General features: G+C 34.4%; 1 protein-coding gene and 2 long non-coding RNA genes across 4 annotated transcripts; 1 reads left to right on the top strand and 2 right to left on the bottom strand.

The window, feature by feature from the left end:
- The first annotated feature begins 22 nt into the window (after positions 1 to 22).
- Positions 23 to 14,738, top strand: LOC149783964 (uncharacterized). Its single transcript, XM_089933183.1, has 2 exons — positions 23 to 2,131; positions 14,597 to 14,738. Exon 1 carries the CDS (start codon positions 421 to 423, stop codon positions 2,107 to 2,109), a length of 1,689 nt encoding a protein of 562 aa, XP_089789309.1. The 5' UTR covers positions 23 to 420; the 3' UTR covers positions 2,110 to 2,131; positions 14,597 to 14,738.
- On the bottom strand, positions 6,786 to 13,086 carry LOC149783965 (uncharacterized). 2 transcript variants are annotated; one of them, XR_016414082.1, is made up of 4 exons: positions 12,790 to 13,086; positions 11,668 to 11,745; positions 9,254 to 9,402; positions 6,786 to 7,953 (listed from the first exon to the last, which is right to left on the bottom strand). It is a non-coding gene; the product is annotated as an uncharacterized LOC149783965 (long non-coding RNA). The 2 variants fall into 2 exon arrangements; XR_016414083.1 differs by lacking the exon at positions 11,668 to 11,745.
- Positions 14,739 to 32,478: 17,740 nt separating the features above from the next.
- Positions 32,479 to 41,774, bottom strand: LOC149783966 (uncharacterized). The gene is made up of 2 exons (XR_016413703.1): positions 41,558 to 41,774; positions 32,479 to 33,591 (listed from the first exon to the last, which is right to left on the bottom strand). It is a non-coding gene; the product is annotated as an uncharacterized LOC149783966 (long non-coding RNA).
- Positions 41,775 to 66,852: the final 25,078 nt, after the last annotated feature.

Below are 66,852 nucleotides of genomic sequence, written 5' to 3' on the forward strand. Positions count from 1 at the left end.
TATAACCGTGAAAAATTTGTATTGGCTCTCGTTTTGAAGATATTCATATACCTCATTTTCTATGTTTCACTGTATAAATTTCTCCAGTAGGTCTGCAGCAACATCCGGAATAATGATGTAACATTGCATAATACCATCATGCTCACATCATCCACAGTTGATTGCATCATTTTCTGATGCAATGCAATACTAATGCCATGCGGCTGCTGAAGTAAGTTGACGTCAGCAGTGTACTATACATGTGTAGGCCTATTATACTAATGCCAGGCGGCTGCTGAAGCTGACGTAAGCAGTGTACTATATAAAGCCCAATCAGATAGGTTCAGCATTTAAAATATTTTAGACGTTGTGCGAGACAGTTCAAGCTACTGTTACATAAAACTTATTATTTTATCCATTTACGTACAATAAAGAACAGTAATGCCTCGAAAGTGTGTTAATACCGCGGACAATTTTTGCTATATTTGTGGGGAAGTGACATTTGCCAACCAGAAGAAAAGTATCAATTCTCAAGTGAAGAAGGCATATCATCTTTACTTCGGATGCAAGGTTGGTGACCAAGACAAGCCTTGGGCTCCGCATATATGCTGTGCTACATGTACAACACAGCTTTCACAGTGGTTGAATTGCAAAAGGTCATCAATGCCGTTTGCAGTCCCAATGGTGTGGAGAGAGCCAAGCAACCACCTAAATGACTGTTACTTCTGCTTGGTTCCTCCTCTTTCCGGCGGAATAACGAAGCGAAAGAAGTCGAGAATAGTCTACCCAAACATTCCGTCTGCATTAAGACCAGTTCCACATGGTGAGGGACTTCCTATTCCAGAACCTCCAGCAGAATATTCTCTTGATTCATCTGACGAAGACAAAGGTGAGTCGACCTGTTCTTCTCCTGGTCCATCAGCATGCAGTGATCCAGATTTTCACTGTGGTGCATCATCAACCCCACACAGAATAACACAGGAAGAACTAAATGACCTGATTCGTGATTTGGACTTATCAAAGAACAAGGCAGAATTGCTAGGATCAAGACTCCAACAATGGAATCTTCTAGAAGAAGATGTCACAATTACTGCATATCGAAAGCGCCACCAGCAATTGGAGCCTTTCTTCAGAAAGGAAAGTAATCTGATATTCTGTTCCGATATTGAGGGCCTCATGAATGCTTTAAAAATCACCCATGACCCACAAGAATGGAGACTATTTGTGGACTCTTCGAAACTGAGTCTCAAGGCTGTGCTTTTGCACAATGGAAACATTCTTCCATCTATTCCAGTAGCGTATGCTGTCCACATGAAAGAGACATACGATAACTTAAGGCAGCTACTGAATTCCATTGAGTATAACAAGTACAGCTGGCACCTCTGTGGTGATTTGAAGGTAGTTGCCCTTTTAATGGGACTGCAGCAAGGATATACAAAATACATGTGTTTCTTATGCGAGTGGGATAGCCGAGCAAGGGAAATGCACTACATGAGGAAGGAATGGACTCACAGGCAGAATGTAGCCATTGGAGAGAAGAATATCCAACACCCAGCTCTGGTTGAGGCTCAGAAAATCTTGCTACCACCCCTTCACATCAAACTAGGTTTGATGAAGAACTTCGTGAAAGCCATTGACCGGACTTTGCCAGCATTCCGATACCTGCATGAAAAATTCCCTCGACTCAGCGAAGCAAAGATTAAAGAGGGAGTTTTTGTGGGTCCTCAGATTCGAGAGCTTTTCAAAGATGACCGGTTCAACAACTTGCTGGAAGGTGACGCGAAACAAGCATGGAATGCTTTTCGCCTAGTTTCTACAAACTTCCTCGGAAATGTTAGGGCAGAAAACTATAAGGAACTAGTAGAAGACATGTTGATGAAGTATAAGAAACTTGGCTGCAATATGTCTCTAAAGATTCACTTCCTTCATTCCCATTTGGATTTCTTTCCTAGCAACTGTGGTATTGTTAGTGATGAACACGGCGAACGTTTTCATCAAGATATTGCAACAATGGAACAAAGATACCAGGGAAAATGGTCCACTACAATGCTGGCTGACTACTGCTGGACACTCCTCAGAGATGCTCCCGAACAGCTGTACAAGAGACAGGCGAAGAAATCTAAGATGTAGCCAATGACTTGATTTTTTATAGGTAGGCTATTACAGTTGACCTTTTACTATTGGAATGCATTTCGTTATGTAAACATTAATTTCTTGCAGATTACAAAAAAACTAGAGCCAATTTTGCAATTTGACTGTCATATTCGTGTTCAGCACATAAAAATTGATAAGAATTGACTAATTTTATTTCAGTAACATGACTTTTGTAAAAATTTGTTGTCCAGTGTATCAGGCATAGGTGAACATAGCTGTTTCAAGGTTTGGTTGTTTTAAAGATTATTTTGATGTTTATGATAGTCGGAGGAAGAGGGAATCGGTTATCACTTGACTAGATTAATTTTTGATCCAATATCATTGTAAGTTTAGTTGCCAGTCAACATACATGTAATGCTACCGCCAGTAGGTCAAAATGATCACTATGCCATCAGCAGTCACCGGTCAGTGTGATGCGAAGCTAACTAAAATACTGGTGGCGTTTATAAAATATGTTTTCCATTCAGCTGTGAGATATACATCTCTTTCCTTTTTCATTTGATTGTCATATATTGGCTTATATTAATTAATCACAATGGTTCAAAGAAGAAGATCTTCTGACTCAATTTCAGAAAAACTCTGCCAGGGAAAATCATTCCGACACTTAGACTCTACGAAACAGAAAGTACTAACAACTCTGATAAGGATACTCTCGACTTTGTGTGTAATAGCTGATTTGCTTACTTGTTTTGCTTTTTGGGTGTACTGTGGTTTTATCTTGGTATGTTTTCAATGTTATTTTCTCCTGTGCACATTTTAAAGTCTTTTTCATTCTAGAAACCCATTATCGTTCAAACTTTAAAGTATTATTTCTCCTTGACGCGGCTATTGATGCATTCTTTCTATGTGACTTACTTTATTGGCATAATAATAAATGCTGATCTGTTTATAGTATCCTTTGCATTTTACAAGTACTTAACTTTTTACCATTCATTATTTTGGTCGCCAAGACGTTTTATCTGTATACTTGTCATCTTTGTTTGTCATACAGAGAAAACTCCTGACTATATAATACGCATGATAATTCATATACTTTCAATCTTTTCCTTTGTGAACAATTGGATCGCCCGAACGTACGAGCCTTATTGGCACATTTCTATATTATTAGCAGAGTTTGATCTCTCTGAGAAAAATATTTTGTGTTCCGAAATTGCAAATGTGTTTTCAGTGTTTGTGTAATGTTTAAGCGAATTGCTTCTTTTCATCGCATTTGCAATTTTTTCCTTCTTCTCGAGTTTCATTTGTTCTCAAAGCTGGTGGATATTTGAGCAAACAATCGGTAGTTCAGAATGGTACATGTTGAAAAGACATCTACAATAATGTTCTTTGTCAGCGATTTCTGAAAGAGATATACATTTGGCACATAATTTGAAAGACAATACATCTATGTTTGGTGCATTACTTCACAGCAACAGAACTAGGTTATTTAGGGCCGATGCAATTTCAGTACAGTGCCTTGCCAAAGGCCACACCTTGATAGCTGACCTAGGCTGGTCAGATGTTAAGATTCAAACCGCACCCGTTCCTGTCACTGAGCCACCGCAACTCCCAGACATACAATTATACCTGTAATGCACTATGCTTGACTCATTTTGTCTCGTTGTTGCATCTAGGGCAGTAATCTACCGAGGGTCTTTTAATTTAATCAATTTGCTATATGGCTTTAATTTTTAAAAAATGTGAATCATTTCGGATTTTGTCCGAATTTTCTTATTTCTCCGGATAAAAGAAAAATAAATATTTGTGCTTTTTAAAATCGTAACAGTGTTATTTGTACATTGTATTTACGTAGAAAGATTGAAGTTTATACAGATATAAAGTTATAATATAAATGTAGTCAATCGATCTTAAACCACTAATATTTGTTCTTTTCAGTTTTGTTTGAAACAAATTCAGCAGTGTTATTGTTATAATTTACTTTGTAACGCATCTATGTTTCATTACACTGTAATTGTATCCAACTTGTATAGAAATATACATTTTCTCTTAACATAGACATTGTAGCTTTTCTGTAACTTACCATGCTAAACGGTAGATTATTGCTTTAAAAAAAAATCAAAATTAACCTTAAAATGTGCTAACAACTAGTTGCATTAGAAAATGTATAATTTATGAATTAGTAGATACATATGTGAAATTACAAAATATATCCTATGCAGCATGATCTTTCCCTATTTTTTTCTTTTTGCTTTTTATTTAAAAATATAACATCATGACTATTAGCAGTGATGTAGTTGAGATATACTATGTATCTGGTGTGGAAATATCAATTTGTGCATATTCAGAAAAGGCAGGGATAAATGATTGATGTTTATATCAAGAACAATTCACCCTTTGGCAATCAAACGACATTTTGCAGTCTAACGCTGCGTTGAAAGGTGACATTTAAGTTAGTTTTAATAATAATAAATGCCTTGAATGAAAATTACTGATGTTACTGAGGTACGTAAACTGGCATAATACTTGCTATTTATAGTACGATGTATGCTGTCAACAGGTCTTAATGTGAGAAGCAAGTTGATATTTTACATATTACTGACAGTTTCGTTTCCTGTACGGAAATGTTATGACCCTAAAGTGAGAGAGAGAGAGAGAGAGAGAGTGATATTTTGGATTTGTAACGTAACATTAAAACATTTCAGTCAAATCGTTACGATGTATGCATTGTGACAGTTTATAGTGATGTCGAGCACTGGGGCATCATGCTGACCAGTCCTAACACTAACCTCATAATGCTGAGCGCCAAGTGAGGGAGCTGTAATGCCATTATTGTAAGTCTTTCATATGACTCGGCCGGGGATCGAACGCGCGAAATCCCGCATCCGAGTCGGACGCTCTAACCACTAGGCCCAAAAGAAGTAGGAAAGTTGTATTAATCATGTTCGTTATGAAATTTATGAAATGTCTTGGGTACAAACAAGAAAATGGCTGTCCACGAGGTATGAAATATTTGAATCCAAAACACATGGATGCCTTGTGAGTCGAAAAAATATTTATGAAATGTCTTGGGTACGATATGGATTATGTACCATATGTATTATAAGCACAATATTTAAGGAACACAATATTTTGGCTCAGAACAGTTTAAAAAGTATGACATAAAATACCACTCGCGCGATATTTCGGAACATCACGTATCGCATAGGTTGAGAGAGAGAGAGAGAGAGAGAGAGGGAGAGAGAGAGAGAGATACACCGGTTTAGTTATATCGTTATCAGCTTATTGTAAGCATTTTATAGTTATAATATATATATATATATATATATATATATATATATATATATATATATATATATATATATATATAATTTTACAGATATAATGCCAAATAAAAGTTTAGAAGATATTAACATAGACGCAATTGCAATCTGTGTAAATACTATTGTCCATTTTACATTTAGAAAACATTTGGGCTGATTGGCATATTTTGCGATAAGCTTACGATTTTACTTTACTCCACTAAATCTGAATACACTTGTACACATAGTTAACGAGACGTTGTCAAGTTTTTGATTGCATAGAGTGTATAATTCTGTTTAAACACGAAATGTAATCTTTTGATGTATGCACAATTAAATTACAGATGACAGTCGATTCTGTTTAAAAAAGAACAAAACGGTATACACAACATTAACATTTAAATTCGAACCCGGTGTGTTGTCATTTAGCAATAATGGCCATGTTACGATGCAGAATATACATAGTCAACACTAATCTGACTGCATTTGTACGTAAGCGCGCGCGCGCGCGTGTGTGTGTGTGTGATTTGGATTTGTAGCGTATCTTTAACAATTTTTCACTCATATCGGTACGATGTTTGTAGTGTGACAGTTTATAGTGATGTCTAGCATTGGGGCATCATGCAGACACGTATCATGATGTCCCACTCAGTCACATTATCCTGACACCAGGCCGACCAGTCCTTACATTAACCTCTTAATGCCGAGCGCCAAGTGAGCAAGCTGTTATTACCATTTTTGTAAGTCTTTCATATGACTCGACTGGGGATAGAACCCGCGACCTCCCGCATCTGTGGCGGACGCTGTAACCACTAGGCCACGACTGAATTTGTACTGCAAGAGAATGGTCATGTAGTTTTTTGGAACTATATTGTCCTTTCCGATTGTATAAATTTATTTCAAGTAAAACAAGAAGTGGGATAGTATCAATTTTATACTTTTAAAAAAAATCAGAGCAAGGCAATATTTTTCAAGCATTCCCCCACCCCCCCACCCCCGTTTAGAAACGCAAATGGTCTGCCCCTAATAAAGATTAGGCTTGACTTGGGATGAACGCATTCATTGTCTATTCTTCACTGTTATGGAATCAGTTCAAGGATATTTATAATTCAGTCCCATTTAACTAGTTTTTTTGACATTCTGTGAGTGGACCACTGAAGTTGGTAAAAGAGAAACTTCTTTTTAATGCAGATACTGAAATCAATCTTCTCTATTGTTTCCGTATTTTAGATACATAACTGATTTTAGGTTCTGCAAGGGGTCTATTATTATTAAGAATGAATTCACTAATCTGTGTAATGGAGGAAGAAATATAAGTATTAATCTAGTGTACATAAACGACATGTGTATGCTCATTTGTCTGCATGTATGTGTTCCGAATGTATTTGTACATTTCCACTAGAGTTCGATTTTGTGATGAAGTGAAAAGAATAGGTAATAATGAACATGTGTATTATGCCAACATATTTGTTGCTAATACTGATCGATTTTGAAATAAGAAAACAAGAAAGACAATTACTCCAGTGATAGTTTGAAATCGTCCGGGGTGGAGGGAAGAGCAAGGATATGACGAAGGGATAGAGATGGGAAAATAATAACCATTTAAATAAGAGGCAGTATATACTTCGTAAAGTCTGAAGTATTAAATCAATAAGGCCTTGGAAATGTGTTTCTGTGTTCCTACGTTGCTTGTAAATGAATTAATCTGATGTGCAGGTTTCGCTTTTCTAAAGGAACAAATGGGCACATAATTAGTCACACTCTGATTTAGCTTCTGGCGTGTTTGTTGTCTCGCAGGCATTAATTTTGAACCCTCGTTTTTTTCTGAATTAATATAATACAATTATTGGAAATTCCCTGCATGTTTCCATACATTTATTCTTTGACAAATTCATAACTATTCACTCGTCCGTGCCTTGCTTTGGTATGATATCTCTCCAAATCTGATCATCTATATGTCCTTGTATATACATGTCCATGCATATGTTTATTAATCTGTCTCACAGTACTTAGAGTGTTTTCATTTGTCTACACGTTCGTCTCTCTACTTTACCCATCCTTTCGGCAATTGGCCATCTGTCTATTCGCTCATTTTTGATCCGTTCGTTTGTCGTTTTATCTCTTCGTCCATTCACCGTTCGTCCAATTTTTTGGGGTTTCCATTCGCTGTTGTGTGATTGAATGTCAGTCAAACAACCTTCAGTTTTACTCTTTTAAACGTTGGCCTTTATTCAATCTTCAAATACTTCACATTCTTAGACAGAAGACATGTGCAGACTAATGCAACACAACAGCCTGCGTTCTTTTCTACCCCCTGTTCTGCACTTTAAATGAAGATTGGTTAACTTTTATTCAAATGAAGCAAATTGCAACATTAAGGTATTATGAAAATGAGAGTTGTTATTCTTCACCGTGTTCATACATGCTTTCCTATATCCATAAAAAGTACGTATATTTACCAATGGGATATCTGGAAATAACTGGAATGTTTGCCATTTGTAAAATAACAACTCAAATACAATTTATTTTGTTGATGACTTGAGTGTGTCCCATCGTCCCGAACATCTCGGCCCAACACATCCTGGAAATATTAATTAGTGATATTTGCAATATAAGAAATGTAACAATGAAAAAATAGGAAATTAAATTTATTTAAGATTGAAACCCATGCTAAATCTGAACCTGTAGAGTGCCACCTTTGACTAAATGAGAAATTGTTAATATCCTACCCTTAATGCTACAGTAAAGGAGAGTAACTACTAAAGTGACAAGGGATTTGCTAAATAATATGTTTATCTCTCACACAAGCACACGCATATGTAACTGCAAATACATGTTAGTATGTACCGCTAATTTCCGGTAATACATACAACTTACATTGGTACTTATCTTAAAAAGGAATTAGATTATTCATATGAATCAGTGTTTCTACGAACGTCAATAAGCATTACTGTTTTTTTTTTTTAATGAAAGTAATATCAATCACCTTAACTAAACTCGTAAAAGCAAATCTTAACATATTACGTTACTAATAAGAATCGTTGGTATAAATTGATTGCTTTTCATCAAGCAAATAATTCTCAGCAATATAACTGAGTACAGGCGACGTATATATCTTGCCCAGATATATATATATATATATATATATATATATATATATATATATATATATATATATATATATATATATATATATATATATATATATATATATATATATATATATGTGTGTGTGTGTGTGTGTGTGTGTGTGTGTCGTACTACACCACCAGAAAACGTTACTCTTGTATCTGGAACGTTGATACACGTCTTTTAATGTTTTGCGCTGTATGTGACGTTGTCATCATTGTGCATTCAAACAAAATAAGGACTAATGCCCACGTTGAACATGGATGTTCTATGGATACCCATGTAATTTATACATTTGGAATGAATATGATTAGAGCCGGACAAGGGCAGATCCATGTCAGAAGCGTAACTCGTCCTTTATTTGAAACAAAAATAAATGACAATGACGTTACACATGCAGTGCATTTCTTTTTCTCTCACAACATTAGAGTTTATTAAGAATCTTCCGGCATCAATCAAAATTTCTTCTTTAGCAGAATGTGGAAAATATATGTAAATTTGCGTGAGGACACAGATCATTCGTTGTATGGCACTTTCCTTTGCAAGCTGCGATATATTTAACTGTAAAAATGGTATATTAAATGTTCAGATCTATATAACTTGTCAATGTGTATATTGCATATTCAGTATAAAGGTGTAAACAATTTGGATAACGCATACGGTAAAAGTGACTTCCAGCATGTCTACATGCATAATAATGTTTTTATAAGTTCTATAGAAGTTCGGCAATATATTCGGTAATGCGGACTTACCGTATGTTTACACGTCCTTTTATATTATGAAATATATACAGGTTGTGCAATGTGTACGGTAGCAGGGACCTATCTCAACGAAGTCCTGTACTCCAAATACTTCTAATGCAATGTATATTCAACACTTAATTTGCTCTGTGACGTTCAGCCTGTAAAATAGTCAAGAAAATATATTGAAATCATCTTCGGAACACTGATATGTTCTTTTATTAAAGAATGATCCATTTTACATAAAACTGCACGCAGTAGCCATATTTGTTTTCCGATAAGACTATACAAATCATGCTGCTGACGTATGAGGTTGTTCTATTTTAGTATTATCGAAGTCAAAAATTTGGTTACTCTTAAGACATCATGTCAATTATTTTTCTTGCTTTTTGCAGTATATAAACAAACATTACTAGATATGCGTTGTATCTAACGTACACTTAAATAATCAGTCAAAATATGCAAAGCTGCATGTTTCATGGGAAATTGATATGTAGCCTTTTTTTTCATGACTTAGGAAATACATATTCTGCGGACCGCTCTTTATAGGCTTTGTCCGCCTCACTTCCTTTGATAACTGTGTATGAAATATAACGTGACGTTGTCATTGAATTGTTTCAAATGTCATGGCACAGCGACTGGTCTCAAGAGGATAGTAATATATCCACTGACATGTGCAGACTTAATGTATACACGCTTGAAGCTTATGTATGTATTTGGCTATATGATGAGTATGTTGACGATTTTTTACTTATGACTGCAGAGGATCGTCCAAAGAAGCGGGAAGACGTCGTGGAGCATGAACATGCGTAAAGTTGGTTTAGAAAGTATGTGAACGGTATAAATTAAAAATTTCCCAAATATTAAAACACACTGATAACTTGTCAGCTATACGATAAATTATAAAAAGTATGTAGATATTTGTCGTCTCCATCAACGCTATCGAATGTGAAGGGGATTCTACAAAGCCCACTTATCACTCTCTCAGCAGTATTAATTGAAACTTGCGAATAATAGATAATAAGTTATGGGAATACAAAATATAAAAACTGATATATTTATAAATACTCAATAAGAAAAACAGAAATGTTTATCCGTATAGTAGCTACTATAATACCCATATATATCCATATAAAATTGTAGGCATTACTCCATGTACTAAAATACCCATCTATATCCATATAAAACTGTAGGCATTACTCCATGTACTAAAATACCCATCTATATCCATATTAAATTGTAAGCATTATTCCATGCACTAAAATACCCATCCATATCCATATTAAATTGTAGGCATTACTCCATGTACTAAAATACCCATCTATATCCATATAAAATTGTAGGCATTACTCCATGTACTAAAATACCCATCTATATCCATATAAAATTGTAGACATTACTCCATGTACTAAAATACCCATCCATATCCATATTAAATTGTAGGCATTACTCCATGTACTAAAATACCCATCTATATCCACATAAAATTGTAGACATTACTCCATGTACTAAAATACCCATACATATCCATATAAAATTGTAGACATTACTCCATGTACTAAAATACACATATATATCCATGTAAAATTGTAGGCATTACTCCGTGTACTAAAATACCCATCTATATCCATATAAAATTGTAGACATTACTCCATGTACTAAAATACACATATATATCCATGTAAAACTGTAGGCATTACTCCATGTACTAAAATACCCATCTATATCCATATAAAATTGTAGACATTACTCCATGTACTAAAATACACATATATATCCATGTAAAATTGTAGGCATTACTCCGTGTACTAAAATACCCATGGATATACATATAAAATTGTAGGCATTACTCCATGTACTAAAATACCCATCTATATCCATTTAAAATTGTAGGCATTACTCCATGAGGACACTCCATCTAAATTCAACATGTTTCCTCGTACAATACTCTTATTAAATTGCAAGACTGCATTTGCGTCTTCTCCAGAGAGATATTTGCATCCGTGTACGATTATAATTTCCACTCCCATTGTCAGTGCGTCCCATTTCGTGAGTACTCATCCAACGTTTTGCCGCTTCTATACAGCCACAAACTAATGCATCACGCTATTGATACACTATTAGCTATCATCCAAGTGATATATTGTGAGAATATTAATAAGCGCATCAATTAACGAATATTCAGTACTGGCGTGGTTTATAACTAGAACATATATGCCATCCGTAATTGCACTCACGATTGAATGTGTTGTAGTATCGGGGACTTCATAAGCAATTACACCGCTTTAGTATTTTAAAAAAAACCCCAAACCAAAACATAGTATAAATAATAGGACTCTGACACATTCGTAATCGGTAACGGGGTGCTCACTGAAACTTATAGATAAACAAAAAATTTATACATATCTTTATGTAGAAATGCCAACCTGAATGAGATTAATAGTATAATTCTCCCCTGTGATGTTACTCTTCGTCAATCATCTTTTCACGTCTCGTATTGGCGACTTGAAGATTGAATGAGAAAAGTGTGTTATATATATATATATATATATATATATATATATATATATATGTATATATATATATATATATATATATATATATATATATATATATATATATATATATATATATATATGTGTGTGTGTGCGTGTGTGTGTGTGTGTGTGTGTCATATCTTAATTATTTACTCCGAAATGCAAATTATTCAAAATTACCATGTTTAACTGATCTGTCATTTTTTGAATTAATCTAAAAGCGAATCTTCAATAAAATAAATAAGTCTGAGTACCATGTTGCAATAATGCATATTTATCTCTTAATAAAGCACAACTATCTTGTAAAAGCCCGGCATTATTTTATTTAAAGCGGGCTTCTTTTCACCTGGCGATAATGTGTTTAATATTACCTATTGACGTTTAGAACTTACTGAACCAAATAGGTTGTTATTGATTATTAACATCACGTGACTTTTACCAGGAAAATAAATCGAAAGTGTACCTTGATATTTTCACATACACATTGTATGTTACAAACAATTCAACTATGGCTTCCAACTTATTTCAACAGCCAAATAAAACTGAACGAATGGTCGAAAATGAACAACCTCCTGAATTATTCAGAAAGTCTAAATTAACAGACATCACTCTTTTGGTTGAAGGCAAGGAGCTGCACTTCGTGAAATATCCACTTATGGAGGGATCCGATGTGTTTACACAGATGATTGAGAATAGCAAAGACCAGACGATACTTCAAATCGATGACATGACTTACACAGACATTATTATGTTCCTTGAATATCTGCATCCTAAGAAATATCAGTTAATTAGAAGTAAATAGTTTTTTATTTTTTTCTAATTGTATATATAATTATATTTTAACATTAAGTTAATTAACATTTAGTTTCATTTATTAGATTAGGCTATATGTTATAGAGGTTGCTAAAGTTTTATTTAGTCATTATATAACAATAATGCCATTAAAAAGTAGTATTAGTCGTTTCCAATCATTAGAGGATGCGATTAAAACTTCATAAAAAGAGGTCTTACCTTATGTCTCATTTACGGCATCAGTCAACAGTAATGATTCGTCTTCTTTCACTGTATAATTTACAGTATTGTGAAGATTAGTGCTGAGAATTAGCCGAGCTTTGTTTTGTACAATATAGCCTTTTCACTCACGTCTCAGGCTACATTTGCCTTTATGTGGATAACTTCCTTATCAACACATGTTAGTGAGTGTAACCATAGCTAACTTAAATGGTTACCAACGTAAGTGCAAAATGTGAATGCACATTTCACTTCAGGACCGTAATGCAATAATACGTATAAATCAATACTGCATATTAAGTTCAATAACAACGAAATAAATACGTGTTGAGTAAGAAGCACAAGTCCTAATTTTTTGTTATCTACTACATCCGTTTTAAACGTATTTAGATTCATACGCTAGGCGCAGTTCTTATTAAGAGTATGAAATTAGAGAAAGCACTCGGTAGTGACTTCGGGAATTTGTTAAAACATAGGCTAACACACAACTAAGCAACATTACATTTCATTATACCTGCCTAGGATCGATTATGGAAATCATTTGTCTCCTCAGTCTTAAGGGAGCATGTAGTTCGTCTCTTTGAAAAGTCACCGCACAATCCTCGTTTAATTAAGTTTTACTTAATTATAAAACTAGATTGAAAGGTCAGAAACTAAATGTATATTGCCACTACTACATACACGTCCTTTCAAAACTGAAAAAATAAAATTTGTAAATGTGTATTCACAGGTGCATGTGATACATATAAGCTAAACTTGTAGATATGGTGCCCTCCAAAGAAAATCTACCATTTAGTAATAAGTCCTAAAGGTGGTCCTGCGGTAACTTGGTTTTTCAAAATTACAATTAGATAAAATGGGGTTCAGAAGCTCATCTAAGTGCGCCTGCCTTACGCTGTAAACACATAAATGATAGCTGGATTCATTTTCATAAAGTAGTTTAGGAACTGTTTTTTTTTACATGTACCGCCCATAACGTAGTTGATGAGATGAAGGATAAGAACGTGTCATATACTATCATATATCAGGCTTTGGGTGGAAGTTGTCAAGTCAAGCTACAATGAGTAGGATTATTGTGCAGAAGAACTATAAAATTGATGTCTTATTTGAGAAGCCAATTATATAGCATGAATTATTTGAAGCAAAATTTTGCTCGTTTCTCACGCATTTTGTTTTAAATCTGTTGTTTCTGGACATTATTGTATATCACCCAACCTTTTTAACAGAACGGAAAGTGTTGCACGGCGTAGTTGACAAACCCTTGTCCATTACGCAGTAAGGTTTGACAAAACTTATCATGTTAACCGTTGTCTTGTGTCATCTTTGAGAAACTGTCCAATCGTTTTCGTCACACTGTTACATGTACATTTTGATTGCAGGGTACACCATTCGTCTATTAAAGTTAACATATGTAGACGAAAATGAATATTGATATCATGGTAATGAAATACTCTTTTCTTTAAATCACTATATTCCTGAATGTAATAGAAACAAAATTTTATAAAAAGGAGGCGTCATGAATGTTCATTGCTCAGTATTAGAGTGCATGGGCAAAATAGGTTGGGAGCATCGAATTCAGAAATAAAATATAATAAACACAAGGCTCAAGCTGTGATACATGCATTATGTATGATATACAGCTTATGTAAGTGTCAGGTTTAAAAGATCTCTCTCTCTCTCTATATATATATATATGTATCTCTCTCTCTCTCTCTCTTTCTCTCTCCCTCTCTCTCTCTCTCTCTCTCTCTCTCTCTCTCTCTCTCTCTCTATATATATATATATATATATATATATTCTGTTTCAGACGCAAATATTGAACAAATAGCTCCAATTGCCCAAAGATGTAAACATGAAGGGGTCCTGAAAAGGTGTGAAGATTACATTCTTCAGGAATTCCAACATTGCAACCAACAGAGCGGAAAATGCACCAAACTTTTCTTCTGTCTTCGTATGGCTGAAAACTATGGATTTGGAAATGCGCTTCATGTAGGACTGACATCCCTAGTAGTTAAAAAATCACATTTCAGCCCCAAGGAACGTCCATATCAAGGTACAACTATTCCAGGGTATGCAAATGACAAAAATTTCCTGAAGTTATCATTTGAAACAAAATTTTATATTTCACGTACGCGGTTTAGGGTTGCAGAAGCGGGAATCGACCCAAATGATCAATTCCTAATATATTTAGATCCTAGTCCATTTTAGGGAATGAGCTCAACGAGACAGAATGTTTCTAGCTAGCAATAGATTTCACTGTTCTATATGGAGCGTTCGGAGCAGAAGTTGCTGAATAGACCGTTGAAGTTCATAGCTATTGAGAATGAGATAATGAAAACGCGTGCTTTCTGCCCGTAATAGAACCTGATGATTTTTTGACTCATGCCTTTTGGGAAGTTTCATTCTGATTATGTTGCAAGTTTGTAATATCTGAACTTAGCTAAATATCACATAACGTTTTTCTTGGAACAAAATGTACTGTTTATTTTCAGTTTTCACTTGCTTGTACAAGGACATGTTTATTGTTTGTTCTGAGTCCAAAGTTTTTCATTTTGTATATTTCTGCTTATTGTGAGTGGGGAAACCAATGTTTCAATTTGTCAATTAATTGTGTTATACCTACTAGCATTGATGTCCACTGGCACGAACGAGTACATCCTTCTATTATAATATGTCTTCATACACCGGTTTGTATATTTAATGCACAAAAGTACCCTTTGGTTTACTATTGTTTCTTTGTGATTATTACAGTTTTTATTTTAGGTTGTACTTACTAATCGCACCGATAATAATGATGATGATTTTGCTTGCATTTTGTGCATCATTTTTAAAATGACACCTTGAGCCAAATATGTTCATTTCCTTTCCGTTAATCACGTATGACCACCGTGGAGTGGATGTGGTCTATATGAGAATGGCGTGGTTCAACATATATGTCCTCTGCAATTATCAATTTTAGTGTTTCATAGTGAGAGAGAGAGAGAGAGAGAGAGAGAGAGAGGTGGAAGCAAGTGCCAATTAATCTACATTATAATCAGCTGATTATTAACATTTTCTAGTGTTAATGCAGATAACGTAATATATATATAATGCCAAATTAAATTATAAATAATATTAATATATTTTAAATGTCTTGCAAATTGAATTAATGATACTATACATCTTTTCTTTTCGAAAGGCTGATTGATTTTTTTTTTCTCAATACGTTTACACTTCACGTTAGCAGTCAGTGGTCCCTTGGCAGATAGCATGTTGTCGAGCTAGAAAGCTGATTGTGCTCCGGGTGCGGTGAATTGCCTGTGTGTGAAAGCAGTTATCATACCTTTGTTTCGCTTGTGATGGTGAGGAATGATGATTATGTTAAGCTTGGTTCTGACAAATCTTTGGCTAGGCTGCGCATGGTTTTAGTGATGAAAACATTTCTGATGTCCATATGCTTAGTCATGAGATGACGTTGTCAACGAGGTGACAATGCCTAGACCTTTGTTGCATCAACATTGTCTTGCACTCGCGCGCTTGTCTAAATAAGGTTCTGGTGATCACATAGAACCTGCAGCACATTTGTTCACGCGGAGCAGACAATTTCTGTTCAATTTTGCCAACTTCATATGTCCCGACCACAACACTCCACTGTTCTTGGTCCATGCCAACTCTGGCGATGACATCACCCATCAAGATCATCTTGTCCTTAGGCGGAAGAGAGGTGAGGTTAGAGTCCACGTCAGTATAGAACTGTTCCAATGTCTCAGTTGGGCATATCTTGGTTAGGACGAAGGCAGTTATGAATGTCAGGAAGCATTTGCCACTAAAAGGGTGGCAGAGGAAATTATTCCCTTGTTGATGCAGGTTGTCAGGTCCTATAGCTTGTTCAGCATGCTTGTCCTAATGGCAGTTCATACTCCATTGATCACGAAATCTTCTTCTGCTTTTCCCTTCATAAAGAAGGCGTACCAGCCTCCTATCTTCGTCAGCGATCCCTACTCAGCATGTCGGGTCTCATTGAGTGATAAAAAATCGATGATGTATCGTGCTAGTCTCTGGTGATACGGTCTGTTCGTCTTTGGGGTCTTGCTCCATGAGAGTACGGACATCCCCTGTTTCCATGATAAGATTATTTCTCCCCAGTGGGATGATCTGCAAGTCTCGATAACCAGACCAGACTATGTTAGGCTGCTAATATTTAGGTCACTTTTGTTCACCCCTCTCGTACAGGGTGTCCTGAAAAGCGATGTTCAGTCACCCATGACGCTTCCGGGCTCCTATGCTGCCGTGGGTACAGAAGTGAACGACTGTTTGTCTAGGGGCTGCCTAAGTGTAGGTCTGTGACTACAACTGCCAGTGGCATTCTCCACCTATCTTTTCGCCACCTTCCCAACGCCGCAAGACGTTAAAAGTACCAGAAGGTCAACTATACGTTACACAAAAATAAAACCTGCGCCGGAGAGCTTTAAAGTGGGAAAGTCGTCCTACACGGCCGACCCAGTCTCTCGGCCGCGGCAGCAGGGTCCCAGTGGCACAAAGAATCGTTTCTGATGGCGACTCCGTTGGCTAAAGTAAATGGCCATATCGTACGATGTGCCTTATCAATACATACATACATACGTACATACATCCATCCATACATAAATACATACATACATCCATCCATCCATCCCTCCATCCATACATACATACATACATACATACATACATAAGATAATATACTAATTTTTTGATTTGCTTGTTGTTTTATTTAACTGATCCATCCTGACTCTTTGCAACTTAAACATTAAACTATTATGTACTTTATGACCACTAGCAAGATTCCATAGACATTCCATATGGTATACGACAACAATTGCATCCAATATGACAGACAATATGAATTTATAAATGATTTAAATTTGATATGCCCTACTCGAATTATAATTCCTTTTTAAACAACTCTATATAACAGTTTTCGTACGGGACGAAAGGTTTAATTGTGGTACGAAAGTAACAGAGGGGGTATGTCTTTCATGCAAGGATGATTTAATATGCCATTAAATTACGATAGTCACTGAGTCTTTTATTTGAGGTCATAAAGGATTTAAATATGTGCATGCCATATTAAGAATGGCAAATCACAACACCGCTCATCCTCTTCTTTTCACAAATATCCCTTTACCGATGTGAAGGTGTTTGAATCATAAATGCCAGGCATAAAGTTTAGATTTTCCATTGACTTACTTACACAAATAAAATACTGTATGATTACATTCAAAAGGTTTATGTCACGCAAGTGTCAATGTTATGGATACCGGGCAAACATCGTGTTATAAACAGGACAATGCCATGCTTTCTTGATGACTTGCAATAATAGTGAGAGACAATAAGACATTTCTAACCGTTAGTGTTTTGTATTTTAGTGAAATACCATATTTACAAATGTAACCATTTCAAAAACAGCTTGGACAACAAATGTAAAAAAAATTGTACTGACTAGATTCGTTTGTCTGACTTGTATTGACTAGATTGAAATCTCTAAAGTATCAGTCTAAAAGGGTATTCTTATTATATGTTTTGCAGGTTTGCTATATTCTTGTCGGAGATAACCAAACATGAACAGGCTCCTCAACTGTAATTAATAAGACACTAGAACCACCATAACCATGCTCCAATCCCTATCATTTGATGAGGGCAGATTATGAAGATAAAGAAATTCTATCTATCTATCTATCTATCTATCTATCTATCTATCTATCTATCTATCTATCTGTCTGTCTGTCTGTCTGCCCTTACATGTTTGCCCTTGTGTGCTGGCGCCCCTGGTCATGATGGAAGGTTTATTAAATTTAACATCGTGTCATAAGTTTCAGTAAGCATCAGTATTAATCAATGTTACAAAGCCGGGTGTCTAAATCACAATGTTCGCTTTATCACGGCTTATACAACAAAATCGAAACTACTGGTGCAGCGTAAACAGTCCAGTGCCCCAAGACCGCCAATGGTATATCTTACGTGTTTGGTAGTACGTCAGTGCCATAAGATAGCAATTAATATCACCCACATGTATTGTAATACCCCAGTGCCGTAAGACAGCCAATATTACCAATCATGTGTATTGTAATACCCCAGTGCTGTGCGACAGCCAATTGTATCACGCACGTGTATTGTAATACCCGGTGCCATAAGACAACCAATGGTAACACTATCAAGCAAGGTAGTAATAAAGTGTCATAAGACTGCCATTGGTTCCACTCACGTGTATGGTAATACGCCAGTGCCATTAGACAGCCAATGATACCACTCACGTGTAAGGTAATCCCCTAGTGCCATAAGATAGCAAATGGTACTACTCCCGTGTATAGTAATATTCTAGTGCCATAAGATAGCTAATGGTAACACTCGGGTGTATGGTAATACCTCCAATATCCTAAGATAGCCAATGGTACCATAAGATATTCAGTGGAACCAGTCACGTGTATATTAATATCCCAATACCATAAGATATCCATTGGTACCACTCATGTGTATGATAATACCCCAGTGCTATAACACAGCTAATGACACCACTCACATGTGTAGTAATACCCCAGTGCCATAAGACAAACAATGGTACCACTCACGTGTATGGTAATACCCCAGTGCCATACTATAGCCAATGATCCCATACTATAGCTAATTGTACCATTCACATGTATATAAATACCCCAGTGCCATATAACAGTCAATGGTACCACTCATATGTGTAGTAATGCTTAAGTACCATAAGTGATAACACATACACTTGTGCAACACATATAACCACCATAACACTGCAACTGACAAGACTCGTATGTATGGTAGTTCTTCAGTACCATGACGTATCCATTGGTTCGGCTCGTAAGATTACCAAAGCTCAGCTACAGGCACGACTTGCATGTTTGGTGGTACTTCAGTGCCATGACACAGACAATGGCACGGCTTACATGTAATATGTATAGTAATGCCTCAGTGTCTTGAGTTAGACAACGAGACTATTACCACATATGACAGTAGCTTAGTGACATAACTCTGTCACGTGGACGAATTACATGTGCGCAGTACCGGATTTACCATTGTGATTAGGTGTGCTTAAGCACAGAGCCCCGTAGGCCAGGGGGCCCCATCTTCCTAGCAAAAAAAATAAATAAAATAATTTACGATGAATTTTTCAAATGTTGTCTAAAGTCAAAACGTCCAAATGTTTTTACTAAAGTTATAAAAGTGAAATTGGTAGGTAGTGTTTTGGTGCAGTCCGATCTGTGGCGGAATTTCTGAGTGGTCTGATTAATTCTGGCTGAACCTGGCGTGGTGTCTTTGTGATTTTTTGTTGCTTCCTGTACATCAGATATAGTTATTGGGTCTGTTAGTATTGTGTCTGTGTTGTGTGCTGAGGATAGTGTATTTATATAGTTGACTTTGTTGTTATGTTGTTCTTGTGTGAAGTATAGCCGGCGTAGATAGTTGTTTATAGAAATCTGCTAGTAAGTTGGCTTTTTGCTGCGAGGAATATGCGGTATGATTTATGAATCTATGATTGTTATGTTGTATAGGGGTGTTTGTGTGTGTCATTGTTTTTCATTGAGTGATGATATTAAATTGGTGCCAACATTTTCCGGTGTATTGTTTGTAAGTTCGATCTAGTTTGTTGCATGTTTTTATCCAACCGTCTGTTTTAATTGTTTATATTATATTGTTAATTTCTTTTGTTAATTTATTGCATCTTGATTCTAAATTTATATTATTCAGTTTCCAGAATCGAATCCAAACAACTGATATTACTGCTCCAGCTCTTTAATCCTAACAATGAGTAGACGATATGAAAGTGGTACAAGTAAAAGAAAACGCCAAAAAGAACACAAAGATATAGTCAAACATTTAAAGCCAATCACATCATTTGGCTTTGCATACCCGGACAAACAAGTTTAACAGCAGATACAGAAGATTCAGATACGTTACTTGGCACACAGGAACATTTATTAGTAACTCCAAGTATCAGTGGCACCCTAAAACATTTTTTAGTAACTTTAAGTACCAGTGGCACTCAAGAACCTTCGTCAGTAACTCCAAGTATCAGTGGCACCCAGGAACATTTGTCAGTAACTCCAAGTACAAGTAGATCCACAGACATAGAAGCTTCAGTTTTCCCCACCAAATGTACAGAAGTGAGTGTTGGCTCTTCTACTGATTTCATTGTGACGAATGAAATAGGTTCATGGACCACATTGAGCAATGAAAAAAGTTCATACTGGATTGAGAAAGGTCCTTTGGAATGTCAACACTGGGATAAACCTTCACAACTTCGAAGCGAACCTACAAAAACCAAACTCGTTTATGCTCAAGAAGTTTATTCTTCTCCACTAAAATAAATGGAGAAACCTACCCTCGGGAATGGCTAGTATATTCTCCAACAGAAGGAAAAGTCTACTGTTTTGTGTGCAAACTTTTCTCAAAATTCTCTAAGAATGTTTCTTCACCTACAGTCTAGCTTCTTCAAGATTTGATAACAGGTCTTATCCTCAAATCATTAAGACACAAGAAAATTCAAAGGGACATATGGTCTCTATGTTGACCTACTTAACGAGAAAACGTGGTCAGACGCTTACAACAAAACTTGATGAGCAAGTCAAAGCAGAACAGAAATACTGGATGCATGTACTTCAACGAGTGATGGCAGTGATTTGCCTGTTGGCATAACGTGGATTGGCTTTTAGAGGAGATGATGAAACCTTCGGCACACCAAACAACGGGAACTTTCTCGGTTCGCTGTAATTGATTGCCAAATTTGACACCTTCTTATGTACCCACATAGACCAGTATGGAAATAAAGGATCTGGCCATCCATCATACCTATCCGAAACCATATGTGAAGAAGTTATCCAGCTAATGGCTAAAACATTTCTTGACGAAATAGTGAAAAAAATCAAAGAAGCAGGACTTTTTAGTGTATCGGTCGATTCAACACCTGATGTTTCCAATGTTGATCAACTCACTGTAATTGTTAGATATGTTTCTGCCCTTGATGGAATACCAGTTGAACGATTTTTGACATTTATTGAACTGAAGAATAACACAGGTGAAGGAATGGCTGAATTGATACTGAACGTCTTTGAAGAACTTGAAGTTGATTTCAGTAAATGCAGGGCTCAATCTAACATGCATCTAACATGGCTGGAAAGTATAATGGCGTTCAACAGAAAATTCTGGAAAAGAATAAGTTTGCAAAATGTATTCCCTGTGCTGGACATTCCTTAAATCTGGTTGGAAGAGCTGCAGTTGACTCTTGCCTGGATGCAGTGAATTTCTTTGGCGTGGTCAATGAACTTTATTGCTTTTTCTCAGCCTCTACAAGATGGTGGGCAGTGCTGAAAAACTTCTTGTCACCACAGTCAAATGTTCTGCAACATTTATCTGACACAAGATGGGAGGCCCACGCCAGAGCTACAACAACCATCAGTAAAAGTTATGCTCACATTCTTGAAGCACTCAGTCACATCCATGATGAAAACACTGAAAAGGGTGATACTAGACGACAAGCTCAAAATCTGTTGAAGAAAATGGAAGAATTTGAATTTGTGTTCATGCTTCATCTATTGACAGGTTTGTTTGAGCAGTTTCACAAAGTAAGTAATGACCTTCAAAGTACACAGATTTCATTGACCACGTGTGCAAACCTATACAGTTCACTTCTGCAATTTGTTTCAACACACGGGAAAACTTTGATGAGATTGAGGAGCAAGCAAAAACTACTCTACCTGAGTACAGAACTCTCCAAAGAAGGCGTAGAGTACGAAAACGACAACACAATGATGGCAGTGCAGCTGAAGCCTTGGATGAAATTCTCCATGGTGTCAAGAGACTAGAACAAGAATATCCAAAGGATGTTACCGAGGGAACAGATTCTCCATGGTGTCAAGAGACTAGAACAAGAATATCCGAAGGATGTTGATCTCAGTCTTGTTGATGAACTCTTGACTTTCCACTTGTATGTCAAACAGGCTCATGCAGAAAAAGAAAGTTTCAGCATCCAAGACATGTACCAGATAATACAACAGGAGACAATTCAGGCTGTTTTCCCAAATGTGGAAACAATTTTTAGATTGTTCCTGTGTTTGATGGTCACTAACTGTTCTGGAGAGAGATCATTTGCTAGGCTGAAAACGATCAAAAGTGACCTTCGTTCAACAATGTCACAAGAGCGTCTGTCTGGTCTGAGTATTCTATGTACAGAGACTGATAAACTGCGACTTATTGATTTTGATGAAATCATTGATGAGTCAGGAAAGCTCGAAGGAAGATGTTCTGACATTAAATAGCCTACTGTAAAAATGTAAACAGGCCTTAACAGGGTAATACAAAAACATGGCAATTTGATTATTTGACTGTTTTGTGTAAACAGTAAACTTCTTCATCAATCATCATTGTAAAAATAATGATTGATCAGGTAACACGTAATATTTTTACTACTCCTAAACTTCCTGAGTATGTATGTCTGACTACCTGTGTAGGCCTACCGGGTCTACCTCTTTTAGGGCCCAAGTAAGGGGCTTCATAACTTAACTAGCATAGGGCCTCATTTGTCCTAAATCCGGCACTGCATGTACGGTAGTACTTCAGTGCCAATAGAGAGAAGATACTGCAACTCATTTGTATGGTAATATATTAGTGCCAAGCATGACTCACAGGTATGTTAGTACATCAGTGTCATGTCACAACCACTTCCATATATATCGTTATATTTCAGTAGAATGATATAACATTATTACGACTCACATGTATGCAATAGTACTTTAATGCCACTGGCATTTCATGTTTTTGTACTACTAGTGGACCATCTTAAATATCCGGGTTGTAGGCTGAAATTTTGTTCAAAATAAAATATCGCCTAATAAAAAAATGAAAGAAAGTTGTTCTCTTTTATTGCAACAAAATGTATATACGTTATATTAGTTTATCACATTATTATCTTTAAGATGAAAGAAATAAATCTCGGATTGAAAGTAAACCATTACTTGCCCTAAATGTTAAATAGTCGAAAACAAAACTATCAACTGCATAGTGAAACGTTACAGTCAGTAGTACGTTATTACTGCTTGAATTCGTCCAACAGAGAGAGAGTGTGTATTATGTTTGTGTGTATATGTATGTGTGTGTGTGTGTGTGTGTGAGAGAGAGAGAGAGAGAGAGAGAGAGAGAGAGAGAGAGATAAAGAAAGACAGAGAGAGAGAGAGAGAGATCAGTTACAAACATTATATCAAACCAATTGTTATCATGGACATGGTCTACCACTACAAGACCACGAAACGGTGAAGTTTTTAATTAATTTAATTACTTATATCGCATTCTAACAGCACCTGCCTGGACCATTATAACAATTCCCATGATGCGTTCTAACAGCATTTCCATACAGTTGTGCCCACATAATTATTCTGCCGCCCCGGGGGAGGAGTGTGTCAAGCACGTAGTTTTTAGCAATTGCGTTTTACAGAAACATGTTCAAAGTTGAAATCCAAAAGAGGGTAGGAGGAAAGTGACCAACACCGTTGCCTCTATGTGCGTGCTCCCATGCTTCCATTGACCTTTATAACAATTCCCATGATGCATTGTAATACCATTCCACGGGCTTTTATATCAATGTTGATAATTTGTCATCCTTTAATTTTCTAATAGTGAAACTGACATGAATCAATGTATGTGCCATATATAGTACTTATGAATATGCATGAAAAGGCGGATAAATCTGATGTATAAGTGATTTATAGTTTCTAACGTTTTAACTTGTAGATTTGCTGACTTCGATACAAAAGACTGGGTTGTATTAATACACTATTGTTTTAACAAACTCATGCTTACTCCGAGAAGGTTCTGTTTTGAATAGATCAGCAAATAAACATATCACGTACACAACCTTCTCTTTAGATCTTCAGAATGCATTTCAGGTCTGTGCTCCAAACCACTTCACTCTCTTTAAAAAAATACAGCCATTAAATACTTCGACTGATATCGCTGAACTGTTTTATTGAAAAAGGCACCATTGTATTACCTATAAGAAAAAAATGTCTTAACAAAAAGAAAGCAAAATATTCTGGGTCGAATGAAAATTCCAGGTCCCTAAATTTGCATTGCTGCTTATGCTTATTTGATCACCTTCAATGATTCTGTCTACAATGAAGATAAGATGTTTGAGAATGTCGGCAATTATTCTTAATCCAGGAGAATAAAGGTGTTTAAAAAAAGGCAATTTTAATAACTGCCAAAATACACTTTGTAAGTAACCAAGGAGAATTTCTATAAAATATACAGTAAGAATCAAACAAATATATATATGCCAATTACATTTTGTAAGTGGTTATGGAGAATTTCTGTAAAATGAAGAGTAAGATTCCAGAATGTATATCAATTGCATGTTGTAAATGGTAATGTAGAAGTTCTAAAAAATGAAAAGTACCAGTCCAGAATCTATACCACTTCTGAATAAAGAGCTCATGGTTGCCACATTTATGTAAACTTTGTGTGACTAAACTTTATGTCATTATTAAACCGGAGAGATTCCGACCAATATTATGCCAGAAATGTACCGAACTCTATGTCATCATTAAGCCATAGACGTTCCGAACTCTATGTCAGTATTAAGCCAGAAAGATTCTGACCAATATGCCATTATTAAGCTAGAAAGGTCCTGACCTTTATATCATTAGTAAGTTATAGAGGTTCCGACATTCATGATATTATTAAATATTATTAAACCAATGAAGTTCGATTCTAATGTCAGAATGCTACTTTATCAATTGTAACAAAATCACTGTCATGATATATAAGCTTTGTTCCAAAATTCGTTTTCAAGTATATATATATATATATATATATATATATATATATATATATATATATATATATATATATATATATATATGTAACTGTAATTCCAAATATACAAATAAAATCCTTTTACTCTGGTTGCGTAAGAAATGTCGTTTTTCGCGACGTTTAAAGGAAAGAAAAAACATATTCAAAACAATGGCAAATCGATATCCCACTTGTACCCGCTGAGAAAAATAGCTTTAGAAAAAAAGTTTATCGTGCAAACAGCGATACGTGAGACCCAAGTAGTTTACTTTAAATGATCAACGTGTCTGACTACAAACTGTTCAAGACACCTATGAACCGATCCATCAACTTAAATAAAAGGAATTCATCAACCTGCTTTCAGTAAATAATACATACTTCTTTGTATTTAATTAAGGACAGTCTTAAATTACACTGTGACAGTAATTTTATAATATACATACATTTAAGAATATAGATAATGGAAGCGCAAGACGAAACCAATCCACATTTTCTCAAGTGGCAACATGTTTTATTTGACCTAAGGGCCCATGTATTATCGCTGCTTATATGAATTGAACTAAGGACCCAGTTATTATAGCTGTTTTTATCAGGTGAACTAAGGACCCAGGTATTATAGCTGCTTTCATCGAGTGAACTTAGGACCCGTGTATTATAGCTGTATTTATCAAGTGAACTAATGACCCATGTATTATAACTGTTTTTATCAAGTGAACTAAGAACCCAGGTATTATAACTGTTTTTATGAAGTGAGCTTAGGACCCAGGTATTATAACTGTTTTTATCAAGTGAACTAAGAACCCAGGTATTATAACTGTTTTTATGAAGTGAACTTAGGACCCAGTTATTGTAGCTGTTTTTATCAAGTGAACTAAGGACCAGGTATTATAGCTGTTTGTGTCAGTTGAAGGAAGGTCCCATGTATTATAGCTGTTTTAATCAATTGAACTAAAGACCCAGGTATTATAGCTATTTTTATCAATTGATCTAAGAACCCAGGTATTATAGCTGTTTTTGTCAATTGATCCAAGGACCCAGATTGTATACCTGGTTATATAAATTGAACTAATGAACAAGGTATTATCGTTGTTTTTGTCAATTGAACTAAATAACCAGGCATTATAGTTGTTTTTGTCAAGTGAACTAAGAACCCAAGTATTATATCTGTTTTTATCAAGTGAACTAAGGACGAATGTATTCTAACTGTTTTTGTCAATTAAACTAAGGGCCCATTTATTATTGCTTTTTATATCAATTGAAGTAAGGACCCAGGTATTATAGCAGTTTTTATCAAGTGAACCAAGGACCCATGTATTGTAGCTGTTTTTATTAATTGAACTAAGGACCCAGGTCTTATAACTGTTTTCATCAAGTGAACTAAGGACGAATGTATTATATCTGTTTTTGTCAATTGAACTAATGACCCAGTTATTATAGATGTTTTTATCAATTGAGGCTGCATGTATTATAGCTGTTTTTTATCAAGTGAACTAAGGATCCGTGTAGTATAGCTGATGATATCAATTGAACTAAGAACCCAGGTATTGCAGCGTTTGTATCTATTGAACTAAGGCCCCATGTATTATAGCTGTTTATATCAATCAAACTAAGGCCCCAGGTATTATAGCTGTTTTATCAATTGAACTATGTCTCCATGTATTATAGCTGATTGTATCAATTGAACTAAGGACCCAGGTATTATAGCGGTTTTGTCAATTGAACTAAGGACCCAGGTATAATATATCTTTTTTTATCACAGAATTTCTCAACTTGCACAGAATATAACTGGTTATTATTGAACTCGTACAAGAGAAACGTTGGCTCGAAATACAAAGACGAATGACTGAAGGAAAAAATACCCAACAAACGATACGGTTATCCTGAAAAAGCAAATACATTTCTTTATCTCACCTCCCTCCATATTATGTTTCCTTTCATGATAAGTTTTGCTAGGAAAATGCATGTACCAACACACATGTGTTATATATATATATATATATATATATATATATATATATATATATATATATATATATATATATATATATATATATATATATAGATATATACATATATATATATATACATATATATATATATATATATATATATATATATATATATATATATATATATATATATATATATATATATATAGAGAGAGAGAGAGAGAGAGAGAGAGAGAGAGAGACAGACAGACAGACAGACAGACAGATACAGAGAAACAGAGAGATGGTTGCAACAAGTATTTCGAGAAAAGCAGTTCTGGTTTGGAATACGTTTTAGGAATCATAACAAAGTTGCTTTTGATAATAAGGAGATTGGAAGGCAGGCCTCTGGCACATTTACATTCCATCTTTCCCGTCTTGTGTTCTTTCTCCGGGTCCAGCTTGAATGAAAGCAGAATAGTCTTCCAAAAGAGTTCAATAGTTTTCTCCGGTTCCTCCTCCTTCCGCCACCTCTAATGGCTATAGTACGTCATTTCAGACCAGGCTAACTATACATTGCGATAATTAAGCCTCGTTAACATAAATAGTCGAAAGTTTTATCAGGGTTACACGATTAGTGATTTGATTCGTCGGCATTGCTCTTACGTTTCTGTGAAAAAGAACTTCATATGATAGACATTTTTTCATAATTAAATGCTAGTTATGTGTGAGGACCCTGTAGACATGTATTACCTGATACATCATTCAAACGGAACTACAATTTTGAATAAACTTTGAATATGTTATGTATTGGGCAAAGTTTTAAAAGAATTTATATAACTTACACACATGTTTATATTTTATAATTAGGTATACATTCTGATATTCATATATAGTGCACATTTACAAATGCGCCAACTTATGTTTGTGCCACCTCAGGAGCAGGTGCAATTTTTTTTCAAGAACACGCCACGGTAGCTGAGACAAACTGGGCTGATCTGATATCACTATTCGAACTCACATTTGTTCAGCCTTGCGTCGGCGCGTTAACCATGAAGCACTGTGACTTCGTAGCAAGAACTAATACATACTACTACTACTAACAATACTACTACTACTACTACTACTACTACTAATAATAATACTAATAAATTATTGACTTGAACTAATAGTAATGTTTAGATGCTCTGAATGGGCGAGACAGAGTGGGGATACTTTGACATTTGATAACGTTAGAGCTAATCTACATTCACATTGGGTATCATTTTCCATCTGTGCCCCAAGGGTCAGTTTGAGGATTAAAATCGATTCCAAGAATAAATAAACTTTGATTTGACAAGAATGACATTCCTTGGTGATTCCTATGTTTACTCCATAGACCGATTCTGTCTTTTATCTGTTAGTTTATATTAATATGGCACAATTATAACTTCTTTGTGTTTATTATGTATTCTTTTTTATTTTTTTGCTGAATTTGACAGTTTTTGAAATGATTTAATGTCCTAAATGTTCATACCATTCATTTTACATTTTTGGGAACGTACCCTTTGTTGGCACTACACATCTCAATTTGTGCTGACGTACCGCAAAACATTAAATGATAATCATATAAAATTAGATCTCTCTCTCTTAACATCAATGATAATATTAAGTATTTCGCAAGTTTTGAAATGCCTAATTGCGAAATAGAGGATCACGTGATCATGATTGCAGATAAAAATCATGTAGCCCCTGTATGCCCTTGATAAGAACCAATCAAAACAAGTTATTTAAATGACCCTCAATCCAGGCCATTAACTAAGTCAAAAATATAAACAGTTTTTATATTCTTAGGTATTTAAGGAACGATTCATGTCAAACTGAATTTTTTGGAAAATATCAAATTTTTAGTAAAAAAAACCCCAAACAAACAAAACAAAACAATACATTGACATGTAAAGAAAATAGAAGTATTCAAAAAACCAGAAACAATCAAATCAAATGAAGCACAAATTAATTTTAAAAATCGAATATAAAGAAATATAAAGATTTATATGATAAAGCGTTCTTTATACCTGATGTTAAAAAGAACTCATAAATTACACATAGAATACATGAAAAAATACATTGTTATACACGGGAAGATGCGTCTGCTATGAAATTATATTTTCCCTTGATGTTGTACCAGCTCTGATAAAGCCTTGTTTATGTGTATCATATCTGACCAAAATATAACTCCACGTTCTTATACAGGTCGTCTAAACTTACATAGGCGATTCATATCACTGGAACCCTCATATAGTATTATAGCTATAAATGAGACAATTTATACAATAATATACCCGTGGGTGCAGACTTTGTCATCAGTTTTGTAAAGCCATTGTCGTATCTATTTAGTCAACTTCAGATAAATTAATATAATCGTTGAACGGATTGTATCGCATAAGTGCGGTATGTCTCATAATTTTTCCAAGTGTCAACGCATGACCGACTAATATTTGTTTGTTTAATCGTGTGTTAGTGACCCGGTATGGAATAATTCAAGCTAAGAAGGAAACTTACCCGATGAGGTATTTGATCTGATCTTGCTAAGGTTTCTAATCCCTTGTCAATAACAAACTGTGCAACAACACCAGAAGTGGATTTTGTCGTCAGCCCATCATTCCCGAGTATAGCATGGATATGCTATACAATGCAATCCAGATTGCTATGCTGGAATACAAGCCAGCAATCGGTTGGGTCAGCATGTAATAGTTATCAACACACATGCCACCCTAACCCAGCTCCGATTGGAATGATATGGGTTTTATGGAATTATTACATAAACATGAGACAATGTCATAATGTTTATGAACATACAGAGTATTTTTGTATCGCCTCGATCATATAAACAATACAATACTGCTGGACGTTTGAAAAGAAGACATTATCGTGCTACAATTAATTCCTGTGAGTGGAGCTTTAGCGATGAACATCAACTTAATCAAGAAAGCATAAGACCCCATAGAACCCTAGGATGAGGTCAATAAAACGAAATTGTCATAACTGGGTACCATAGTTTTCAGTCTATACCGTGACCGTCTTGTACGTACTAACATCCACCTTATTTTGGCTTCCATGGCCTCGTGGGTACGTGTGTTTCCCACGACCGACAAACAGTTTTGGCAAGCCTGTAACTTTTACTGTGACTACCAGAATGGTGCAAACAAATCACTTTCAGCTCAACAGTATTGGGATTATGTCCACTATACCGACGTTGATGCTTAGAAAAAGGCTCGCATCGATAAGTTTCATTGGAGTACGTAAATTCCTTAATCGTTTGTCGATAAGGAATGACAGGCTACAATCGCTTTTTATGTTAGGGAATTTTAAAGAACGACAGCATGATATGACGCTGGCCTCATTCGACATGTTCTTCAACTTTACAGTAGACGTCGTGTACTGTTAATATCAATATCGACGTTGCAGGCCTGCACCGATGCGCAAATTCTGATCCGAACAAAGTCATCAGAGTCAAAGTATATAACTATGCAATGCCGTGAACAAGAAGGTCCCATTTTAACCACACTTCTACAGCATATTTTTTTCTGAACTTAAAGCCTTGTTTGGGCAAGCCTGGAGAGGTGAGGATGTTCCACTGATCTACCTAACTCTGTTTTTGTTCACAATTTAAAAATGTTTCACACTCGTCCAACCGGCTCCAACCCAGACCCTTGAGCCTGCAAACAGCTCATGTATGTTTAACTGAAGCTTATACCGTTGACTCGTCCGTCACTGATGTATGTATGTATGTATGTATGTATGTATGTATGTATGTATGTATGTATGTATGTATGCATGCGTGTGTGGGTGTGTGTGTGTGTGCGTGCGTGCGTACGCATATGTATGTATGTTCGTACGTACGTACGTACGTATGTATGTATGCATGCATACATGTATTTATTTATATATGCATATATGTAATTGTCAACGTACTTACGTACTCATGCAAGCAAGCACGCATGTGTCTACGTATTGGCTTAAATATTTATCAAGGCGCAAAACAGAAAACAGGTTCCCAACGTACTGAATATCTGAGTCAGCGGAAGGAACAACTTAATCCACAAAACAAACACTACGATCAAGTGCTAAGAGAGGCACATGACTCCTGCATAGCTCAATGACAGCAGTTAATCTTAAAATAAATACAACAATGAAAAGGAAGAAAACAAAAAGACCAGCACAATAAAGTCGCATACAAAAAAAATTCGCAAATGGGTTATCATGACTTGCATAGAGAGAACCCCAAAATATAGTTTGAAATAGTTGCCTTTTGCCTTTTGAAGAACACATTGTATAGACCAGTTCCTTGAACTTTAAATTATATAATTTTTCGTGTGAAATTATATTTCATGTCTCCATGATGATCTGTAACCCATAATCATTTTGTTTTAAATATACAGACCGCTCTGGTAGCCTATGTGGATAGAGAGTACGTCTTTGATGCGGGAGGTCACGTGTTCGATCCCCGGCCTTGTCATACCAAATACTTTTAATAATGGTACAAATAGTTGTATGGTTTGGTGCTCATGATTAATCGGTCAGTTTTAGAATTTGTTGTCTTGGTGTCCCGACATCACCATAAACTTCAACACTGTATACATCGTAGTGATATTACTGAACAATATTTAAAGCTACATTAAAAATCCAAAATCACACACACACACACACACACACACACACACACACACAAAACACTTGTAAAGATATATTTCCAACCTTATATGGATGTCAAAGATACCATAAATTATTCCCCAAAATATATCCTCATTGTCACCATTAGACATAAGGAAATGTTGAAAGTAAAACAGCGAATTAGAAGCAGAGAGAGAGAGAGAGAGAGAGAGAGAGGGAGAGAGAGAGAGATACCATTCGGTGGATGTGGGGGTAGATTGAACAGAAAATAACCAGTCAATAAAATTATGAAAATATATTTGACGTTCTATTTGAAAATATTATTTTCATGTGTATTGTATTTTTACTGAAAAAAGCAAGAAACTCTGGAAAATATTATGTTCCACTGTTTCGCTAGTCCATAGCTAAAATCACCAGAGTATAGTTTACTTATAGTTGTTTCATGATACAATATATGATAATGTCTCATATTTGTCTTCATTTTGAATAAACGTTTTTGACACGTATGAATAATTCTTACCATTGCACAATTTTAAATAGTAGTAAAAACTGTATATTCAAATCTCTTTGGAACTATGACATTCATTTAAATTCTCATAGTATTAGTAGATGGAACAAATTACTCTTTAAATGTGGCATTTAGTGTCATTCTTAACAATGCATGGCACAATTAATTGTTGTATATGGATATGTATACTTTTTTGTATGATATATATGTTCTTTTATGTTTACAATGTTTTTACTTTATAATTATATTTTAATTTAGAGGCATGGACTTTGTAGTCTGAAATAAAAATTCTTATATTTCTTATATTATCTTATCTTTTGACATATATGTTTAACGAATCGCTAGGAAATTATATGTGTGGTGCTAATCGCATTATATTGTGAGGTTGTTATAGTTTGACGCCTGGATATTTTGCATTGTATTAAATATATACATTAATTTTGTTATAGTTTCATTATGTTTTCCAATTTTTGTGCCAACTTTCAAAACTGTCCAAATAATACGATTGTAAAATCGCATAAAACGCCATATAGGAGGTCGTGTCGTCTCGATTCTCATGATTCGACGGTTGAAATAAAGATGATACTGGTCATTATAACTTCACTCAACACCAATATGGTCCGGTCCTTTAGCAGGTTTCGCGAAGATATTACTTCCAAGACTACGTCTGTATATGACCTTATCCGATTCTTTTGAACATCTACAAGCAGCAGGACTAACCATGACACATGTTCCGTTTGAACATCCCCCCGGGCCACTGGTACTAATACATCTATCCAGTATTCGCTTGCATTGGCGGGCTTGGCTGCTCACATTACACTGGAACATCATGATTCCCATTACGAGAATATACATAAGTTGTCTCTGCATGATGTCACGTGATATCTGAAATATCAAGTGGATAGCTACAATTATTTCATCTGTATAGCCTGGTTTTCAGCCTCAGCAGACATGTTGCACTTAATGTACTAACATAGCTGATACTGAAACTGTGTGTTTCAAGGCAATCCCTATTTCACACACAAGTATTATTAACATTAGCGGTAATGGTATTAAAAGTCCTAGAAGAGTTGAAATGAATATAACAGTGATATCTAACTTAGCAGTAGTAATATTGACATAAATAATAGTGGTAGTAACAGCAGCAGCAGAAGTAATAGCAGCAACCATGTCATCATCAATATATGGTGTCCCGTATTAGTATTATTGTTGTACTGCAAGTAACTAAATAACTAGGGACACAAACTATCTGAATGTATGTCATATATGGCAGGACATGTTTCAAACTATTGTAGTAATATTTGTAGTATCGTTAACGGCATTATAAGTGCAATGTAGATTTAAGATCAGTAGCTTCAGTAGCAGTTAGGTACGTGTTACACGTGTCTAATGGTTGTAGTAGTTGCGATGGCAGTATAAGTATGTGTATGTGGTTTGGGATTTTTACTTAGTTTTAACAGTTTTGTTCATATATATGCGATATCTGCAGCATCATGTCCCACCCAGTCAATTTATCCTGAAACCAGGCCGACCAGTCATAACGTTAACGTTTGTATGCTGAAATGGGTCAGCTGCTATTAACATTGTATACGTCTCTGTAGGTGTGGTTCGAACCTCACGCTTCAACCAGTTTGTAAAATGTAGTTCTGGTAGTGGTACAATTATTATTAGTAGTAGCAGTAATAATAATAGTATTACACTTGCTGCTAGTCTGCTACTGTGTTAAATAGCGGCACAAAAAATATCATTTTGAAGCAATGTCATGTTAAGCAGCACACCGGTATAATATTAGCAGTAGTTGTAGTATTAGTAACTTCAGCACTGCTCACTGAACGCGTGTTTACGGGCTACTTGCAGTTTTGTATCCTATGCCTCCGAAATACTATGTGTTTTCGGCAAACCACTCCCATATCATTAACGTTTCGGTTGTCTCTCGCAATATCTAAAGTCACAAGAAGTGATACAACTGTAAGATGACAAAACCTATCCATTTTAAAGCAATGCATCTCGCATTGGTAGCATTACAGATTTGTTAAAGTCGGCTGGATGGGACTGCAAGGTGTTTGATGGCCGTCAGTTTAAAGTATTATCAAGCCTAAATTAACCTTTGAGGCGAGGAAGATAAAAAAAATAAGGTTCACATAATGCATAAACAAATTAAGTTCATGGAAATACACAGTTTGTAATTTATTTAATAATTTGCTAGTTTGAAGATGAAACTAATTTACAAAACATGTACTTCTCATCCACGTAGATAATGATTGCATAATAAACCTAAATGAGGGCATGGAAATAAACAGAACATGTCAAGTGTGGTTAAATTCTGGTTAACCAGATTTTCAAACATCTTACATTTCCATGAGATTTCTGACTACGCGATTATAGAGCTAAAATCCTATGTTAGATTGTTTTTAGAGTATATTCCGAATCTAATTTTGTATTTGCTTTTCCGTCTGTTATTTATTTTATTAAAGTCTATTGCAGGAAAGTAAACCAAAATTAATATGAAAGATCATTTTCAATTAAGGAGTGTATCATGCAGAGGTATGTGCATGCTTCAGTTAAGTTTAACCACTTCAGTGCCACGCGCAATGGCACCATATTAATTATGATTAAGTTAAGACTTGAAAGTTTTGCCAGTTTTGTACCAGAATTCGTAGTGAAGAAAGCACGGTAGTATATTTGATGCAATTTTAATGCACATAAGAGTGAAAACGTAAGAAAACTATAAGACGTCTCTAAGAATATTCAAAGACATTTTTCAGTTGAATATAAGCACTGACTCTGACGTGTGCATTTCAACTATAACATTTTAAAAGTGCGATGAAAGTTGTCATCATTGTTCGAAGCTTCGAGTATATGTGCTTGTCCATATAGAAGAACAACAAATAAAGGGATTGTCAGGACTAATAACAATAGCATGTGCTCTTTGCAAACAAAATAGCTCAGTCAATGGATAGAACACTACAGTCAAATTCCATAAGACAAATGTCAGCTAATAGATGATTCACACTCAAGTGGTAAATTCTGCACTGTGGTTAATTCCGACATTTTTTAGTGCAGGACGAAACCGTCGTCAACATATTGAAATATGTCGGATAAAATATATTGCAGTACACCCAAAACTTATTTAACTCAAATATATCTATCACAGTCTGAACATTCTTTTGTTGAAACATATGCAGCACGGCCAAGCAAGTTACAGCAAATGATGATACAGTGAAAAAGTTCTAACAATTTTTAACCGTTATATTAGAACCGTTGGGACTTATTCCTTAGACCAAGCCATTTCTGAATCTACCGCCAACTGTAGTCGCAATGCCCTCTCGATTGAGGTATATCGATTTTTTTCCACCTTCGCTTACATCCAGTGCAATATTTCGCCCCTATTGTTCAGAGAAAAGTGCTACACAATTTCAATATTTCCGCACCATATAAGTTCTAATTTTGCTACTAGCCATAAAGGAGAAGACACATAAGAAAAAACATCGAATAACACGATTTCAATATTTAAGTAATTATTGATATATCTAAATGAAATACATGTCTACAAAAATATGATTTCTTAACTCCAAGTTATTATAAACATTTTATCAGTACTGAAGACATCAACCTTCTATAACAATATGCATAAATTTATGGTTGATCTACTTTTTAAATAGAGAGGTCGCTGCATTTAGATTCATTATTATTGAACAAAATATTAAATAGTAAATTAAAGAATGTTAAGAGAATACTGGCGCTGTAGAATACGTAAATAACGGACTAGACGTAGTAAAACAGACGAAAACCATTCCCTGTCAGGTTTAGAAAGTGCTCTTATAAATGTGTCAGTGGTGAAGTTTAGTTTACAATTTCTTTAAATTTATATGTGCCAGCATATATATTGACATGGCGTGCACATACCGAATGAGGGTAGGTAGTTACTGTGGTGTCTCACTACTGGTCGTGGAAATAAAAATACATGTTGCTGGTTTGGCGGTTTGGAAATTGGTAACGTTTATTTCTTTTTTTTTTTCTTGACATAATTCAAAACAGTAAGAAAGATAGGATATTTAATTATTGATAACCATTGCTGAACAAATAAATTGACAATGCATATATATATGGTGAAACGTACGTCTATTCCTTATTAAGAATGATTAATGTCACATCTAGTAATTTCGAACACAACGGTGATCTGATGTAACCAGATTAAATCTCTATTTACACTGTAAATGTATTTCAAGGTTTGATCATTATATGCCACTTAAAGAGCACTTAGAAGAAAGGAAATTATTGCTGCATTTTGCGTCAGTTACATACAGCTACACTACTGTCTGGTCGTCCTAAGACTTTGAATATACCAGTACACTGTGTGTGTCTTTTGTCCAGTAGCTACCAATATATTTATCCATGTCATCTGTGAAACAAAGATCCTGTACGGTTGAAAAAGCCAATCAAGGCACAAGTGAGTAGTAGGTTATCCTTAGAACTGCTGATACTTTCTGGAGTTTAATGTTGCTTATATCTTTGACGCTGTTTCTGATTCCCTTTGTTTGACTCTCAAAATATCATTGGTGTATAATTAAATCGAATGAATTGAACAAAATGATGCGCAACAATTTAAGTAAAGGATATAAGGAAAATGATATCGTTCATCACGGGAACGAATACTAACATTATAAACAAATATTAACTTATGGATCGATCACCTTGAATAGTCAGATGTTTATATATTAAACACGTGTAATAAACAGTGCTGTATCTGCCACCAAGGTTATCAAACTATCAAGTATTAAATGACGATTGTTCGCAAAGGAAGAAAATAGGACGGAATGTGTACACATACAAATGAATTCATCAAAATAGGTATGTGTGTGTGTGATTTTCACTCACATGGTGATACTGAATATATTTTGAATTTCCACTCAAATAGTGATACTGATACAAATTCAAAACCGGGATATAACTCGTGGCGTTTAGTCGACGAACCAAATTATTTTTAGTGCCATCGCTCTGTCGGATGATCAGTAACCACACATGTTCCACCCTTTGCAGTCTGACTAAAGGTCCATGGAGAACACCCTTGTTCGCTGAAGACCGGTTATTTCTCAAAGCTGTTTTCCACAACTAGAGAACCTCAAAGCTATCCTGACCACTTAAAAAGGAACATATGTTATACAAAACTCCAGCGAGGGCAAAAACTAAACATAAAAGGAAGCAAAGCCAAAAGCACACCTCCAAATTCACACCCCTGAAACTAGACACAGTCGCATTCAGAAATACAAATTGAGAAAATTGAAAATAAAATGACCAAAGCCAAGCAGTAAATGAAATACGGTCAAGTACAACTGTAATAGTATACGTCACTCATTCGCACGTGACTTTGTTACAATAAATCATTTCACAGGAACTACTGTACAAGAGAAGTATTAAAAGGACCTGGTTTGAATCTGCACCGGATAAGAATAATCTTATAGAACTAAAGCTTGAACATTTTCTCATCCGTTAATATATTTAACATTGAAACTAATATAATTTGTCTGTTCATTTATAGGATGGATATAGCATATAACATGTCGTTATATATCATATGGCTGACTGTCTGTTTGTGTGTGTGATTGTGATATTTAACGTAGCTTAAATAATGTTTACGTCATATCGCTACGATTTATGATGTGTGGCAATTTAGAGTTAAGTCTAGCACTGGGGTATCATGCCGCATGCATGTACGACGATAACCATCCAGTAGAAGCGGAATGTAACATTGGTAGCAGTACATGTAGTAGTAATATTAACATCAGTACTATTCACTGTAAGAGCAGCTGCAAAAATAACAGGAGTAGTCACGTCATCATCAATACGGACCGGTGCCAGGTCTCACTATACTTGTTGTTCATCATTTACATTGGCAGTAAAATTAAACTGGAGTTGTTGTTGTGGTAGTACTAGGAATCGTATTAGCAGTAACAGTAGTAGTAGTGGTATTGCAGTAGAGTAGTAATGTAGTTGGAGTAGTAGCACATGTTTTGCAGGTTTGCTACTGAGACGCTAAATATGATATTTCACAAGTCCACACATCTTGTCAAAGATCATAAACAAATTTTGAACATGTGTTATGCTAGGCATCATTCATATTACACCGATGTAATAGTAGTTTAATTGTAGTAGTAGCGGCAGCGAGTAGTGACAGCAGGATGCATCGATTGTAGTAATGGTGTTATTACTTATATTAGTAAAAATACTTTTAGTAGTAATATTATTTGTAATATTGTAGTAGTAATATTACTTGTTGCATTAATTGTAGAAGGAATAGTAACCAAAACAGAAGCTGAATGTAGTCGTATGACTGCTAGTGATATTCGTAGTTGTTACTTTTGTTATTTTGGGTTTGACCGTATTTTTCAACGCAATTGGTGGAAGAAGATATAAACAAAAATCACTGTAAGAACCACCGACCCACTGGAATCAACTGGCAAACTTTCTCACCTACTTACAATGGCCGAGCCTGAGATTCGAACTCACTCGGACAGAGGTTAGATGGCAATGAACGGTAGAGGCGACTGTTTTGGACCAATCGACCACCTATAATCCTCATTAACTGTAGTAGTAATAAAAAAGTCAGTGTTTTACATTGGAACAATGAAATAAGGCTCGCAGGTGTCCTGCAGCGTTTTGTCATATGTCTCTTAAATCTTGAACTCTGTGCTCCTCCAGTGGGAGCACTTCATGGTTTGAATACAATTCAAATGCAGCTTTTCGTAAGAAAATTTCCATCCCTTTCTTTGTTGGCGCTAGCAAAGGCTACACATACAAATAAGTTAAACACTGTAACTTGGCCATGAATATCAGTTTTAAAACAATATATTTGGCAAATAAATCATTCAAGTTTTTGTAGTAGTTAGCCGATTTGGAATGTAAATTGCAAGTTTTTTTAAGTTAAAGTCACCCCAGCGACAACACTGATATAATTTATTATGAAGCTGAAACAATGACCAAAGAAACTAATGGTATGCAGATACAGAACATGTCATTTAACGAATGTTTTGTTAGACTGGAAATCAAAGCAATTTAAAAAGCATTGGAGTTTATTATATATAACAGATAAGAAGTGTATGCTAAATTAGAGCTTAATCACGAACGGAAAATACTGCAAGTTTTATTTCATGTTCGCCAGATGTTCAAAGAATTAACATTTCCATGAATTATTTGACCACATAAGAAGTTTATTGTAATGGTTTTCATGGAAAATATGATAGCAAGGTACAAACTACAAATGTAATGTGGCATACACGTTGCAACACACAAAATTATCTAATTTTGTATAGCACTATTTATACACTCCTCACTATTATTTTCTTTTGTTCATTTAAAATGTTGCGTATCCTCCAACGGTGGAGGGTGAATAAGAGAGTGCGCTGTCTTTGTTAGACTGTGAGCAACACTGATTGTAACAATATTAGTAGTATCATTAACAAGAAAAGAAGTAGAGTATATTAATGGTGATAGTAACAAGCAAAAGTAGCAGTTGTAGTACCATTAGTATAACAGTACTACTACCCCATCAACAATTATATTAGTAGTAAACAAAAGCAGCACAAGCCGCATTAATATCAGTAGTAGTTGTTGAATCAGTAACATATATTAATATATTATATGCCAACCAACCAATATTACTGAGATCTTACACATGCTATGCACATTGTAAACTTTATCTAGACGATGCTGAAATATAAGCATTCTTCGGAGACTTGTCCACTCTGTAATTGGTACCCAGAAAGTTATAAACGGTAAAGACAATAATCAAGAAATCTATACCCAACCAATAATGCAAAAAGTGATCGAGAACATTATCTTACCGATTCTAATACAACATAATCAACAATTTCATGATGTTCATTTCTAATAATGTACTCTAACATCAGTCAATAAATATAATCACCATATAATATATCCTCCGTGTCATGTATTCCATTTTGGCGCAGTATGATATGTTATATGGCTAGGTTCCTGAGTTTTGTTGGCATTCCATTTTAACTCGAATTGTCTTTTCTTATTTATCGCACTAGCAATTATTATTAAATTTTTAAAATCCCATTGCGGTAAACGTACCACATTTAAAATATGAAATATGATAATCAAACAACTAGTTTATATATGTGAATTGCGCCTAACCGATTGACGTTACAATGACAATTTCATAAATATGACTAATTAGTGGCTTGAAAGTGTTAGAAATTTTGTACACGACTTCGTACTAAACACGATTTAATACATGTAATGCCCATAACATTGAAAAAGTGGCATATAACATTTTTTAAATATATTTTTCTACGTTTTATATAAATATTGTTAAGGCATATATTTATAACTTAAGCCAATCACGCTAATATGCAGAAATATATGCTTGATCAGCTGTTGAAGTTAAGATATAGTTATATTTATAATCAGTAGTGCTGACAACAATATTGCACCGTAAACCACCGTATTTTAAGAATACATTACTGCAGTGGACTAGACGTGATAATGCAAGACATAATCTGTTTTAGACATATTGAGAGAGTTCTTTTAGATTGTGCAACTCTTGGTACAAAAGGTAAGTTATCATTTGATTTAATTTAAATATACAAGCATATAGCGTCACTGGTAGCATAAATAGTAAGAATGTTCATAAGGATTGTACTTGCGAGCTATTGGTAGTAGGATAGTGATACATGGTGGTTGTTTAGTGATTCAAAATTCGGTAAAAACTAAACATGCAAAAAGACAGAAGATTACATTCCGGCTAACCATGCTAAATAAATAAACCTAGCATGCACAGAAGGAGAGATAAACAGAGAGGCATGGACTGAGAGAGAGCGTATTTTACCTTAGGTCTACTTGATTTTCCAGTACGATCTAAGATGTTAAAATGACGGGAACCTTTCTTTCTTTATACAGAACGTTTTATCAGTTAATCGAGAGCATAAGTGTAATCGGATGTAACCTGACCAACTATTTACATAATATGCAACAACAATAACAATAACTATACTTAATTCAGTACTTTAAGCCTTACGTACAAACTTTGCAAGAGCTTCTCAATATATTCCACTTAGTAGAAGAAGTGATGCAATTATGTAGTCACATAGTTGACGTCAGACACATTTCTATTTGTTCGCCAGAAAACTTTGAAATTACTGGTACTCTCTCGGTGTGCTTGTGTTGGTGTGCCTTTTTCCCAAACCTTATTTCAGTATCTTTATTCCAAGGAGCTGTAACTAAGCTGTGATGCAAAGAGTGCGCACGAATAAACATAAAAAATATTGCACGATTGAATGAATACTATCTTTTGATTTAGCTATATTATATACCTTTTAATGTTGTGTTATGCTTTTTTCTTTGCTGATGGTTCTGACTTACGTTTATAGCACTCATAATTACATTTAGAGCGATATTAACTTTGAAGAGCGTGTGATTTACTCAGAGAGAGAGAGAGAGAGAGAGAGAGACAGAGTGAGAGAGACAGAGAGAGATTTAGATAATTCATTTTAATATGTTTACGTCTTACCTAAGTAATCTTCAAAAGGATCAGGCAGGGTATGTTAAGTAAAGCAGAACGTCTAAAATTTTCAATTAGATTATTCAAAAATATGTACAGATGCACTGCAGTTGATATGATCTCCAATAGATGATTGTATCAAAGTAGGTGCTTGACGTATGTGTTCTTAGTATTATGATGATTTGATTCCAGTTTCAAGTAGGCTGGTTCCAACTCAAAGGCATATAATCCACACATTGTTTTTGAAGACTCCTCTAATGTAAACTTAACACCATTGATTTGGTCTGCACGTTATACTGATTTAGTTTAACGACAACATTAATGGTGCTTTGAAGTGTATTTCAAAAAGTACGTTTCCTTAGTTTATATAAACATCGTGTTATTACTATATGTTGGTGGAAGCATGAGATTCAGTTTTGAACTTCCTTATTAGTTATTGAAGACATTTAGCATACTATCATCTCCTTATATAACATACGGCAACATCTGAACACGGCATTCAATAGATTTATTGAATTGCCTATCGAAATCATTGAAATCGTCGAGGAAAAAAGTTTAAATCCTGCCTGCCTGAAATGCAGATAATAATTTATGAAGCCAACGTAATGCTCTACAAAGTTGATATTTTAAATTGTTTGGATTATTGGTTTTTACAGCACATTTAAAACCGTGTGGGCTATATAATTGGTGCTAAATGCTGTATATAAATGCACAAAGTATGCAAGTCGCGGATATCTTTGGCAGGTATCAAAGCAATAACCCTTGCATTGCGAGTTCGTCTATCTAACAACTGCTCCAAACGCTTTTGAATAGATTCGTGGAATACCTTTTCAAAGGACAAGATAATTAAGATGATTTCATTAAAGTCCAGTTAAGGTGATGCAAACTAGAATTACACGTTATGAATATATTCAATCTTTTAAGAAGTGGTAAATTCATCTCGAGGTTAATATTTGTATAAAATAAGTCATCGTATTATATAAAAAACAATGACATATGCTATAAAGAAGATTTCATAAAATTATATTTAACAGATGTCTGCTGTTTGACGAGAGATATAAGCGAAAATAAAAATATACAACTACTGATGAAACATTGGAAACTCATCTATATACGAGGATTATGACATGTAAATCCAAGAGAATTGCTAGTTCGAGTGGTGAGAGTTCCATGCAAATCCTTTCTTGCAAGGCACAATTACATTGCAATGATATTATATATAGAGCTTCGTCATGGAGAAGCCCTTCTGAAGTTGTGTGCTGAAATTCGTTGCATGTTTTAGGCAGCTGTATATTAAACAGAAATACATTATGCAGTACCGTTCATTATTCACTCTGAGGAACACTTTATTTTGAAAATGAACGAGCAACAAATTTAAATAAAAAATAGTAAAGTCTAGTTTTTGATATTACATCGACTATATTGTTGATGTATAACGACGTGTCTGTGATGTGGGCAAACGGCGTGAGAGAGTATTACAACCTACACACACAAAGGTAGTGAAACAGTCACATGCTTGTAACATCAATCTTAACTATAACCTATCTCTAAATAAAATAATTGGGTATCACACTTTCATTCAACCGTCCTCATGGATTACCGGGCATTCAAAGGCTACATTTTTAGTTCTGTCCTTATTTCATTAACACTACGAATGATCGTTTCCTTTTGGTCGGCTTTAAGAGAAATCACTCTTTTTGCATGAGGGCAAGGGTGCATAAACGATATCTGATCTGTTCCATGAAATAGTGTTCGAAGGCGTAAGATTGCAAAACACTTGTTATCATACACCCCGCAGCATGTTTCGTTTAGGACCAACTAGACATGTTACAAATTCGTCTCGTGCAAATCCATGTCTATATGACGTTACATTATGTAGGAGTGGCGATAAAAATATGATGATGATGGATACTTTGCAACCATAATGAATGTCAGATTGAAATAATTGTAATTGAAAATGTTTTGGTGTCATTGAAAGTATTTCAGTGAAACCTCCATTTTGAAGTAATCAATTGACTAGTCACTCAGGAAGAATAGCGAAAACAACCTTTTGGATATCCAAGCAGTGTTGATATATTTTAAGTCCGATGAGACAATGGAAATTCTTTGAAACAAAACCTTATGTGGATGTAACGTTTCCTTATTGATGGGTAGCGGTAAGAGGATTTTTCTGATAGCTGTCATGGCGACCATCTTGAACATGTGATAGGCACAATCTTCATGTAGTACCAACTGCACATGAACAACAAGTTTCCTTTTTATATTGAAAACACCGTGTTGTTATCACCATCACTTTAGAAGAAATGGTGATCTAGTTTTCAAAGGAGTTATTGTAAAGGACTTATTTGACATTGTATCATAGCTAGTATCATTTCAAACTAAACAGGTATTTGGCTAAAAGATCAGTAAACTTCATATCAATACATTAGGTAGTTCCTTGGAGTAGTAAAGCACATGTGCTACCAGAAGAATTATCGTCCGATGACGGACAACAGGCGATTCCATGCATTATTGTACAATTTTATTGGAAAGGTTTCCTTGAATTTCAGAGATGTAGGATTGACACATAGCTTAATATTCCAGCAAAATAAATATCACATTAGATGACGTATATAAACGTCTATAAGCACACCAGTGTACTTTATGGGGGTACATTGAATTGAATCTAGTTTCAAGGTTGTTTGATATATGGAATGTTAAGAGATTCCAATGAAACCACCAACGGGAAAATGGTATATGGCATCGAGAAAACCAAGACTTGAAGGAGTGGCATGCTAGGCAATAACAAATGCACGGTCAGTAATGATTAAAATTAACAATAGGAATGCTAAGTACAGTATTTTATTAAAAAGAGAAAACAATAGCTGTCCTTAGGAATCGTATTTAATACCGCCGAGTTACTAAAGGCAGGGAAAATAGTGTATACAATTGTCCAGTAACCTCGTATGAGTAATCCCAAACACGTTATCATAAGTAATGTTAAATCGTGAGGTTACTATGCTATCCAGTTGACATAGTGAATGAAACGCATGGTATTCATAATAAACCAACAAACCATAATCATACAAAGTACCCGCAACAATTGAGAAGGATTAATAGTACAACGAAACTGTTCAAAATAACGCTAGTAAGTTATTTTCGAAGTTTTAAATTTGACTGCATTGAATATATTCTTATTAGAATTTATAAGGAGACTGTTATTATTTTTGCGACTTTATGAAGGAGGAAGTAGGAAATGAAAGAGCAAAACAATCATGGTCAAAATCTTATTGTGCTTGAAACAGATTCGTATGTGATACCATTAGTCTGTAATATGCATGCATAATGATCGCCATGAACTAATATTTTGCACCTTTTTGATGCAACGCATAACTGAGAACAAGATTTAACAATATTTTATTGCTGGAACCATTTTGAAATAATCATTGTATTTTGATAACCCTGAACGATATTGACAAATAACTCAGAATCCATAATCATAACCGTTTGCCAATATTTTAAGTAATTGCTTGTAGGTTTAATTAGGAATATAGCAAAAATAACTACCATGTGATTTGGTGTATGAGGGTGTTTTACCAATTTTCACTGACATGTACTTTTGACGAATATTTATATCATAACCGAGTAACGGTGACTTAAGAACCACAATGAACGTTTGTTGAGACAAGGGCAGTTTTTATAACATTTCAAATACAACCAATTGTTTGATACTCGGTGGGGTATAGTGTTATTTAAACCTTGAAAACAGTTTCAACCAACGAACTAACATGCCTAAATATACATAAAACCTTTCTGTATGCAATCGTATCTATGATTTAGGTTGAAGACCATGGCTGACAGTAGGACGCACAGGACATTCGAATGTTTAATTTTGGCTTTTGGTGTATTTTTGCAAGAGAGAGCATCATATTAACCTATTTCTTTGCAAGTGTAACAGTATTGAGATACAATAATTGGTGCCGACAGCTGACGACATAATTTTGCGTCTGAGAGTTACCTGTGTGTGGTATGCATGCTATACAGTGTTGCTTTACGATTATAATTAGGGTCTTCTTAAGATAAATCGACTTAGGCTTTAAACATTGCAATGAACATGGGATAATGGCTAATGTCTCTAGATATGTTATCATATAATGATACAGCTGAAAGTGAGATTTAATTTTGTCTCACAATGATGCTGCTGCTTTTTTCACTTTTAGCTTTTGTTGTAAGTTACGTTAGATGATTGTACATGCCATGTCGTTGCAGACAAATGTGGAATTCATTTACCGCTGAATTTCTTTGAGTTATCATAGTCAATTTCATATTCAGCTAAGGGCAATTATGTTTGATTTTGAAAGTATCAAGACCAGACTGAAACTTGGTTCTTATTCATGCAGCGGTACAAGCAAAGCCATTTATAAATACTGGCTTGTTTGGAAGACATACGGTACCAGTATAATTGTTTTTGAACATATTCCGATGAATCATTGTCGCTATATATTTGTGCAACATCTTATAATTGCTCTGCACATCTGTTTGATCATCTCTTCTGCAAAATATGTTATGTAAATATTGTTTCCATGTTGTCCTTATATTTCAATAACCTGAATCAACATGTATGGTATGTATTGGAAAATAAATGATTGTGTTTTTCTATTCCAATATATTACAGTCAATGGGTATTGATATCAATGTAAATGAATAGTAGAACATCCCATATATAGAAGGAGAGTGTTAGCGTTCTGATTGTTTAATGATGCTCAGTTAGTGTTCTGCTGCCGAATGTTGACAAAACATAAATATAAAAAACGGGAATTGCGAAGTCTAGTTAATAGCTGATTGTGCATCTGGAAAAGTGCACGCCAGTAACACGGATTGCATATTCATTACATTCCCCAATTAAACAAATGTTTTGAAAATGTTTGAAGCAATGATTCCTAAGTTTCAAGTAAGCACATGCCCAACATGACTGTCACATATAAGGAAAGAAGAAGGTACCTAAGCAATTATTGACGTTTTTTTTTTCTTCTTCTACTATCAATGTTACAAGATCTCAGCGAATATGTTGAAGAGACATATATATGTATGATATATTGGTTATAAGGCAGGATGATGGCCCTGGATATAGATTACATACATATGAAAAAGGTTATGTTCGTTTCGTTATCAAAATAGTAAAAGTAGATTCGTACTAAGTTCATATTAATGCATACATATGGACGACGGCCATATAAAAACAATGGGTTAATTTGGAAGAAATAATGTGATATAATAGTTTGGATTTTGCATAGTATCGGCCGAATCCAGGTTGTTAGATATGTGGGACATATTATTGATGATCTGCGTCTATATTTCTTTAATATCGATACTCGGCGTTTATAATTAATTTTGCGTCTAAAAATATGTTCTGTAAATAATGTATACATAAATTAAAATTTTTGAAGGATTTCAAAGGTAGTCCTGTCATCCTATAAAAATGTATTAGTTGTCTAAGCTTCATTAATGTTATATATTTTTCAGGAATCATGTACCTTCTATATGTAACACAGACTTGAATGTAGCACCATTATTTGTCATTCCCGAGGGTAAGTTATCTTATCTCTTCATCCAATTTGGGCACAGTATTACCACAAATGAATATAAGAAGTTTTGATGGTATAAAGTGAAAGACTGAACAAGTATTAAATTTAAACACGTTTTGAGAGATCAATACTTATATTTATAATGATAGGTAGCACGACTTGCGAACAAAAATCATCATATATAGTATGTAGTCAGAAAGTGAATGCCAGCTAAACATAGTCGTGCATTATACTGACGCTGAATACTATTTTAGTGGCAGAGTTAGAACTGTAAAGCATTACTCGCCTTACAGATCATGTTTAGCAGTTTCACTACTTTATGGAAAACAAATTTAGATAAAAATATATGCCGACTCTCGTCCGACATTATAAGAATAGTTACAGTTAATGCTGCTTAGAAAATAATAATAGTTGAAGTGTAGAAGAACGCTTGCACATACGAGGTTATGAACGTCTTTTGAAACAGATTAAATCTCTCCAACTTCAATTAACGTTTGATTTACTTAAGATCTGTATAGATACACCAGTACACTTACCATAACGAGATGCATTAGCCATCATCGTATGTTCATGCATCACCTTATTCGTTACAGAAATATTCGTCTCGAGACTTGAATCCTCACTGTGAATACACCGATACCGAAAATTCATTTTATAAGAATAACGGTATCAAATTATAGTAATTTTTAATTACTTTGTGCATGAATCTTTAACTATTGGTTTATCAGTAGGTCATACATTTTGGGATTTGGATTTTCATATTATGCTACTATGCTAGTAGCTCTAGCTTTAACTTCTGACATCGTAATATTACAACCGAGAGTTATTAGGTTGTACACATTGTGAAGGAATTTAGTATTTATTTGATATAGCGTTGCTGTTTTATTCACTTTTTTCTCTTTAATAAAACTCAAATTAGTTTTGTGTCCATATATTATCATATCAAATGAGTACAAATTCTTTCGCAATCCAGTAGAACTGTAATTGATTAGAGACTGCTATATAAGAAAAATGTGTTCGAAGCTTGGTTTTTGGCTATCTATACAAATTGGGATGGATCAATAGTAAAGGATATACAATATTTCGGAAGAGATACGGTTTCGGAATGATTTTATTGTTCCCTTTTCCTGCAAATCCGTCGAGCCAAATTTGCAAGACATATTACAGCTGCTTTCCATATTCATTTATTTTGTTGCAAATGTTCTGAACGCAATGCCTCATTTCAAAAAGAAGTTGGCGAATGGTCAGTAACAGGGTCATATTTGATTTAATGCATATGAAATGAAATTTAAAAGGACTTTAAAGGTAAATTTGAAATTTCAGAATAAATAAAACAGTTGACCACTCTCAGGGAATCTAATAACATGTTAACTAATTTAGTGATTTAAAAAAAAAAAAAAATTAGCATATAATTGAATGTAGTTCCACTAGCAGAGTATCAAAGGGAACATTCTCCCAATTCCTTGCACAGTAACAATATGATGCAATAGATAGTGTTTAAATATATGATCAAGAAAATATATTTTTAACGTCATTCACATTTGAAACGGAATAGTGATAACGGTTTGCAATGATGTAGTTTGAGCACAAATGCATTTTAACTCGCATATAGTTATAAAACGAATCCCTGGCAAACTAGTTCCTCATATTTTATTTCCATAAGTAGGCTTGAAAAATATGACTCGACTAACAAAATTTGTTTACAGATAAGTTTTATCCAGTACAAAACGCATAAACTTATGATTTATTGTGGATTGTTATCATACCCTTTTGAGAATAAGAATATATAAATATATTGCAGCATATGCAAAACGCCATTTCAGTTCTGGGGAAAAGTTGGCGGCATAATTACAAAACTCTTATTATAAGTATTATAAGGGGAATGATCCCAAATATTATAAATAATAAGAGATATTGTTACTATGGTTCTATTACATCGATTGATTTCCACTTACCAAACAAGATAGGAAATATGTGTTGAAACACATTGCAACTTCGATCATTTGAAGCAGAATCATACCATATGTTGCATCTGGTGGATTGCATGCGAACAGACTAGACTAAAAGCAAGTGTCGATAAAGGTTTATGTAAGTGCATACAATGCCCAAATAACCCAGAACAGCAGAGTTATTATCTGAGTATCTACCATGATGTTATAGGCTTTACCCTGTTTACAACCCTTCACAGTCATAATTAGCATGGTTACAAATTTTCAACAAATGTTTGTATAGAGAAGGTCGGCTGTATTACCGGTTCATAATATCGACATCCTGAGTTCTCTGAGGATAGTCTCAATCAAAATCTGCCAACATGTTTATAAAAATAACAAATGTTGCGTCAAAGAGGCGAACTGTTACTCTCAGTGGAATTCTATGCTTGCAACACGTCATAGGCTTGTGTGGTCTCGGGCAAAATGCAGCAGGTTTCGGCATATGAGTGTGATAGTAAACGCGATTCATGCCACCATCAGTTTCACAATTTACGCATTGTCAGTGCCTGAAAAGTGAACAGTAGGCCCAGTTAATTTCAAGTTAGGAATACTTCAAATATGGTTGATATTGACAAACCATTAAAATGAGATTGCAGTACTCATGACAAGTCATTGAAAAATGAAATATAGGACTGAGAGTCCTACTTTTTTACGAGGCCATGCCACTCATTAGATTCATATCTCCACCAAGTTTTACGAATCTTTGTGTTACAGGTTATATACAAGATCCAACAACATACTTAACAGAAACGTGCTCCCTTTTTAACTGCCCTGGAATATGTGTTGTAAACAATTAAACATAATTCGGATGACTACTATGTAGGAATATTCCGCTAAAAGTAACACGATAAGACAATATTTTTAACTTTTACCAAAGATCCGTTATCAATGAAATAATGCTCGATATACATTAATATATATGCATGTAGTTGAAATGAGCAAGACATAAATCAGATACAATGTACAAGCTAATATGCTCGATTATTTAGTGACTGGGACATTTTAAATCATAAGTTCGAAGTCCGTATAATGGGTTAAATTCGTTTGGGAAATAATCATATAATTTTGTGTTACCGGGTAACTTAAAACTTGAAAACTTATTTGACAAACAAGAATTATATATATATATATATATATATATATATATATATATATATATATATATATATATATATATATATATATATATATATATAGATAGATAGATAGATAGATAGATATATATATTGTGTGTATATGTCAAAAAAGATTAAATATGCAAGTTCAAAGACATCTAAAGACCATTAAAGACAAATGATGATGAATCCTTTTGATATATTATTTTTTCATTGCATATCTGAACGCAAATTATGAACTTTTATTTTCTATTCAGTTTAATAATAATAATAATAATAATAATAATAATAATAATAATAATTCATGTGATTGTCTTTAAGTATTTAGTTATTGTAAAAGTGCATTAGATTGTAGTGTCATTTAAGTGTTTTGAGAGACACTCAAGTTCGTTTTGTACTTATCTCTAAGTGATTGCAGCGTGGAGAAGGAAATCATTTTGAATGATATGCGAACTAATTCAAGTCATAAATACATAAATAAAATTATATGATAAAATTGTTGGCTGGACATGAACTCTTTATTTTAACAAACATTCCACAGATGGCTTGAAATATATCACAGGTTTTATTTATGGTGCACACACCGTTAGTTAAATCTTATTAGTTGAGCAAAACTAACTTCACCGTCCTAAAAGGGAAATACATATTTAAAACCACCACAACTCAGATTAAATCGCCGGAACCTTTCGATCGAATATTTTGAAACATTTCCTTCCTGTCTGAACTGTATGAAGTCCGTATCTAAAACATGATCATACCTAGCTATTTTGAAATAAATAAGTTTTTATGACCACAAGTTAGTATTATATGTGATCAAATCATCTCAGTCTCATTATTTACGAATGAATTAGTAATCTAATAATCTAACAAGGATGTATGAAGGAAAAACGCTGTTTTAATAAGAGATATCAAATAGAGAGATAGTTTGCATAAACAGAGCGATATCATTATATCATTGGCACCTTTCATATAGCGGGTATATTATTAATTGATCACAACCAAGGAGTTAGGACTGACATTATACCGAGCTTAATTTTCATAGAGAATGTGTCTGCATGTGTGGTTCTCCGATGACTTGAATATATATATATATATATATATATATATATATATATATATATATATATATATATATATACCCGATAGTTGTCCCCCGATAGTCAAATCCTTTTTGTCCATGCTTATTACTTATATTTAGGGCACAATGTATATATTATACATATATGTACTAATGATGTCATTGGGAACCTTACTACATACATATCCATCTATTTGGGTACATTCACACATATATAGAGGGTGTTTAATATCAGCGGTTTACCGTTTTTATTCTGCCCAGATTTGTTGTGTATATTTGATCACTAGTAACAAAATGTTCATTACCCATTCAAGGTAAAACTGTAAAGAAAAACCAAATTAAGAAAAAGAGAACATGTTTATCTTTGGTTGGATTTGAACCCCCCTTGTTTAGTTTTCCAGATGCTCATCTCTACCTTGACATTATGCAAGCATCGCAAAACATTGAATGTTCTTACATATAATATATATTGATGGCCAGTTAAACTAAGTTTTTTCTCACTCTATCACAGTCATTTCACTCGGAAAATTTAGTGCTTCACTGCCTAGCGTACAATAAGTACTTGTACTTACGTTAATTCCTTATGTGTATATACTGACAAATATTTTACTCCCCCTTATAAAGTCCCTTAATCATTTGTGGTAACGAAATATGCTCTCCTTTCTAAAGACTATATAGTGTTACAAACCTTTAGGTTATGCTTGATGTTACTGTACAAGTGTTCTGTCTCTACACAGATACGAAATGAATCAGTATATTTGTTTTAGCTATGTAGATAACTCTTATACTTTAAACGCATTGTAATTTGATTTTCATGTTTTGAAACTGAACACCAAGTCATCGTTAATAATTATTCCTCCGTGCAAATTGTAAATCGTTCTGGCATTTGAGAATATTTTTTTAAAAAATATTTACATATTTTAAATTGTATTTTCTTTTTTCAGAATTTCCTTATGCTGACAAAATACAATGCTTTTCATTTATAAAATATGTCTCAAAATCATTTGTTTCTTTGTATCATATCTGTATTCAGTTCAATGTTGGGTTTCTGTCATCATCATGGTTCTTATTCAAACAAGACAACTCTGTGCATTTTTTACATTTATACATAAATATATGTGTGTGTATGTGTGTGTGATTTAGATTTTTAATGTAGCTTTAAAAAAATTTCAGTCATACTGCTACGATGTCTGCAGTGTGGCAGTTTACAATGATGTCTATCACAGGGGCATCATGCCGTAGACAAATAGCATGATGTCCCACCCAGTCACATTATCCTGACACCAGGACGACCAGTCCTAACACTAACCTCATAATGCTGAGCGCCAAGCGAAGCAGCTGTTAGTACCATTTTTGTATGTCTTTAGTATGACTCTGCCGGGAATCAAACCCATGACCTCCCGCATCCGAGGCGGATGGTCTACCCACTAGGCCACCGGAACGGTCATAAATATAAGTAAAGCATTCTATGATCAATAACAAATATATTCTTGTATTTCAATGTATATGTACATAGTAGTTTTGGTAAAGTTCAGTTTGTACCTTTGAAAGAATGTATCAAATTCTTTTTGAAGGAAGATATATAATTTTCATCAGAAATTGTTTTCTCTGGGGCTAATCGGTAGCCCATGAAATAGGCATGAAAATGTAATTTAATCACTAAATTCACTTACAAAATGCACCAAGTATCATAGTCATCTAATGTTCTAAAACAATTTCTTCCCATCATGCCTTGCACTGACTTGTATGTAATATCACTGCTAATTACACATCTTAATCTATTCACAATCGTCAGGAACAAATTCAAGTTCTACACCTAATATATCTTTAACCCTGCAGCTTGTGATAATCAATGAAAACTTTGAACAACCTAACTTTACGAACTCCCTCAATATGAAAAATTCTGTCTAATTAGTATTAAATATTTACTTGTCTAATGAATTTCAAGATAAACTGAAGTACTAATTAAAATGAAGTTCAATCACTTGGCATATGATGGCATATGAGGATGGATAACACTTATTATTTTAAGCTTAGTTGTACATTCCATTAGGTGTCATTATCCTCCAATCAAAATACTTATGTGTGGCCTGATCTTAGATTAAAGGTTTGTAATTGGTTATCTTGGATTCATCACCTATAATTGGTGATCTAATTGTTAAATTAAATCAAACAATTGTGACAATAGGTAGCACATTGGAGCTGGACCCAATTGTTTACATAATACTGTTACTAATATTACTAATGCTTTATTTATAGAGGGTGACTCATTTTGATGAAAATAACTTTCGACTGAGGTCCTCTAAAAAAGTATAACAATATATATCTTACAAAAAATTACTAGCAACTACTTTTTAGTTCAACATGTCTCGAGTATAATAAATTCGACTAAAATATCTCTTCCTAAATACTAATATTTTATGCAGCTTTTACAGCCTCTAAAAGCGTTTCCCATATAACTATACCATAATATTGGAAACGTGTTTTTAAAATTGTTAAAGTCTTGACTTTGATGGATGAAGATTTCATATGTGATGTTGATCTCAACTGGTATTAAGTGCTGAATAACAGTTTAATAAATCCAGTAGGTACTCTGGAGCAGCTCCATTTAGACATTATGCACAAGATATGTCTTAATAAATCAATCTTTTCATACATTGTAAGCCACTTCAGTACAATGTACTGTAAATATGGCTTTTAGTTAAAATATATTTCATTTTATAACTGTGTGGTTCGAGATTACAAGTTCTGTAATACAGAAGATATAGGATTAGAGCTAAAGCCAACGGTTTATAATGTTTTGTATCCTTTTGACGATACAAACATTGAAAATATACATGTATGTGAATATATGGCATATGAAATTGAGTAATAATGGCAACACTTTCACATTGTTAAAGTCATAGTGACGATTATTTTAGCTATAACATCATCATTTGGGCATGGTATATAGAATACTGAATGAGTTGATAAAATATGAGAATAAACAAAAGATAAAAGGATGAACTTAAAATGTGTATGGCATTGTGTATAAGTTGAAAACATAAGGAGAAAATAAAGGGGAAGAAATGAAGAAAGTTAGAAAAGAAGCAGATTTAAAGTGAACATTACTTCCTTATAGAGTGAGTTACATCACTGACATTGTATGTAATGTTCAGATATATATGTAGATACACAAAATCATTATTTTGCAAGTTTCCTTGCTTTTTTATATTAAACAACCCAAACTATATTCATGAGTTTCATGTACACGTCATTACATACCTATGTTTCAACAAGGCAATAGAAAAAGAACACATTCAAATTAAGATTTGCTTAATCACCATAATATTTCATCCACAATATACTGGATGCATGGGGTCAACGTAATTCAGTACATATATCGGATGGTTGGGGGACATGGCAATTCAGTATATATTCTGGATGGTTGAGGGACATGCCGATTCAGAATATATACACTAAATGATTGGGATGCATGGCAATTCGATATATATACTGGATGGATGGGGAACATGGTAATTCAACATAATATACTGGATACTTCAGGGACATGAAATATGTTTATGTGTGTAAATGTGCATGCATCTTTCCGTGTCTGTATGCTTATCTGTTATGGTTTAGATAGCCCAGTTGAGATTTTCTCTAAGGACTTTGAGAGGATTTTAAAATATGTCAGGACGGCCAAACGTTTTCATGGATTACTTTATCTTAAAGACACTGGGTCATGTGCCCATTTTGAACTGCAAATGCATACAGCTTATTTCTAGTTCATCACATTCTCAATAAATTTGTTATCCTTTGATAAGTGTAATTATCAAGGCTGCACTGCTAAGGGACTTAATTCCATCTGGCAACTGTTGTTTCACTTGATCCTCACAATTTTATCTCATTTCATTACATTTGGATACCTATCATTGAGACACTGATATATTTTATACAATATTAACGTTTTGCATTCCCTCACAAATTCATGGAGTCACAAAATTAAAGTAGTGTTTAAAGTAACTCCTCTGATTTAATGACTTTTCAAGGTTGTGTATAATACACTAACTAGATAAGGGACATATGACAACATAACAATTTACAGTATATACTGAATATTTGGGACACAGTAATTCAGTAAGCACATCACACCCTCACTCCTGGGCCATGTATTATTAAACATGTATTGCTATACTGTGGATATATTCATCAATCTAATTTTTTATATGCAAAATATATCTCATTTAAGGTTGTCTAACTATAAGGTGGTATTCCGTGGCTCCCGTCAACAGCTTTATTGAGAATACGGTATTACATGGCTCCCATCAACAGCTTTAGAGAGAATACTGTATGTATGTATGTATGCATAGATGGATGCATGTATGTATGTATGTATGTATGTATGTATGTATGTATGTATGTATGTATGTATGTATGTATGTACATGGTGTTAAAGGAATAAGAAAGAATTGCAAAAAAATAATAAAATAAAATGATTTAAACAAACCTGTCCAAAAACGAGTAAAACAAGATAAAACGTAAATATTTGTGTTATTGCTTTATAAAAGGTATATATACTAAAACGTAATGGAGAAAAAGGATAAAAGCCTTACATAATATGATCAAATTCTGTTATATAAACCAAATTCCCCCCAATCTCCGATTTTCTCTTGTGGTAGATCACCATAAAATGTATTCAGCTTAGTTCATATATATATATATATATATATATATATATATATATATATATATATATATATATATTCTGCCTTGCAGGATGGAAGTTAATACACTTGGAAAAAATGTATTCCAATGTCAGTAGACAGAAAGGGTTTGTACTCTGGTCCAGGTTCACCCATTGAGAACCTATGACCCTGCCATTTATCATATTACTTAATAGAAAATTTGCACTCTGTAAGCAAAGTTCGTATGTGGTGTGCACTGTGTATGGTAGGGTGTACATAAACCTATACAAGGCATTCTATAAAACTGGAAGCAGGAAATATAGATTTTAAAGACACATGAGTGGTTTGGTCATCCTCCAACAGGGGTACAGGGTTACTGGTTGTTCTGACATATTTAGGTGGGTACATTTCTCTGCTAATAATGCTTAGGAAATGTCCTACACTAACATAAGGCAACAATGAACAGGTACTCATCCACTTATCCAACTGTGGTAACAATCAAATTTGAATAAACGATGCACCCCCCCCCCCAACATATACACTAATTCAAAGGCCATCATAGAAAGAGTTCTATCAAGGATGGTTTGCTTCAAATTAGATGCTAATGGTGCTTAGGGAATATCCTACACTAACATAAGGCAACAAACAACATGTAAAGGATGGCTACCTTCAAATTAGATTATATTAAGCTAAATTATGAATAAATAACACACTGTAGTCTGGTCATTTAAACCTTCTTGATACAATGTTCAATATCACAACATCTTTTAATCTAATATTGGGTCAACAAAATAAAGGTGGCAATAACTAATACAGAATAATGAATGACGAGTTAAAACAGTGACACCAAATGTCTTTGCAAGTCTGAATGGTATCTAGCTGTATATCAAGTCGGGTTGTGATCCAAAGATAACAATTAAAACAGTTACTGTTGAGAAACTAAGGTGGGTGGGTCAAACACTCAGTGGCTACCTCTTCACCTAATAATAATGCAGAGAGATTACTATCAAACCCAGTCCAAGTCTCATCAATATTAAACCTCATACCTACCTACTCTGAATGAAACCCAATGATGATAACAAAATATCTTGTGAAAGTGGTTGGATTAGACAATCAGGGGCTTTACAAATGTTATATTTGGATGTATAACCAGATAATCCATCCTGGCCACCAATTTAAGGTACCTACTAGAAGAATTGAAGATTCAGCCCTAATTATGGAAATTAATGCACATAAATTAAACTTGGACAAAAGGAAAGGCACCATTAATCATTCCCTATTGTGTAAAAAAAACTCACTGACCCTTGATAAAAAAGTTAAAAATTATCAATATTTTCAACTTCAACAGAGGTTTGTTAAAAAAATATTTAATATGAGATCTTACATGATTGGAGAAACCCCATTTCGTTTTGAATCTGCACTCACATTGGGCACAATTAAAATCTGAAAAGAAAAAGACAAAGACAAATCAATGCCAAGAAACATGATTTTTGTAGGTATCATATAACATTTTCTCCCCTCTGCAGGAATAAAATGTATTTTTATTTTAATGATGACCATAACAAATAGCCATATGGCCAAAATGAAAATGACCAGGGCTGCTGATGTGCAATTTTGTTCTAACCCTGCAGATTAGCAGTCTGAAACAAAACTATTTCAGTAGGCAGTCAATATTTATAGGTTAAGTCAGACCAATGTTCAATAAAGTATGACAAAGCACCATGTACTGTTATAGTCAATTTGGAAAACATGCATTTGAGTCACCAAAGGTAACGTTTTTCTTTGGCTAAACAGTTTGTAAAGTAAACTTAGGTCTTTCTTGATCAGGATACATGATATATATAGTCCTATTTTCTAGTTATTTTAGTTTCGTAATGTATAATATTGTCTGCAAACAAGCTTAAAAGACAGCAAGTTGCCTGTCACGTTGACTCAATTATGGAGTGCCAACAAATTTACCCTGACAGATGTCAATCAGTACAAAGTGACCTGTCCAACAATTTAGCCAGATGTCCCATATTTGTCATCCTGACACTGACAGCTGGAATGTAGAACATACAGTCTGAAGAACTTTGCAAAGTACGTATTTGGTTGTTTTTAGCATAGCTGATCCTCTAATCAGCTGACCTATCCCACCCAAACCATATTTTTCACAAACTGACATATTCTCATTTCTATTTGGCCCCTTCCCTTTTGTGTGCTCAGAGATGTAGAATATACTCAATGCATCATCCTGTATGTCATAAGAGGTGACTGACTCAGACAGGAGCTGCAGTGACTAGTACAAGGTTAGTGTGCCAAACTAGCAACCAAACATGTTCAGGTTTGGCTACCATGGTGTCCATTGGTTAGGCACTTAACTCCAATTGCTTCGGTAGTAACTAATCTGTGTTTATGTGCTGTAAAATACCAAAGTCGACCAAATCATTTATACTATGACCATCTCATCTGTTATTCAGAGTGATCATATATCTCTGAGCATTATTTTATTTTGCTTGTCAACAGTTTATCATAGCATCACACTCACAGGCTTGATCTTGTTCACCATACTGATGCTTAAATTTAGTGCCATATATAATTCACAAGCACTTCAGTGATATTGCTATAAAGTCTAATAATTGAATAGAACTTGGGCATAACTTGATCGCATTCATCATACAGATGCTGAATATTATACCAAAGAGCATTCTCAAGCACTTCAGTGATAGAGCTGTGGAACTTAATAACTGAATGGAATGCAGACTACATCTTCAAGGAAATTGACAGCATATACAAATGATACCCTGAACTGAAGCTCACATGTTTGTGAAATATATCCCAGCAACTATAGTGAAATTGGAGCAGTATATATATCCATAAGTGTGATAAATGTTTACCTCAAGATTCGCCAACACAAATTATTGTAGCAACATGTTTAAAAGTAAAAATACAGTGAGAACAATGTAGTTAATCTTAAAACATATACCTGCTTGACTCTTCATATTAGCTAGGTCTCAACATGAGTCCACAAATAGACTGACACTCTACTGACCAAAACGAATTTCCTGGAATCCATGACAAATCTGTTTTGTTCTCTCCATTTAACTGTGCTAAACCCATCTCTGATACTCTTAAGCAATAACAAGAGTTTCACATTTGCTGCCACAGTGGACATATTGGAAGTAATATCAGCACCATTTTCATACAGGACCAGTTGGATACCATAATACGCCTATTAGTGTAAACCCCATGTTGATATAGCCATCCATTTTAGATTAGCGATAGTTAGATTTCAATATGGCCAACATGGCAGCCATATTTGAGATCAAATCTACATCATTTTCATTTTGGACCAACTAGACATCTTAAAAAGTCTTCTGGTGAAAACCCCATGTCAATATGACATTCCATTCAGGTGCAGCAATAAAAAGGTTCTGAAAATCAGTGATGTGATGGTCATACTGGCTGTCAGATTTGCACCATTTTCAGTTAAGACCAATTAAACATTATACAAAGCCTTTTAATAAACTCCCATACTGATTATGACAATTGATCAAGAGGTAACATTAATGATATTTTCAAGATAATTACTGTGGTTGCCATATGGAACATACCAGCAGCACCATTCTAATTTAAGACCATCTAAACCTTGTGGTGGATGTGTATGTAATGTTTCATGGTAATCTTACAAGTAGTTTATGAGAAGTAGTGATAACTTGTGCCAACAGACAGAGAGACACATGAACAGGTCATCACATAATATCTACTCTATGACCAGTACAGCTAAAAAACAAGAATCCCTCTAGGCACTAAACCAGCAAGAAATATTGCACAAGAACAGAGTTTGTTTGATTCCAAAATCCCGAGTAGAGTTATTCAAGGAAAAATGTGTGAGTACTAAGAATGTATGCATCAGGGAAAACCCTGGGGTCATGGAAATAAGAAATATTAAGCAAACATATAATACCTAAAATGGCTTGAATCCATATTTACCCATGCATTTAAGTAATACCTGGCATGACTGTTCAGCTGTACATGTGTCGATGTGTCTAAGCTTTCACTTTGCGCTGTTGCAGTTACTGTCCATTCTATTAAACTTAATCAAAATGTACCAGTTAGAGTAAAATCTCTCTTATCACTCATTCAAAGGTACATATATTTCTCATAAAATTGTATGTATACATTATTGTCATCATCTTGGTTATGTTATCGAGGCAAAACCATAACTTACAGAAATAAGCAAACTTTACACGCTTGACATCCAACTAATAGTTACTTAATTTAACTCACAGAAGGTGATGCTTACCTGAACGTAAACTTCCGTATTGTATATATACCGGTCTTCTCTAATTAACTGATCATGACCTTTTACTTCAGCATTTCTTGCCATAATAATAATACAAATATATATTAAAAGAAAAATCTCGTCTTAACAAAGTCGTCATTTACTTGGATCCCAAACTGGTAACATCACACCCTTATGATATTCGAAGAGCACCATACAACAATACATAAAGATAGAAAGTAAAGTTATGTACCTCATGTGAACAAGCATTCTTTTCATCTTGTTTTTCGGAGGTTGGCTCTAAGACGAAGAAATAGAAGAGGGAAAAAACCATAGCCAGCAAAAATAAAAATAAAAAAGCTAAAACCTAAATATAATTGATTACACTTTTATAATAAAATACATTATAACAATAACCGAGTGTTCTTTAGATAAATATTTTGTATGCTGATAGTGTTTGTTGCTAGTAATAATAGATTTGCAGAAGGAACCTCTGGATTCAATACATGCAGAACAGTATGTGAACCACACTTTGTTATAATTCTTCTAGGATGAAACCATAACGAATATATTAAGGGTATATAATGATAAATTGGACAAATTGGGAACAGAGTGTTCATAGGTAAATTGCTAAAATTGGGAATTCTGCATTTATAAGAATTCATTTTTCATGGAAGCAACGATATATTTTTAGCCTCCTACAAGTCCCCCGCAGTCCCAGATTATTGCGTTCTCTCCCCCACAAACGTAGAACTTTTATTTACATTTTATCATTGTTTGCATCTTAAAACCATATGTCAATAATTAGAGTCATCACAAAAAATAGTACATGTATATAAATATGTAAAGGAGGGAAAAATGAAATTAATCCAGATATAGTTAAAGAGCAAAGACAAACATGCATATGTATGTAATAGACAGATAAATGGTCAGGTAGATAATGGTTTTGAAAATGGATAGATTCTTAAGAGAGAGATATAGATATATGTTTAGGAAATAAAAACAAAATAAAAATTAAACACCCAAGAACAAAACCATTTGAACTTTATTTTAATGTTTTAATATATCATGACATTGTTCTGTATCTACAGTTTCATTTAATGAGCAATTGATCATTCAGCTTTAAGAATGCATCCAGCAAGAAAACAAGTTAAAACTGAGTCCCTCATTATACAGTCCAATACACTAGAACCTGTCTTGAAAAACCACCCATTGTGCCAAACAATAATGGTCTTTCAAGACAGACGTTCTCTCATGAATCTAACTTCTTTTAGATGATATGGATGTCAATGTTCAGAATTACAAAGCCCCTTATTGACACCTTTTCACAATTAGAGTGTATCATCAGAATCATTTACTATAGTTAAGACGGGGTCTGCATTCAATATTCTGGTTTAGTTCTCTTTGTTGTCTGCACTTGTGCACTAACCTTTGTACATTTAATGCATGTTATTAATATTTATGTCATTTTCATTGTATGTTCATTTTCCAAAATATGAAAAAAGGTATTGGTGACTCGTTTTTATGAGTCAAAGAACATTTCCGCACTCTTTAAAAAGTGACTACTGATACTGTAGTTCCCTAGTCTAATCACTGATGTAGCAGTTATTATTATCATTATTATTGTCACATATTAATGATAGACACTACTGTCCAACTCAAACTTAGAGAAAGCACTGATCAATTTCATGATTTATATATACGTCAAATTTAAATACGATTTAAACAACAAGGGGCATCTTTCATGTGCCAAACAATTCCAGGTGCTTACATGTAAATACACATTCAATAAAACATCAGTTTCTTTGAAGCCATGACATCAGAGAACGATTAGCAAGTTGGTTTCATGCTTGTTTACCTAAGTCTAATCATTAGATATTATACAGATCAGACATGACTAACAAAATATACAAAAAGGGGAGTATTATGATGGAAACTGAGGGCATCGTGGGATGCATCACGCTGAGAAAATGTGTTTCCTCAGATAATATTTCATGTGTATTTGATACAGAAGCTTGCATCCCTGAAAGCCTTCAATGAGTTCCCTGGACAGGCACATAATTCTAAGAACTGTTCAGTGGCTTACTAACTTGAAAAGATGCTTTTTAAACACTAAAATGTTACTCCTGATCATCAGACTGAGGTTATGTATATGAACATGTTTTGCAAAGACAAACTGGTCTAATCGAGTTTACAGGTCAACCTTGTATGTAATGAGCAGTCCACCCAATTCTCGTTAATTTTGGCTTTTTCCTAATCCTATATGTAAGACCATGATATTTATATTTTGGGCATCATAGTCTTACTGTCTAACTAACAGCACTGTTTTTTCTTTAATAAATTCAAGTTTCCACAAAAGCAACATTTTGGTTCGTTCATGAAACATATTCCCCACAAGATCCTACTTCGGCATGCCTCGACTACCGTCGCAATTTAGCAAATTCAAATGTAATTGAATATGAAAAAGTGTCTATTTGCTCATGTCATATTTTGATTCCACCAGGATGAAAGAGCACAATCAATATATTCATTACATATCAATTTGTGAACGAGTGTTGATATGGGCTGCCAAGTGTGTGAGATATTCCTGAAACGTTAGCTACTTGTTCTGATGTTTACCGACATCGGAACACGCAATAAATGCCCATTATTTAGGTAGTGTGTGTGTGTGTGTGTGTGTGTGTGTGTGTGTGTGTGTGTGACTTGGATTTTTAACGTAGTTTTTATAAAAAATTCATTCATATCGCTACGATGTCTGCACTGAGTTTATAGTGATGTCAATCACTGGTGCATCAAGGCATGTAGCGTGATGTCCCACCCAGTTACATTATCCTGACACCAGACCGAACAATCTTAACACTAACCTCTTAATGCTGAGTGCCAAGGGAGGGAGCTGTTAGTACCATTTTTGTAAGTCTTTGTTATGACTAGGCCGGGGATCGAACCCACAATCTCCTGTATCCGACGCTTCAACCACTAGACCTCGGGGTGGTACTTTTGGATAGTAAGACACTATATAAAAAAACAAAACACATGTGCTTTGTGTTACATTGTAGAACTAGCTTTATCCTTGCGATGCCATATTAATGTTGAAATACAACCTGATACTAACAGAGGCAGCATTTTGCGTCGTACGACTAATTTACTCGAATAGAGTATACACTTATCTGACAATAAAACAAATATTAATTTATTTAACTCCTGGGTCATTTCATAAAATTGGAAGTAACCGATACCGATTTGAAAATAACACGTCGAAGTGTCCCCAGGAGTAGCTGGTTCCTCCAATATGAAATGTAGGCTTGTAAATTACCCGGCTACCAGCCCTTAAGTTAGGACGCTTTTGTAATGGATTTCGCAGTTCAGTCTAATAATTATATTAAAAAGAATGGTGATTTCCAAAAATACCCTAGTTTAAAGCAAGTTTAACTCTTACGCTAAGACTTCGAAGCGTCTGCTGCGTGTGTGAACGACACCTATATGGCATTACTTTTACTTTGAACAAATATGGATAATAATGATAAGTTAATTCATCCTGGCAAGAGACAGTTGATAACAGTTGATAACAGTTGATACAGTACTATCAACTATATGCAACTTGTCTGGCTTCTCGGATTTGGGTTGAGATCTGATTACACTGGCATTGATAATGCTGTATTCACCTCTATGCATCGATCGTCTATCAAAGTATATATATATATATATATATATATATATATATATATATATATATATATATATATATATATATATATATATATATATATATATATATATATATATATGTATGTGTGTGTGTGCGTGTGTGTGTGTGTGTGTGTGTGTGTGTGTGTTGATACTGTTGTTGTTGTTGCTATGTTAGGTTTTGTTGGTTTTATAAGATTTAATTTAACGGTCTATCCATATATATTCAAAACTGTCCAGTATAGATTGCATTTACATCATAATTCTGGTGAGCATTAATAGAAAAAGTTATATATCTAGAATGAATACATTATTCATTCCTGGCAAGATCGCTAAATAGGGAAGGGACATTATTAGTTGGTGGGTTAGCTTGTTTGGCCATGAATATAGTAAACTTTGGTTGAAACGCGATACAAATTTATTCATATATTTGGGGTGATGGAATTAATAAAAGGTGGGTCTTTGTTTGGAATCAAAATACGCTATCATAAAGCAATGGATATTTTCTACCGAATTATGTGACTAATTCCCTTCCATATATTGTAGATGCTCAGCACATTTAGTTTCATTTTTCGTCTAACGAGTTGGCGATGACATAATGCCAACATCAAAGAAAATTTCAAACTAAATATTTCATGCATTATTCTGACAGCTGAGTGATATAAGAGTGCGAGAACTATTGGTGAAATACATTACGCGCATAGGAGTACATTGGCAGCAGCTATTTTACATGCTGCGCAACGTACCTAAACACAACGTTTTAGTTGACTGTAATTACAAGTTATGTGAATAGGAATAGTTATATGTAATGCTGCATATCCGTTTTTAAGTGCAAGGGAACGTATACTCTTTAGAGGTTATGAAAATCTTATTAAATATATTAGATATCTCTCCAAAATTAAATATCGTTTGATTTATCAGACTGTTTAGGTACACCAATGTGCTGAATGTGCGTAGAGGCATTCGCATTTACCGTCTGCTCGTTTATTGGAAGGATAACAGCTTGTCACGCTAAATGGCAAATTTAAATAGTTTGGAGTGAACGGTAATTCGATTGCTAAATGTACATTTTAATATCAACGTCTAATTGACGAATTTGTCATATTTAATTAAATGTTTAATACCATTTAATAGAACTCTATTTCGATGATTCCAAGAGAGTTGTACGCGTCACAAGACCGAAACTCACCCAGCTAGAGACAGCTATATATGGATTCTAAGTTCATATACGACAACACGAAATAAATTCACGTAGGATTCATTCAATATCATCACTCGGTCTGTATGTGACTACTGGGTCCTATTTTCTCGTTACTGACGGTTATCGTGTTTTGTTAACATCCATGGCTGTGAAAAAAAAGATGATAAGAATAAGTACAAATGAAACATTATTGTAAGATTTGTATCATAAAAATATATAAATGTCCGTCTGAAGTCAAGCTCGGGTCTTTTCGTGTACATAAAAGATATACGTAATTGTCATATGGAATAAACCATTTTTCTTTTAACTTCAATCTTCTGGATATTTTCTTGTGCGAAACGAGCTAGTATATATGTTTGCCTGAACATTAATCGGTGGAGAGAAGATAAGTCTGCAATATGCATTCTAAATGATCTCCTGAAACCAATAATGTTACCTTATTATGTAATGTCACGCCTCGTTAAAAACTGATTGACGACGGTATTCCCATGCGGTGACATCACAGGATAAGATAATCAGTATCATGTGCTAGTAGACTATCCTTTTCTGTGAATCTTTAATGATGGCCTGGAAGTACTAATTGTACAATCACTCCATGTGATTAAATTACAAGCTTAAAACAATCATTACTGTTTGTACAAAAGTAAACGCTCCTGCTCCCTACCAAATATGTGGGACATAAGGAGTCCGTAAACACCCTTAGCAAAAATATGACATACACCATATTAACCTATCTGAGAATGGATGTGCTTAATATCTTTTGAACCAATTTTGACGACCCTTGTAACTTTGTAAGGCTTCTTTATGTATGCGTTTCAGTATTACGTTGAATGAGCATTATTCCAAAAGTATATTAGATAGGTTAAATGGATATTTTTGCTCTGTATTGGTCATTTTTTAAGAATAAATTATCTTTCGCTGGGTAATACTTCCATGTGTGCAAGGTCATTTGAGACTAACTGCCTATGTGATATAACCGATCTTGATAGAGTTAGTCATGCTAATTTATGTTGGAATTGTTCTTATCTGCTTACATTCTTTATGTAGTAATTCCGGTTA

This window comes from Sinohyriopsis cumingii, chromosome 14 (assembly GCF_028554795.1).
Source record: "Sinohyriopsis cumingii isolate HCF-2022 chromosome 14, ASM2855479v2, whole genome shotgun sequence".
Taxonomy (NCBI): Eukaryota; Metazoa; Mollusca; class Bivalvia; order Unionida; family Unionidae; genus Sinohyriopsis; species Sinohyriopsis cumingii.

Excerpts from the sequence above, each read along its gene's own strand:
- LOC149783964 (XM_089933183.1), top strand. The coding sequence starts at position 421 with ATGCCTCGAAAGTGTGTTAATACCGCGGACAATTTTTGCTATATTTGT.